The sequence below is a fragment of the Cupressus sempervirens genome, chromosome 11 (assembly GCF_028749045.1).
Source record: "Cupressus sempervirens isolate cs-2001-9-10 chromosome 11, ASM2874904v1, whole genome shotgun sequence".
In the NCBI taxonomy this organism is placed as follows: domain Eukaryota; kingdom Viridiplantae; phylum Streptophyta; class Pinopsida; order Cupressales; family Cupressaceae; genus Cupressus; species Cupressus sempervirens.
Window position 1 is genome coordinate 255,197,303 of NC_143128.1, and position 72,089 is coordinate 255,269,391.

Genomic DNA, 72,089 nt, shown 5'->3' on the forward strand with positions numbered 1-72,089 from the left:
AGTTGAGTCAATCGTTTCAGCAACTGAGGGTTCTAATGTTGCAGGAGGATCTGGTATTTTAGTTATAAGAGGTAGTTTAGGCATTGGTAAAGTTGTACTAGATCTCATATGTATATCTGCAATTCTTAGAGCATAAGCAGGATATTGTTGAGCATCAGCACTATACATGGGTTGTTATGGTTGTTGGCTATTTGGATTTGGCTGAGGTTGTACAGGTAATTGTGTCTACTTTTGAGGTCCAAGATTTTTAGTGGTGGCATTATAGCAAGTTGTTGAACTGGAGGTGGTAATTGTGGAGTATTAGTATTTTGGTCTGGTCACTGTTGAGATCCCCTCCATTGGTTCGTAGACTGCCAATTCCCTTGGGCTGGTTGCCATTGGTTCTATTGGTTTTGCCAGTTGTTCTGTTGGTTCTGCCATTGGTTATTTTATTGGTTAGGCCAAGGTGGTTGGGAATTATGAGGCCATTGGGGTTGTTGTGGATTGTTTTGCCTAGCATTATTCCAATTAGGTTGATATTATGGAGGACCTTGGGGATTATGGTTTTTCCATTGATTACCATATGATTTTGAATTTTGCAAAGGGTCCTAAGGCATACCTTGGTGTTGGGCCCATGGTTGGCATTGAGAAACAAAAAATACTTGCTCATCATCTCCATCTATCTTGAGGTACTCAATTGGAAGATGTTGGTTCTCCATGCTTGCAACCAGTTTACATTAGCAAGCCTTCTTTTGCTTCTGGCAATGAGGACAGTATTCAGCTAGTTGTAACTTAGCTTCTGCATACTTCTTCTTTGCAGTCATTGTGTCAAGATGTGTGGTGACATCATTGATGATGTCCTATTTGAAATCTAACAATAGATTAGATATCTCAAGCTTTGAAATACCTTGGTTGATTCCTTTAGTGACTGTGGAACGAGGTCCTCAGTCTTTCTTCATGGTTGACCTTGAATAGTTCTAACAAATCTTCTTAAGGTCATCCCAGGAAGCTTGATATACATCACTACCAGCCATTAGGTCTATTACTTCTAAACAGTTATCATTCACACCTATTAGAAAGACTAGCTTTTGTGAATCCTCGGATAACACATGCTGAGGATTCTTCTGCAGTGTATAAAAGAAATGTGAAACATAGTCTTCCAATGTTTCTTCCTCCTTCTATGATATCCTGAAGGCATCATCCCCTCTTGAACCAGATGTTTTGCAATACTCTTTATATTTATCTAGAAACAGAGTTTGCATTTCATCCCAAGTTCCTGTTGCATTGGCTTATAAGCCCATGAACCATCGTAGAGCTAATTCTTTCAATGTTGTTGGAAACAATTTGAGCTTGTGGGCATCAGTTTTGTAGTCAAAACTATGATAAAGTATGTCAAATTAAAACAAGAAAGTATCAGGGTCTTCAGTTGCAAGACCATAGAACTTTGGAATGGAAGCTACAGGTATATTCTTGAGATTATCAGTATTTATGAAGCTTGGGAGAAGAAATGGAAAAGTAGGCTGTGTCATTACTGGAGGTATTAGATTATGAGATTGCTACTGAAAATGAACATTGGGTATTGGATGATTAACAACTGGTGGATTTAAAGTAGTATTATCAAGGAAAGTGGCCAAAACTTCAGTAAAAGGTTGAAGACCACTTGTATCTATTGGTTCTACTCTTGAAGATGATGTTGTAGGAAAAATAGGGCTTGCATCTTCAAAAGGCAACTCAACTTCTTCTTCTTCAATTTCTTCGTTCAAATTAACAAACTCCTATGGAAGAAATCTACCATATTCATCTCGTTGTCTTCCTCTTCGATGCATGCAATTGAACTCTTCATGTTGGTGAAGGAAGCCTTAAAACTGGAGATTTCTAAATAAAAACTTTATCTAAAAACTATGACTCAAAAATACTCCTAGCTTGGCACCATCCCTGGCAACGGCACCAAAAATGACCCGCCTCACAATAGGTATATAATAATCATGCTCTAGGCCATGCTTAAGAATAATGTATTCAATCTAAGGATTATTTTTTCCACTATGAGGTGCATTTAATCTTGTCAACCTAGGGACATATACTTGAAATGGTCGGCACAATATGTGCACTAGGCCTCTTAATGAGTCACTATACTTATGCTGCAGGAAAGTAAAATGCAAGGAAAAGAACTTACACTATTGCTGTAGGTAACTAACTGTTAGTGTAGTTTTTAATTTTTTCTATTTTGCTAGGTTTTTCCTACACTTTTAATAATCTCGCTTAGGTTAATAAAGCATGTCTTATTAGGTGAATGGTTCTGAGGTGTCACCTTCCTACATGCGAGCATCCATTAGCTATCTTGGGAAGATACTTTGCTATCTTTAGTCTGATAGATGGTTGCTCCTCATTGGTTGGTGTTGCCACCTCCTCCCTCTTCCTAGCCTATATAAGCATGCTACCTGGCTTGTATTTGTATCTCTTGTTTTTGCATCCTCTTAATGCTATTTTGCTTCCAGCATTTGCATTACTCTCTTGGAGACTAACTCTATGATGCTATTTTGATTTTGTATCATTTGCATTCATAGTTTAGATATTTACTCTTTGCACTAGTTTTCTGGGTTATTAATCTTTTCAGATTCTAACATGGTATCAGAGCTTTTCTATGTGCAAGAGTAGATTTTAGTTTCCTTATTTGAGAGATTCGAGAGGGGGCAAATAAACTTTATTGTAGTTTTTTGAAAAACAAAGTATGCTCTTCTCTTGCATCTTTGGATGATCCTGAGAATCAAAAAAGTTTTGACAAAAACAGTTTTTCTTTGGGGTTTCAATCTCAAATTTGACAACCAACTTGCATATTTGGAGTTTTCAATCGGTTTTGCAAGTTCCAGCATGCCATTGATGGACTTAAGAAGCTGATCCAACATTTGCATGTCATATTTTGATTGCTGGGGTCGTTTTCTGATTTTTGGAGCCATTTTTTACTATTAAAGGCGTCTGATTTACACTACAGCAACATCTTTTGTTCATCAGCAAGAAAAACGCTTTCTGGGTTTTGTTCACAGCCCCAAAAAACCATCTGGGTATCTTTTAGATTTTGCATGCAAGCTGTATATTTTTCAGAATCGAGCATGCAAAGCTACAGCCATACCCCTCTCCGTTGGCAGCCGCAGATTTGAATGCAATTTTTCTTCAAATCAGGGGATCAGCAAATTTTCGGAGCACTTTGGGCCAGAACGGACATCACCATTGGATCCAGAAGGCCATTTGCAGTCAGAATTCATATAAAACTTGTCATTTTTGGAGACAGAGCTCCGCGAGGCAAAAAAATTTTGGTTGCAGGCACTTCCGTACGGATGTACGGACGATTCGGCATTTAAAAAATTAATAAAAATTAATTTGCAGCACGCACCGCCGAGCGGCCACCACCGCGCTAGCCGGTGGCTGCCTGCCATCTGCCTTCTTGGCCGCTCCGCCCGCGCTCAGTCCCGGCTCCGCCCGAAGTGAACGTCTGTTTTTCGCTCCGTCGGTTGCTGAGCCACTGCCGCTCCTTTTTTTCCACCGCCGCCGCAGGTTCTGCAACATCGGCCTCAGACATCGCGATGCCCGCCGCCAGCGGCGCCTCTTCCTCCCGGTGTTTTTCCCGGCGTCGCCTCTCCTCTGCGAGCAGCTCCGCCGGCGCCAGTGATCTCCGCCCTCTGCCGCTCCGCCTGCTGTCAGCGACAGTTGTCGCATCCAGTCAGCATTTTTGCTGAGTCAGCGTACTTCGCGGTCTTCTGCACAGTCTGCGCGTGACACGTGGCAGGCGTGCCACGTGGCCCCTGCCACGTCATTTTTCGTACCTGCCACTTAATCTGCCCGCCACGTGGCACTGCCACGTTGCTTCCACGTGGCCTCTTTTTTTGGCTGCGACGGCTGACGGGCCGTCAAATTTTTTCCCGTCAAATGCTGACGTCAGCGGTGTGTCATCATCCTTGCTTGCACTCTCCTTCTATTTGATTTTGGACCTACTTGTGGTTTTTTGGCCATAACTTTTGCATACGGAGGTATTTTTCCGATCCGAAAGAAGCACTGGAAAGCTGGTTCCGAGACGGAGATGCTGGTATAGGTTTTTTTGAGTTTTGATTCAATTTGGTTGCCTGTTATGGTATTCGAAGATGGATGTTCTATTTTACACTCTAAGAGGCGTATCTTGAGCTTCCGATCTCCAATTTTGGACTTCTTTATATCGCTGGAAAGCTCTTTCTGTGCTCTTTCTAGTGATGCTAGTTATTGTTCTAGATTCTATTCGAGACACATCCTATTCAGTCTTTTTCATTTTAGCATTCTGGTGGATATTCTGTTTGTTTCAGGTCCGGAGATCGATTGTGTTGCTTCAGTTGCTTCGTTTTGGGCTTTACCTTCTGTTGTTTCAGCCTTATATTTTTTATGATCATTGTTGATATTCATTGTAAGCATCTTTATGCAACGCACTGAGATAAAGTGCCACTCTTGCGTTTCGGGATCCTTTTCATCATTGTGATTCGTTGTACTCGCACTATTATATAAAGTGCCATGGGGGGGATAGTTGTTTGCCGCTTATAGGCCCTCTTTCTCTAATTCCTCATGCAGTGTCGACGACACATGCCTTTATTTGTGTTTGTACCTCACTCTCGATGAGTTTGGCTCCTGTGTTGTAGGAGATTTTTGGCCCATCTTTTCAGTTGCCTGTCACCTCACCTATCTTAAGGGGAGGTTATATTTTTGTTCTATGCTTCTTTGGTAGATGGTTCGTGTCTTCTATTTCCATGGAGGTTCCTTTGGTTGATGGTTCGTGCCTTCTATTTCCATGGAGGTTCTACAGATCAGCATTTTGACAGAGTTTTGCGGTTCTTCATGCTTCAGTGATGCTGCTTCTTCATGATCACTCCTTGTTCCTGTTTTAGGGGACAATTTACCTAGCGGGAGACTTCTTCAGTTCTTCACTAGGTTCTTACCTCTTTTTGGAGGAGGGTTTTTCCCATGTGGTTTTCTCTCTTTCCCCACTTTCAGAGGTTGCATCTTCTTGCATTGTACTTGGGTACCTAACATGGCCTCGTTGTCGGGACCCATTTCTACATCCACCTAAGCTTCGCTTATGGGGGGTGTTAGTGTAGTTTTTTATTTTTTCTATTTTGCTAGGTTTTTCCTACACTTTTAATAATCTTGCTTAGGTTAATAAAGCATGTCTTATTAGGTGAATGGTTGTGAGGTGTCACCTTCCTACATGTGAGCATCCATTAGCTATCTTGGGAAGATACTTTGCTATCTTTAGTCCAATAGATGGTTGCTCCTCATTGGTTGGTGTTGCCACCTCCTCCCTCTTCCTAGCCTATATAAGCATGCTACCTGGCTTGTATTTGTATCTCTTGTTTTTGCATCCTCTTAATGCTATTTTGCTTCCAGCATTTGCATTACTCTCTTGGAGACTAACTCTATGATGCTATTTTGATTTTGTATCATTTGCATTCATAGTTTAGATATTTACTCTTTGCACTAGTTTTCTGGGTTATTAATCTTTTCAAATTCTAACACTAACACACTTAACTCTATGAATACTAGAAATACAATGAAAGGCTAATAGATATTCCAACTCATTTCATCTACTATAATTTTTCTCATAGATGCTACAGGGACATTCACAAAGTTTGATGCTACAGGAAGGAACTTACAACTTCTACTTGCAATACTAAAAATGCTTGGAAATAAATCTATACTATCCTAATCTAATCCACCTCCCAAGTGGGCCCCCTTGGTTGGCTTCAACTAAACTACTAACACAATATAGAAGCCAAAAACTATTTCGTTACATTTCAAAAATTCATTACATGGAAACAATACATAGAACTGTAAAAACACAACTCACTGTAAAAGTTAAGAGTCTGTTCTCATAAACTTTCTTCTTCTAACTAAACTAACACACTTGGTCTGCTCCCTGTATATAGTAGATCAACGCTTATTCCAAAACAAAAAATTAAACAACCTAGCTATAAATCTGTAGGAGAGAAAGAAGGAAAATAATAGCTTAAGGTGGGAAGAAGAGATAATGGCTCAAGGCAGGAATAATAAAGTCTAAACAACCACTTGCCATAATAATGAATGCAGAGAATGTAGTAAGTCTTCATAGCTCCTCCATACTCGTAGCCATGTCCTTTGGCACCATTATGATTTTTCTCCACTGTGGCTAAACCTCACTCTTCTTTTCTCCTTGAATGCTATTGGTTATCTTCAACATTCATCTTTGAATTCTTCCAATCATCTTCAGCTTCATTGCTAACAGGTTAGTTATAATTCAGAGATAATTGCAAATAAGCATTCTCAAATTAAATTCAAATATAACAACATACATTTTGATAATTATATGAAATACTGCATCACATATATGATATTGGCAAAAGATGACATACTATTTACCCATAGGTTAATCATTGGTTTAGGTAAACATAGGTTCACAAATGTCTTGATGAAAATGAAACAGAGTATTAACAAAGTGTTTAAAAACTATAATGAAATGGAGGCAATAATTAGCCTCATCACATCTACATTATACTGAAGGCTCGCCTTCTTTTGGATTGCCTACAGGTTCAATGAATGGATACTTTGAGGCCCATTCTATTTGAAAATTCTTGATTGATACATCCCAATGCCAATTTCTATTGGATTTCGCACCAATTTTTGCATTGTATTTCTTTTTTCCCTTCCTTGGTCATGCACCATCACCATCTTTGGAATTATCATCCAAGTCTATTATATTATTTTGGCTACTTTGGCTATTGACCTGCTGATCTTGGCTACTTTGGCTATTTACCTGAATATCTTCTTCAAGTTCATTGTGATCAGATATATTAGGTTCGCCAACTTCTTCAATATGTGCCAGTGGAACTAGTAGTGGTTGTGGTTGGGAATCTTGTAAATGCACTTGTGATGATGTTGTTTCTTTATTTTTGCCACCAAAATATGATGCCAAGGTGCAAGTGTGCTTGGCTGGCCTTTCTTGACTTCCACCACATGTAGGACTCTTACCCTTGTTCATGTTCAACATCTCCGAAGAAATATAGGCTACATTAAATTCAAGTTATTCAAAAATTGATAATCAACTATAGTCTATAACATAAATTTATCTAAATAGTATACATTGGTTGTACAACCTACACTTTAAAATATAGATGTCCTAAGTCTCCCTAGTTACTGTACTAGTCCCAGTTGATAACTGACCACTAACAGTCTAACTTGTATCTACTACATATAAGAATGAACTAAAATTACAGAAAACAGATAGATAGGGCTCTGAGTTACTTACCTTTGGCTAAAATGCAGTCATCACACTCGCGACTCGCCTGATAATGATCTCGGCAATATGAGAAATTGAGACTTTGCTACTGAATACTGATTAGAATTGAGACAACCTACTTATCTATGAATGTATTTATACCACTCTTTTGTGGAAAAATCCATGGGAATATTATAGGGCGTACCAAATATTTGGCAAATCCTGCATAAGAAAAACCTATATTCTAGAATTTCCAAGGCAAATAGGGTTTGTCCATTATACGATCATGCATAATATAGATGGCGAAATTGAATTTTTGTGAACACGAGTCCATATATTTGGGGGGTGAATGTCGTCCCTCTCCTAAAACATTTTTTAAAACCAAGGGCAACTTGAGGCTGTCCAAAAATATTGTGTGGGAAATCATAGGTGAAAGTGTTTAATTTTTTGCGTGCCAAAATTTTTTTTGATTAGCTATTTCATTTTGAAATGCAATCCAATGACATAAATCCTCTAGTGATGGGCCTAGGGGTTTGACTTATATTTGGTAAACTTGGGGCGATGAGCCAACTCGCATATGTGTAAAAGCTTTGTCGAATCAACATTGGTCGCTGGGCAACAATCGTCATATTGTGATTATTTGCCACAATAGTGAACCCTACTTTGGAAATCTCTAAGAGCAAGTTCATGCTTCTAGTTCATGATCACTTCAGATTTTAAAAGATGAGATTAAAGTTGTATAGTATCTGGACTAATACAAAAGCATGTTGGATCTTGGTGAACTTCATAACCTTAACATGATTATGCATGATTTTAAAGTTAGTGAAGATCATGGCAACTATAATGTTGGTAATATAGTATATTGTGTTGCTACCACTAGAGATCATACTATGGTAAGATGGGATAATCTTACTCATCCTTCTTAGTTTACAAACATCAATGATGATGATAATAGGTGCAATGATGGATGGGGTAGTTGAATTCTTGATACTTGACCTCTTGTTGTTTTGATGTCATATATCATAGTGATCTATGAGATGTAAAAGTTAAAATAGCTAGCAAACTATATGTAAATGAAATAGGTATAAAATGCAATAGGATTGTGTCATTATGCCCATTTCAGAATTGTATATAAAAGGCGGGTATGACTAAATTAAAACTAAACTTTCAATTTCCCTTCTCCTCCTAGGGAGTTGTTTTTGGATGGTGTATCTTTGAACTCTATGCTTTGAAAGTTGTATCAATTAGTCAAACTATTTTAATAGAAAAATCATGTAATCTTTAGTGTCATTTTTACCCAATTGAGAGGCAAATATTCTTATGGCTTCAATTTTTACCTTGTAAACAATGAATTTGAGATATGTTTTTAGGTGGAAGCACATTGACAATGGAATCAATAGTATTTGCATTGAATTTTATCCCCCTTTTTGAGATAATAAATCCTAGTGATTTTTCAACGACATTGAAAACATACTTTAGGGGATTGAATCCCATCTTATAGAGATGTAGCCATTCAAGAATAAGTTAGAGATTTTCAACATAATTGTGGCATAAGATTGATTTTGCTAAGATGTTGTTGACATGGCCCTTTAGGATTTTATGGATAAAGTCATTGCTCTTTGGTATGTAGCTTCAACATTCTTTAACCTAAATGGAATGATTGCATAACAAAAGGTAACCCAAGGGGCAGTGAAGATCATCTTATATTGATCTTTTAGATTAATTCGAATTTGATTATATCTTGAGAATCCATCTATAAAGGAAAGAAATCCATGGCCTTTTGTAGAGTCAACAACCATATTGATATTGGGAAGCGAAAAATCTTCCAAAGATGCTTTATTTAGATCTTGAAAGTCTATGTGAATATGAATACGCGTGTCAAGCTTACTAATGGGTAATATATTTGATATCTAAGGTGAATAGTCACTAGGACAAATAAATTTGACCTTGAGATTTTTTATATCTTTGTCTTGATCGTCAAAGAGATCATTGGATTCATCTTTCATGTCTTTTATTTTAGGTGTTAGAACTATATTGTGAACCACTATGTTTTCATCAATCCCTAGCATGTTCTCATATGCCCAAGTGAAAAGAGTAGAATATTGTTGAAGAAGGTTAGAGAGTGATTCGACATTCAAAGAAACACATTTCCCTAACTTAATAGTTCATTTTGGGTCAATTGGATCTATGGAGTTTCACCGTTAATAAAGAAAATATAGTATTTCCGATGTGGCATTGAATGATAGTTAGTAGTGCGAGAGAGGGGAACTCCCTCAATCACATCTTGAACACTTTCCCCAAAGTACACCCAAGTCTCTATATAGTAAGGTAATCGTCGCTTGTGATTTAATGTGGTCCAAAGGTCTAGAGGAACTATATTTGTGCTCAAGCTAGAGTTAATGAGTTTTAGGTGGACAAGCTCCCAAGGTTCGACAATAACTATGTTAATGTTTAACCAACAGTTCTCCTTACATTCAGAATGATAGTGCCTAATCCCAGTGGTGATATGTTCGAGGTTAGTTCTAAAGGTACTATGATACCTTCATGATTAGGACCACAACCTCTCCCATCATAATCACATCTAGAAACTAGCTCATCCCCTTTTCCATAAATGAATGAAGTTCGTGAAAACTTGGTGGATTGGTATAAAAAAGGTGGTCAATATTATAAAAATCATCAAGCTTAACAGCAACATAATCATGCTTTGTAGATGTGGTGAATAGGATTTTTTAAATCTTAAGGTTAATCAATTCAACCTTGTATTCTTCGACATGGGTATCAAAGGAATATTAGGATCCCCAATCATTTCTTATGCATGCATTGACTTCAAGAATATGAGTTTCAACCAAATCGTCGTGAGAAGAATCTTCCTAGGGAGTTTTGACCTGAAGGGGAACATCTTTTGGAAGATCAATCTTGGAAGGCCAATAGGCTTCCTTAGGCTCTATATTTTGTGCACTTCCCACCTGAACTCCTCCTGCTAGAGGGGTCAATGAAGAAGGTGCCTCTATAGTGGAGGTCATCAAGGGAACATAATTCCTAAATGGGTTGCAACTGAGGTTTCACCTATAGCTTCCATTTGGCATATGTGCATGGCATCAAGATCAACATTTATTATAGCAACTTGGTTGTTAGATGCAAACTTAATTTGACCATGCAAAGTGGAAGAAGTTGCTCCTAAGGCATGCAACCAAGGTCTTCCTAATGAAAGGCTATAAGGAATAGGTCCTAACATAACATAAACCAAGGTAGGAACGACTACAGGTCTAACTTTTAAGGATAGGATAATTGTACCCATAATAGTCTTTCTTTTGTTATCAAATCCTCTAATGACTGAGAAGAGGTTGCCAAGGAGTTCTTAACCACTTTGATTTTAGGGAGTAGATCCAAACTAGAAATGTTGACAGTTGAACAAGTGTCAATGAGATTTGTCTTACCTCCACACCTCTACAAAGACTATAATATTCAAAGGGTCCACAAGATTCCTAGTCTCTGAGGAAAGAAGTTCATGCAGATAGAAGGTAATATTCAACATATTTGCATGAATATGATCCATCAACACATTTACATCATCCAACCTTGCTTTTTGAGAGCTTCTTGAAGCATTCCTTAGTACATCAAAGTTATTGGAAGAAAGTCCCAAAGCAAGATTTTAGTGAAAGTAACTCGAGGTTGCTCAATAAGATCGTGATCACTGGTTTTCTTGGTTGTGGGTTTAGGAGCTTGAGGAAGCTTAGTTTGGGAAGGTAGTAAGATTGCAATTGTTTGATCAAGGAGAACTCGGAAAAGAGGCTCAAAGAATCTCTTCCTTGTGACTTCTCATGTGTAGACTTCATTCTTTTAAATAATGGACTAGTAGGAAGCCATCCCAATGACTGGTCTCTTAGGTTTCAAGGATACCATTGAGACTATGATGACATTTGTAGATCACTATGACCCATGAAGGAAGAATCAATGCACGAAAGGTCTTTGGTGGACTTGGATTCATGACAAGATGTGCCTAAGTAATCATCTAAGGCTTCATATAGCATGCCAAAGTTATCCATAGAACATACCTAATCAAACACATCAAATCCTTAAAGAAAGAGATCCCACATATTGGCATTTATGTTAAGTTCACTAAAATGTAGGGTGAAGGATTTCGCCACCTTCCAAACAAACTCGCCTCTATGACACTATCTCATAATTAGGACTCAGTGGGGCTCAAAGTAGATGTTTAACTAACCTATAAACAATAAATTTAAATAATTTAAATAATAGTAGGATAATTGAAGTACAACTTGAAGGAAGGCATATATATGTCTGGTAACTGATAGAAATGCATATAAGTTACAATATGGATTTCACAGATATTTTTGTTACAAAAAGTACAACTATGTAGAGTGAGGAATGTATTGTTACAAGTTCCAAGCCCTCAATATCAAATAGATAGATCACAAAAACCACCTCCATGGAGAACCAAATAGATAGATCATATGAACCAATAATAGAGACAAGTAATATAAATACCTCCCTGCTTGATGTAGGAGAACCCCCATCACGCTAAGACATGCAATAAGAACAAGGCTTGCTTGAGGAAGGAAAGTCCTTATTGCATGAAGATCAAATGGGTAGAAAGAATGAGTTTTTCTTGAGAGAGAGTAGTGATATAGTCAGTTAGATAATGAAATAGATAAATAATATAAAAACAGGCAGTTGTAATCTAATAGTGTATCATAAAAGAATGATATAAGAAGATGCACACAACTAAGAGCACTTGTTTTAGCCTTCTCAGAGTATGTTTTAACCTTCTCAAAGTATAAAGTGAATCTGGGAGGGAGGGAGAGAGAGAGAGAGAGAGAGAGAGAGAGAGAGAGAGTTCCCCCTTTTAAAATGAGCAAGCATGGGCCTTTTATGGTTGTGGATAGGGGGGAGAGAGAGAGAGAGAGAGTTCCCCCTTTTCAAATGAGCAAGCATGGGCCTTTTATGTTCGTGGATAGGTGCAAATAGTTATTTTTGTGGGAAGTCATGAGAAGGGACACGCATTAAAAGCAGTCTTTGTGTTTAAGATTTTATGTATGCTAACACACCACGCTGATGTTTTTGTGCAACACTCTCACCCAAGTGTGTGGGCTTCAAATTAGTATGAGGGGTCATGCACACTGTGCTCTAGGGAGTTATAATGTCAAAAGGCATTTGTTTTATTATGTTTTCCCTAGTTTACTTGCAAGATAAAATGTGAAAGGGTCATAAATAAAAGGGTGCAAATTTAGGACACTATAGCACCTATAGTCACTAATGATATCATCGCTCATTGTTCTAACAAAAACTTTTGGTTATACGTCATGTACATTTAATCTTCTAACTAACTTTTGGAGGTTCATCTATGGTTTCTAATTCATGTGATAATGTTCTTACAACTGATGATGACAATGTACTTTTTCTTGATTTACCATGACGACCTCTATAACGCTTCTTTGATTAGTGATGATGCTTTATTCACTTTATCACATGATATTATAAATGATGGCCATTCTACTTCATTAACAAATGCTAACACTAGTGGAATTAAAAACACTTTTATATCTTGGGATGTATCGGATCCTTTTTACGGTGCTCATATTATTAGAAATTCATGACAAATTTGGTAGTAATGGGAATGATTATCATAAGAGTGCATAAATACATTTCATTTGTTGAAAATCATAAAAGCGCATGAATCATGTATTGAATCCCATGTCTTACAGTGCTCATATTAATAGAAAGCCATTGTGAAAATAGATATAATTAATCATAGAGGTGCATCAATACAAGAAATTGTCTCACTTATTATACTCATATTTTAGAGATATTTAATTAACACTCATTTGTTATTGTTTGATTTTTCTCATGATTCTTATATTTCATTTATAGATTTTGCATGCACTTTCATAAGCCATTTCACTTTTAGAAACATGATCAACATCATGACCACAAGATATCAAATAAAGTTGAGCAACAAAAACTTACCTAGTTGCCTTGTACCAAATCTCTCAATCCATCAAGACGCATACCAAATAATCATACCAACCAAAAAATAGTGTGAGCTGCTCGGTTCAAAGATATAGCCAACAATTGTCACCAAGCAATACAAACATACAACAAGGCCTCATGTAGCTGGTAGGTTTATTTTGTCTAACAGCCACTAAATAATATTTTTACGAGTGTTTTAAGAAGCTTATGGCTCAATGTAGCTACTAATATTGTTGCTAACTATTTTAAATATATTTTTTTTTATAAGCATTGAAGAGAAGATTTAGTGATTAAAAAAATAAAATAAAATTTAGAAACAAAAAAGGGAGAGAAATAATGACAAATAATTTTTTTTTCCCGATAAGCAACCACTGCTTATTTTAAGCCCCCCTTTTGCTTCATAGGTTATTTTCATTCCCTAAATAAAAGTCGCTCCATAAAATTAGGAAAAGATTCAATATTATATCTTTTCCACAATTCTAATTCTCCATGGGAACAGTCTTACTACTTAAATTTAAAGTAGAAAACAAAGTTAAGCAGTCATATGGAAACATGTGATAGTCTTCTTCAACATAAAGCTTATTTCTAGAAATACATAAATGTCTTGAAGTTGTTTGAAGTATTTCTTATAACTATTCACAATTTTCATCACATTTCAATACAAGTAGAAATGAAATGAAAGATTTTAATAATGTCCACAAGGCTAGAGTAGCCTATGGGACCCACACAAGAAACCCCCCAAGAAGGAGAGAATCAAATCAAGCTATAGGCTTTTGGTTAACTTGTCTCTTTGTCACTGAATTTTGATAATCAAAGCCAATGTTCTCTTCACTTGATCCTCCTCAAATAAGTAGTTCAAGTATTTGTTCTTTAATAGCTCTACATACCCCGATCTGATATCACTATATGTCAGACATTCCTTGACAAAGTGGTACTCTGTTCTACCACTCCCATATTACATAGTTAACAAATTATTTGTCCACTTTCTTTTGGAACCTATCATCTACCAGTTTCACACCTCAGCTAGTGCGAACTAGTCCCGATTTGCACTATCAATATTTTTGGTCTCCAATTAATAGGTGCCCTTATATAGGCCTTTTCATCATGACTAGAAGTGGGATTAAATTTTTTAGTGTAGTAAGATTTTTTTTGCCCTTTGTGTTTAGTCCAAATGATATTGTGAATTTTTTCCATGAAATATTTCTTTATTTCTTTACTATTATCTGGATAAGTATGGATTTTAACATCTCATTTTCGCATCCACTTGTCATTTTGCTTCATCCATGTGCCTTTTCACCTAACAAGTTTTTCATCTATGACTAGTTTTGACCAATGATGTTTTTCCAAACGCGATGCCTCTTGCTTCCATTGCTATCACTCTTTTCACCTCAGCTAGTGCGAACTAGTTCTGATTTGCACTATCAATATTTTTGGTCTCCAATTAATAGGTGCCCTTATATAGGCCTTTTCATCATGACTAGAAGTGGGATTAAATTTTTTAGTGTAGTAAGATTTTTTTTGCCCCTTGTGTTTAGTCCAAATGATATTGTGAATTTTTTCCATGAAATATTTCTTTATTTCTTTACTACTATCCGGACAAGTATGGATGTTAACATCCCATTTTCGCATCCAGTTGTCATTTTGCTTCATCCATGTGCCTTTTCGCCTAACAATTTTTTCATCTATGCCTAGTTTGGACCAACGATGTTTTTCCAAATGTGATGCCTCTCGCTTCTGTTTCTACCACTCTTAGTCTCGCTTCTGCCTTTGGCGATGCCCTTTTTGGTTTTGAACTCGTATCTTCTCCTGTCAGTTCTCTGGTGGGCTATGGCGTAGGGTTTCATCCTTTGGCCATGGCAGTGGGTGGCCCCTCTACTGCATTTCGAGGTGGGGCTTCTGCTCCTAAGGTTCCTGCTAGAGTGGCTTCCCTTGATGTTCTACCTCGTGGTGTTGTGGGAAGGTCAGCCATCTCTTATGCTGATGTGGTTGCCTATGAGGCAGGTATTGGAGGCCAAGTTGTGTGTTTGGGGCTTCATGTTGTTGTGTTGGTTGTTGTAAGTAACCTGATTAAGATTGATCTAGAGTTTGATATAGTTAATGAGATTTCCACATCTGTGGTGGACTTCTCTTTTACAATTGCTATTTTTCGTTTTAGGGGATTTTGGCCCTCTCTATCAAATCTGCATGCTTGGATATCCAAATATTAGGATCCTATCATTTCAGATTTAGTTCAGATTTACCCTATGGCAAAGGGCTTTTATATTGTGAAATTTTCTAATACTGAAGAAAGAAATGTCATCCTACGTTGTGGTTTCTCTTGGGAGGAGAGGTTCCCCTTGATGGCTAAACCTTGGTGTAAGGATTTTGACCCATCGATTGAATCCTTCAACAAGATTCCTCTGTGGGTTAGATTGTTGAATCTTCCCTTTCACTTATGGTTGGATTATGTCCTGAAGGCTATGGGGGAGGCCCTCGGGGATTTCTTGTTGGTTGATTCCACATCTTCCAATGTGTATCAAATGATGTATGCTCGCATTCTTGTGGAGATTGACGTCTCCAAGGAGCTCCCTGAAATGATTATGTTGGCCTTTCCTAATGGCTCTTGGATTCAGCTTCTTGATTATGAGGGTATTCCCTTCAGATGCAGGAAATGTCATAAGACTAGCCACCTCATTGCACGATGCTCCTCTAAAAAGGTTAGATCAAAGAAGTCACCTTCTTGGTGGAAGGGGGTTTGGATGATGATTACACAATTAAGAAAGTATCAATTGATGGGGGATGGGTTGGTTGGCTCCTCTCAAGATTCTTTGGTGGTGGATTTTGTTGTTATCTCTGATGGTTCAAAGGATGCCCCTACGACGGCGATCAATACAATTGTCCCTCGTTTGGATGTTGTAACTATTGATTCGATTGTTGCCCCTCTTGCGACTCTATCTCAAGACAGTGTTGTTGTCCCTTCTACTGATGTGGTCTTGTCATCGTGTGGTGGTGGTGTTTCTTCTCCTGCCATGAGCGTTTTGGAGGTTGGTTGCGGTGTTGCTGACCTTGCATGGCAAAAGGTTGCTGGGAAGGTGGAGGATGGATGGACAACAGTAAAAGGAAAAAAGGTCAGGCCCTCCAATCCTTCATTTGATACATCTTTACATTCTCAAAAGATGGGACCGAAATGTAAATCTTGAGGCGTGGTTCCTGTTGCTCACCTATTCTTTTTTAGGCTGTCACTTTTTGTTTGGTTATCCTGGCTTTTTTGGCCTGTTGTTTTTTGTAGTTTGACATGGTCCAGGACAAATTGTCTATTTCTTTTGTAACCATGGGGTTTCAGGTACCCGTTCAAAACCTATTTTGCTTGTAGAAGTGTACTATGTTATCCGTGAGGCCACTCTGGCCACCTTGTTTTGGTTGGCAACCTATTTCACCTTTGGGCTATTGTATTCTTTTGTTCGGACTTCACTAAGATATTAGGTTTGTAAAGGGTTTTAGGCACCCTTCAAAACCTGTTTTCCTTAATAAAAAAACAATGTTTTTCCAAATCTTGAGCTTTCTTCAAATAACTTAGCAATCCAACCAATGCGACGGCTTCTAACAGAAAAGAACCCACCTTAGCCAATAAGATCTCATAGGACACCGTACATTTGACTTTGAGATTGCAAATAATGAAGTGTTTTTAAATTCTTTCTACTTGTCGTCATTTTTGTTTGGACATATTGCTACCCCAAACTTCACACCCATATAGAATCACCGACGTGACTAACAGACCAAAAAGGGTTTTCATGGTTGCCCAATCCCATTATTTTGCGTTCCTACACCTATTTTGCAGAGAATATATTGCCTTCCAGACTCCTTGAATCCTTTTTGATCTACATGTATCCTAATTGAGTTTGATGTGAAAATTTATACCCAAGTATTTCTACTCTTTCACAATCTCTAGCGGATTACCCTTAAACAGGAACTCATCCAATATATCCCTTTTTCTTTTCAACGAAAAGATCATAATTTTGGTTTTGGTAGTGGTGACTTGCATTCCCACCTCTTGGCAAAAACTTTATAGCGCTTTCAAGTGTTCTTTCAAACCCTTAGTTGTCTTAGCAAGTATGATGAGATCGTCTACATATAGGAGCAGTCTTATCACAAAGTGAGCCAGCTACACCCCCTCACCATTGGTCGTATCTATCCATTCTTCTAAATTGTCAATGTAAAGCCCAAATAAGGTTGAAGATAGCAAATGCCCCTGTTTAACCTCGATATTGCTACCAAAATCTTCGGATAGCCTTTTTATTGTTCTGATTTTAGCTTTAATGTACTCATATAATCTATTCAACAGTCATGAGTTTCTTCGAGACATCTAACTCTTCCATTCTATCCCAAAGTTTGTCACGTGGCACTATGTCAAATGCTTATTTAAAGTCCACGAAGCAACAAAAAGCCTCTGCCCTAGGGTGTCCCAAATTTTCTCTACCAAATATTTGAGAGTGATCTCATAATCTATAGTAGAGTGTTTCGATCTAAAGCCCGCTTGTCCCTGTGCTCTTTTACCTTCTATTTCAACCCATTTGTTGATTATCTGCTCTATCATGCTGCCAAATAATTTTCCAAAGAAGGGGTTGATCATTATAGTTCGATAATTAGAAGGGTTGTTTATGTCTCCACTTTTGTGTTGTAGAATCACTACACTAGTTGTCCAATTTATAGGGAAGTGGTACAAACCGTTGCACCAAAACCCTGAGGTGCTAGTGAAGGCCGCGCACTAAGGTCATAACATCCCACCACACTCCGTAGTCCAATCTCTGGGTTGGAAGTGCGCCCATATGGTGGGCCCTCCCTTGGCCATATGAGCCCTAAACGAACACTGCAATGCCGACGTTGCCACCCACTCTAAGACTTGAACCTAGGTGGAGGCTCTAATACCACATGGTACGAACCGTTGCACCAAAACCCCGAGGTGCTAGTTAAGGCCGCCCACTAGGATCATAACATGAAGCCTTATCTGTTTATGTCATTGAAAATCTCAATGATGTGTGGTGCTAGGGTTTTTGCACCCTACTTTAAATATTCAGCCTATAGTCCACCTATGTCTTAGGGTTTACCAACAACTAACTTCCTCGTGCCTTGTATAATATCCTCCATGTTGAATATTATCACCTATAGTCTCGGTTACCGAGGTTCTAAGTTCTCCCAAGTCACGCTCATAGAGTCTTGGTGTACTCCAACCATTTGGTCCTTATGATGTTGTTCCCTATCTATGTCTTTCTCTGAAGTTCTTCCAAAACTTTCTAGGGCTATAGAGAAATACAAGGATTTGCTGATTGCGAATACGTTATGCTTCAAGCATTTTCTAAATCAATAAGACAAATCGTAATGTTAATTAGTAATAGAGAGGTCTTAAAAATTTTGTAGGTAACTGCAATTAATCATTATTATTACACACAAAAGCAATCTTCTTTACATGTATTTTAAGCAGATGTTAATGACTACCGTAACATTGAAATTATATTTTGAAGATTGAAACCATCAACTCTAGAACTGTATATTGTCATTGATGGCAGTGAAATGGGTCTGGCATTGTGCATTCCATGATTCTATTTTAACAATGGAAGCAAAATAACTATTAAGTATCTTTACTGTATTTATTTTTTTAAATAATGTTTGGATATCTTTTTTAACATGACTAATACTGTTGGGATGACACACCCTCAAGCTCCACATAAAATGCTTTTGACCCAGAGCTATGTACCAATGAGGCCAAAACAAAGAACCTCATCCCCATGAGGTCAATGGTCCAGTGAAAGCACAAAACCTGCAAACACAATGGCCAATGAAGTGTTCAAACTTGAACACTACACATCTATTTTATTGTTATTGATAATAATTGCTGATATTTGTCTTTGTTATTTTAGACAACATATGAAGATTATCTATATTGCTATCATCAAGATGTTGAGAATTTTAAAAAATAGAAATGCTCTGCTTTAACATTCAATTGCTTTATTCTCTGAAGGTGGCATTCTACTGGAAAGATGCAACATTCAGCATCCATGACAATGCAAAACATACATCACCTCCGCAGGAAAATTTTGTTTGCTGAGAAGAAACATAAAGCAATGATCATACTTGCAAAGAAAAAGGTCTAAATTTTGTGTATTCCTGACTCCAATGTTCTGCAAATTTACGTTTGATATCAGCTGCTCCTAACATAAACACAAAGATATGGCACGATGTGTTTGATATATGTTATGACTGCAATCTACAGGGCCCCATGTATTCTAGCTTGACTCTTAATGATACACGATAGACTGTAAATTATACTGCATGTTATGGCTGCAATCTACAGGATCTCATATATTCTAGCCCAACTCTTAATGATACACGATAGCCTGTTAAAAATCCTGTATATTTGTGTCCCATATATTACACGAGACATATACAAGAATTTCATTTTTGAAATTAATACATTCATACATATAGAAGGATGTGGTCTGATCCACGTTTCCTCCATCAGTCTATATATTACACCTTAGAAATCTGTCCTAGATTAAATAGTAAGCGGCACAAATATATCACACAATCATATAAATCGTTTCTTTGTAGAACACTTCATTACTGTAATTAGTTATCCATAAAACTGTTTGCTTTGATCGTGTGGTCAGCTATAGTAAGCATAACAATTATCAAGCAAGTCTAGAGATGGAATTCAAACCATTTTAAGCTGCAGCTATTCTGTAAACTCTTCTTCAACCACATCATAATCATAAAGATAAGCTATGATAATTGACATTTTGTTTGCTCTTATTAGAATTGAATTTAAATGTCATGAACATACATAGTGTTTGTTCTTTTAAAATTCATTTCAGAACTAGGGATCATTCGACCAGAAAGATCATAATTGGGTTTGTACATAGAATTCCAAACCTATGAACTACTTACATTTGCAAGTCCAAGTTCTTAAGAGTTTGGAGCATCAAATATGTCTGGTAGCTATCCAGCTAAAGATGTGCCATGCCAATATGCATTTGCAAACAAGTTCCAGCTGACCAATCACCAATTCCTTAAGCATTAAAATAAATAAAGCAATCCTTCATGTTTATATCACACTTTACAGAAAATGATTTACAAAAAATGTACTTTCTAATAGACACAACAAAAAGTCAGTGCTACTAAATTTCTGTCAAAAATATCATGAACATAATCTCAGACAAATTTGACAGAGTCAAAATAATTATATAAATTAATAAGGTGGAGAGCTTCACCATCTACCCACAAAAATAACTACCGCTTCTGCATTTTCAGCATAGGGAAACCAGTTATATACAAAGGGATCCGTGCATGGGAGACCTTGGCCCATGCTTTTCCCAGGTCAATACTGAAAAATCTGCACGAAATTCACTCAAACTCATGTCATGGTGTCATACAAACCAATAATCTCATTCCAGCTCACAAGTTCAGATATTCTCCAATCCAATCAAACACCCTCTGGGGACTTAAGACTGAGAACTGTGTCAAGCCATGCAGCTGTAGATGTGCGAGTCTCCACATCAACATTAGAAGTTAATCCCAATGGTGTGACAGTTACCTGAATGTTAAAGAATTTAAGAGTTAGACCAGAGTTTGACTACATTAGATTCAAATGTGAGTCCCAAAACAATGTCCGAAAGAAAAAGAATCCATAAAATCAAAACTCACAAAGCCTTCTTCCAGGGTCCCAGAGTCAAGCTCATCATCTTTTTCTGCGCCCTCATTTTCAGAGAACTACAAACAAGGTGTGAAAACAGATACAATTTCCCATCAGTCGTACGTATTTGACAAAACTGTGGATTTATGATACATTAATGTTGAATATCTCATCAATAGTAGAGTCAAAGTAGAAAATTATATAATTTGGTAACCTTGTTAATACATTCAAATTGCAAAATAAAATTGCATGGCAAGATGCACTTTTCTTTTAATTCCTATCAAAAGCATGGTGAAAACAACAGTGACATCAATTATGAATTATGCCATATGATTTTTAGATTATATGGATATAAGAATTAAATGTCACTCTTCTCAAGGGAATACATATGACCCTCTGTCATTCACAATTAATCAAACAATGATAAGTATTTCAGCCAACAGAACAGTGGATTGTATCAATTTAACGAATATATTGTCCAATAATAATGTTGTTCACTATTGAAAATTGATGTCGTCTAATTATAAATTCTGCACGAGATTGCTATCCATCTATAGCCAAGAATGTGGGTATTTTGGCTACATTTGTAACCATAGGGACAAAAAGAAATGGCAGCTTCCTACAACTATTTAAGAGAAAAACTGGAATTATGCTCAGAAAATGTCTTCGTGTGATTAAATTTATCATGAAGCTGAAGTATCATCAAGCCAAGGATGTAAGATAGAAAAACCAAATTTATTTGAGAAGAAGTCAGTCAAAAAGAATTAACATTGATAATAAAAAAATGATGATAGCCGAATGCATCTACTACTCAGTCACACTGAGTACCTTGCATGGTGCAAGATTTCCATTATTAATTTTTGCTGCCATTGAATGGTAGCTCTCGACTTATCTCAAAGGGTTATAATATAAAGACAATGACAATATTTAATTAACATTTTTACACCTCAAAACAATACAACAGAAGACAGTAGAAGAATTGCTTGATTAATGTGATGTTTGATATATACTAGTAGACTCAGTGCTAGAGGCAAGATTGATTATGTCCATTGACAAAGGCAAATTTGAGTAAGTTAATAAAGCCATGAATAGATGATGATAGCTTATATATTTTTTATTCAAAGAAGAATCAGTAACTCAAATTTTCAAAGGGCTACCTCAAGAGTCGAAACAGACAATTTTTTGGAGATGTTCCAAAGCAATACTAGAGGAGAAATAAGATATCAAATTCCTTCCCTATTAAAACTTGTGTCCCTGAATTCACAAACACGTACAAAGAGACAACCAGATTTTAAAGGATTTTAGTATCTCTCACTACCACTCATGTAGAGGAAATATTGGTTTCTGTAAACCTTTATAGGATTTACATAAGTGCAACCAACTACCAAACTTAACCCTAGGAAGGCCTTTCTTAAGGTTCATCACGAGTTCTCTTATTTGAATATATATGTTAGATCTAAACTTTGGAACTCCCATAATCCCAACTATCCCTACATCTTAAGTAGGTATTTCTATACCAAACCTAGACAATCCGCTATGAAAATAATAATTATCTTAGCATGGAAAATAAGAATGCAGCACAGAACATGCTTTGAATTCTCATTTTCTATAGAGGACCTCAAGTCTCACCTAGGATAGGTGAAAATGTATCCTTCGTAAAAGAGCTTTGTATTTTGATTCTTAACCTATACAATACTCACGCAAATGAAATCAATCAGTCCAACACATCCATTAAGATGGCTACTTTAGAAGAGGTGGGAAAAGTCTAAAAGGGCACAATACCGAAAAGTCTCAATTCAATGCATCCCTTGACCTTTAAGGGAATACCAAAAGACATGCCTGACACAACCATTCTTGATATCAATTGCACAGTTGGGACTGGAAAGGACAAGATATAGGAGTTGTGACTTAGAGACATCCTGAACAAAGCATGTCTTTTTATGGACTCCACCAGTACTCTCCAAGTGTCCAAACCATGTCAATGTAGAAATCCAGTTAAATCACTTGATTTCAAATCCATCTTTAATTTAGCTCTCTTTGCAGCAAAGAAGCAGGAGAGAACGCTAAAAAACAACTCCAATTTAAAGTTTTTAAAATGCATGCGAGAGTAACCCACCAAGTCAAATCCCTTTACCAGGATCTTAGACCAAAGGGTTCTTGGAGACCTTCATTTCGCAACTTATAAGATTTCATATTAAGGAATAGAGACCAGAAGGAAACTGTCTTCACTTTAGGTTGGAGATTGGTTTCCATGGTCTATGCTTAAAGCAGGTTTTCATCTTGTGACTTCTAATACAAACAATTGTCATCCTATTTAATGATATTATTGCAGATTCCCTTTTTCAAAACTTTGGACTTTCTTGTCTCTAAGCCACAAATCCTTGACCAAAGGGTTCTTATTGCCAAGAAGAATGGGACACGGCTAAAGAGAGAGATGATTTTTTGAGAATTTATTACAGCATAAACTTCAGATACTGATTTCAATATGAATAAACTCCATTATAGGAACATGGACTGTATATCCCCGTCTCCATACTTGTAATTTCTAATGCATACATTTATAAATCACAAAGCCATATTAGAGGATAATTTCATGTCACGCATGGGATCCAGTATGGACTATTGGTGTTGGCGTGTGTAAAGTCTACAAAAAATTGTTGTTTTGTCTTTTGCTAATTTTGTCAGAAAAGCATCTAACAATATCAATATCACATGAAATAGCTTTTGCCCCCTGCTACTTTCATAATTTTTACTTTATCAAGGTTCCTTCACAGAGCCTATTTGACTTGACCCACAATTTGTAACTTTTATGCATGTTCACTTGAGCACAGTAACCTATACACATGCCCACTCTAGTAAAGAATAAATCCAAGTTGTTCTCCTGATGAAATATAAGGCATCCACTAAATAATTATAATGATACCTTTATGTTTTGGCCTTAAAGGATTTCTGTAGTAATATGCACCCAGAGAGAAATGACAGTAAGATGCAACCTTAGTTATAGTCATGATTTATGACAAAGCAATGCATCATACCAAAAAGTGTTGTGAAATGTATTTGCATACCTGGACGCGGAAGTACTTTTTGACTGCTCCATTTTGTGATTCTGGTTTGCCTGGCTTAGTCACTGCAACTGATTCAACTTCTACATTTTTCTTTCCCGACATATGACGGCGAGCTGCTCCCTATAGGCCAAAACAAGTTGACACTCACATCTCCAGGCAACCAAAAATAATTAACACATCTAGAAAATATTGTTTGGTGTCTTACTGCTGCATGTTCTAATGCTATTCTTTACCCAAGCAATTACAAGAATTTGCTAAGGCATTCATAGATTATTTCAATTTATTATTAAGAATTTTCAATCCTCTAGGACAATAAACTCAGGGATGCCATAGGGCCTCCACTGCTGTTTCTAACTTGTATGGTTATTAGGTTGTATGACTAGTTGATAGCTTTTGGTTGCTCAAGTACATTAGCATATCTTATGTTTTGATTTATTAAGGTTAACATGGTACATATTGATCCTAAGCACATCAAACATGTAAGTTGTATATTCATAAAGTCCATGGTCTGAATGTCCACCCATACAATATTAAATTGTATAAACAGCAACATGCCTCACTGGAAAAGGCATCTAAACCTTGCACACAGACAAATGCAATTAAAAAGGATAATATGCAACAAAATATATGGAGAACTTTGTATAGAATTGTCATCCTTGGATGCTTTCAGATTTCAAGTATGAAAGGGACATTTATGATATTATAACTGTCAAATTCAAAGCTTATAATTGGTCTGACAGAGACAGGATAACTCATGGATACCATGACCCATGTCCAAGTGGTAGATTGAACTAATCCAATCTTGATAAAATTTAAAGGTGTGTTGATTCTAGATAGAGGAAATAGCCAAGTATCTCTGAGAACTTTGTGTGTGTCTTTAACATAGTGACCAGTATAGTAATAGAAAGTATCCTAAACTAAGATTTTACTAGCTACCAAATTCTCTTATCACAAGGAAAATAAAGTGCAGGACCATCAGGTATGATTTTCTTTAAAGTAAAAATGAATGCAGCCCCAGTTGAGACCCCAAAATCAATTTTATCTTCATGCCAAATAACTTAAAGGAATTTATACAAAGAAGCATCTACATTGCTTCTACTATAGTAACTATCCAGGAACATGGAAAGCATACCAAAAAAATGATTACAGATTGTTAATAACTTGCAAAATCTATCAAAACTTACTGCAGCAGATGCAGCTCGACCTAGTTGTGCTAATTGAATACCAAGACTTTGCTCTCTCGACATAAACTGTCCAGACAAATGCCTTTGAGAAGTCACTGCTTGCCAGCTTGCTGAAAGTCTCGACATACTTTGTCTGGTCAATTTGAATCCCTAAGATAAAAACCGTAGAAATCAACACTGTTAGTCCTATCAAAGAAAGTTAAGTTGTCCGTAAAAAAACTAATTTATAGCGAGTCAGATGCAGTCTTTGATAAATGCCTTCAAACACAATCCCTCAAAATGCATTTCCTTGATTTCCTCATGATAGGGGGCTTCTACCATTAACATAGTTTTTAAGCTAATCAATATGCAAACAAAGCAGTCAATTTAATTGGCAACATACTCATAATGTAACTCCAAAATCTGAGTCCTTTTAGTCCAGTTATAACCATTCTGAAATATTGTAAATTAATAAATAATACAAAATTATAAACAGTTTCAACTCCAAAAATATAAGGAGCCATAGATAAAAAATGCAACAAATTGAACCATGAATGGCTACTTTCTCTGGTGTTCAAGGAACATAGACACTGATTGTCATAGAGAAACATAACCTAGATTCTAAATTCATGAACAAGAGAAATCGTCAATAACCTATCGCAGCAATCCTTTAAAGTTTCTGGTGATTCTATTACTCAATGAAGTTCCCCTCACTTTATTGCAAAGGCCTTTGAAGACTATTTTAATCATTTAGACGAATTACTTGCATAAGAAGATTAGAGTTTGAACAGCCTGAAATGTGGATTTTCTGACCGGCAACTTACATTTACTCAACATGTTAGGAAATTGACCTGCTACTGCTATCCTGATTTGGATTTTGACCTTTATTTTTTAAAATTACTGCCTCAAAATCGGAGTTAAATGAAGCAGCAAACCTTGACCTAGTGAAAATTCATGTTTGATGTAACAGAAGCTGTTCTCCTCTTCTGAATTCTGTCTTCAAGTCAACACCTGTTCTATAGATCCTCTACTGTTCATTGGCAACATTCATAGGCTGGTGTAATTCTTCTTGCAATTTAGAGTGTCACCCAAATTGGAGAGATCGTTTACAAATAACCACAACATAAGTACTCACTCTGTGGCAGATCAACACGAATCTCTAGGACATATGAAGAATGTTATAGGTGCATTTGAGCACTGAGCATCACCAGCTCAATAACAAGATAAGGTAAGATAAAATATTAATGTCCAACAGGAGACCTCAAACGGACCCAAGGGACTGAAAGAAACACAATTGAATTGAACTCACATGTGTTGACCCAAAACTACATAACAACCATGTCCAAAAAAGTTTCTAATCAAGATTTGATTTAAATTCCATTACATTTCTAGTCTTGGTTCAAGCAGCAAGATATAATTTGTTTTCCCAAGACACATTCGATGATTTTTATGAATGTTATAGTCTGGTCTCATTCATGTCTTGTTATGGGAAAAACTATTAATTATAATACACATGGTTGTATATTTGATTCGGCAATTAAACAACAGATGATTTTCAATATTAAATGCACACTTCTTCATTGTAATAGTATGCCATTCAGGAGATGCCCCTGCCTAGTCACAAGCAAATGATCATCTATGTTTAAAGCAATGTTCTGTTCAAGCCACGTGGATAGATTTTACTTTTATCTAGTCTAATAAAGCATAATCATGCTTGCCACAGATGTGCATAATTGGAAATTCAAATTTTAGCTATGTAGAGGGGTTTAAATGAACCGTATCCTTGCTATTGTGGGAAGGATCTTCATAAATCCAAGGCCAATCATTTATCATCTCATTAACTATTTTAAGTTCTAAGGATACTGGCTCTGCTGTGGATTAGGATTAACTCCACAAACAAAAAGTTAAAATGGAAATCAATTGATAGAGATTTCATCGGGGAAAACTCGGTAAACTAAATAAAATAAACTGAAATGTTCAAATAAATAGGAAAAAAATATTTTGCGGTTTTCATTATTTCAAGGGGGGAAAAGCTTCTTTTCCATCTGGAGCAAGCTCAAACCATTTTTTATTTTCTTTTAAACCAAAGCGAAAACTTTAGAGGGACCTTCATAGCACATTCATCCCTTCATAATTTTTTTTTTTTTTACAAAGATCCCCCACCCTTCAAAAAATGCAGGTGTCAAGGCCATGGGACAGTAATTAGGCCCTAACTATCAAAGAATAAAATGGATATTAGATGAAGAACAAGTGCCCTCAGTTGTTCTCCAATTCACCCTAAAATAAAAGTATTTTATAGTTAACTTCAAAATAATTGTTTCTTCAAATAAACCAGTGAGTTTGTTTTTCAAACTTCAACTCAACAAACCACTCTCAAGAACCCTGAGGGCACAAAAAGCCAATAATCTGATTTAGATTGGATTGCTGGCAGGTATGGTTAGCATTAGGTTGCCAATTTTGCTACCATGATTCTAACTAGTGCTCACAAAGTTTGACCTATAAGACACTAGCATATGAGAAAGGATACCCTCTGTATTGCTGAAACATAATCAAGCACATATCTGATATTTTTCAATTATAGAATATTTTGAATATATATATATATATATTTCCTCTCCCTTTTCAGTAGAAGCTGATTAGCTGAAGGCATTTATGGCAAACCAAATTTAAAATCCCCGACAGCTTGCCAGTGTACCTCAAGAAGTTCATAGGAATAATAGAATGTGATATACAATCTGCATTGATCTGACTTTTTGACCTCAAAGAATCATACTGAGGAAAGAAACAGGTGTATGGGCTGTAGAAAGCTCGAGTAATCATGAAAACAGTGTGCAGTTGTGAAGAGTTGTCTATATGAATGGGTTTTAACAGTTTTCCAATAAGATAATAATCTTATTTATAAGTTCACATCTTTTTCAATTTAATTCACAACAAAAAAACAAATCATAAAAGAAAAAGTCTCAATGTAAGGTAAAAAGAGAAGGTTGGAAATATGATTTCGAGGACCTCCATAGAAAAAAGGTTCTAGTGGAGGAAATTTCAGACAGTGCAAGGAAAAGAAAATTTCTCATACAAATATTTTTTGAAATTTTCAACAGAACTTTATATTTGGTAAAATGGAAAATGATCCAGGCATTTTTAAAAACAATGAATGACAAAACAATATAGACTGCAAATGGAGCCAGATCAGAAGATAACCAAAGCCCACCTACTACACAACCAGTTTTTCTGAGTTTTCATGTCCACGGGATATAAAAATCACATGATTGGAAAAATATCCACATGACAGGCACACAACAATTCAAAATCATGGGAACTCTCTTGTTCATGGTTAGATTAGAATTTAAACATGAATTACTAGCAAAGTACGGAAACAAATCTAGATAGCAACAAGTTCAAAATTCATTTGAGCCTGAAAAAAGAAAAAAGATAATTAAAACATTAATGGAGGATGAAATGCAAAGTCATAAAAGTATCACTGTCTTATGCTCAAAAAATAAATATGAAGATTGATATTCCTAAATACAATAAAGAAGATCCTCACAAGGCTATTGATTGCTGAATACTAAAATATGACACAACACCAGCTGTTTCTAAATGCTGGAAGATATGACAGAAGGAATTGCATTTGTAGGGTCAAACCTTGAAGGATCACGTGTGAAGGTACAATTGGATGATTTTCTATTGCTCAGGACCTAGGATACCAATTCGCAGCAGGAATGCCTGGAGGCGGAGGCAGAGGCAGATAGGCACACGGATGCAAGTATGTGGATGCCACCCACAAGCATCCAGATGCGGACAGAAGCCTATTATAGGATTCCGCACACATCCGGATGCCTGTGAGTGCCATCCAAACTAGGCTTCCGTCCACATCTGAATGCCTATGGGTCGCATCCAGGTGCACCCGCAGGGCATTCAGGCGCTTTTGGTCGCCTCCACAAGCATCAACCCAGAAAAAGCAAAAAAAAAACGCTTTTGACTTAAAACACAATAAAAACATGTGTTTTAACACTTTAATAAATTAAAAAATTTGAGATCCTAAAACTACCCTAATAGAGGCCTTTCAACCATTCAGCCATCAATTTGTTGCATCTGGGTTTTCTCTCCTCATTTGGCTTCCAATTTGGCATTTTTAAGGCAACTTGATTTTTTCGAACAGGAACACTAAGAGGTAAGCATATTATCCCATTCTTGAGTGTTTCGATGAATTTTTTCAAGTTTGTGAAGAAATTTTTTTTGTTTTTTTCAAAAAAAAAAAAAATTAGAAACAAGTTTAGGTATCTATTTGAATGGTTTTGTATCATTGTTTTATACTTGTATGCTTGATATTCATAGTTTTTTTATCGATTAAATGTATTTAATTTCATATTATAGAGAGAAACTACATTGTATTGTGCAAGAAGGGCTGCCACCAGTAGTCAAAGTTCAGTGGGAGGGAAAGGTCAGAGTTCAGAGGCAGGGCAAGGAGGGAATAACTCAAAATTGATTTAGGGTCTCCTCTATCGAGACATACAACAAGAATATCACAGGTTTTAGGTGGTGGCTCCTATATTTGGAGTTGTAATTATTGTCAAAGTAACAAAGGAAAGTCTTTCAATAGCTCCTATTCCCCGGTAAAACTTCATTTCATGTGCCCTGCTGGTACAGATTTTGGAATGTGCAAAGGTGCAGATGGGAAGGGGTTGTCTGATGCACAGATAGCTTTGTTTGTAAAAGAACAAGAAGAAGTTGATCATTTGGTTAAAAGATCAAAAAAAAGTTTTTATCAACCTCCTTCCTCAAAAAAGAACAAAATGCAACAACCCGCTAAAATGGAACCAATTGTCTCTTTCAAACATCCATTCATGCAAGTACCTATCCTGGAGAGGAGGATGAGTAAAAAATAATGCATCAGCCTAGAAAAGAGGCCCATTGCTCTCTACATTTAAAATGGAGGCAAGAGACCATGTTGATGAAGTCATTGCAAATTGTCTCTATGCTAATGGCCTTAATTTCAATCTGGTAAGATCACCATATTGGAAGGAAATGGTAAGAGCCATCAAAGAAGCACCAAATGATTACACAAGTCCTAGGTATGAAAAGGTGTGTACCACACTCTTGCAAAAGGAGACAGTTTCTATAGAGAAACTTCAACCCATTAGAAATGCTTGGAAAACTTTAGTGTGACAATTTTGTCCGATAGTTGGAAAGATACAAGAAACAGGTCATTAATTAATGTGATTGTAGTGTCCCCCAAAGGGCAATGTTTCTAAAGGCATTTGATTGTCAAAGGGAGGTGAAGGATTCACAATTCATCTATATTCTCATTGTGGCCATAGATATGGTGGGTAGTGAGAATGTGGTCCAAGTTGTTTTTGATTAGTATCAAAATTAAATTGCAAGGGAGCTGGTGCATTGTGTTACATCCCAAAAATTTGCTACATTAAATAATATTCTAGCCGTTGGAAAAATGCATGTGAAGTTAGTTGTACGGTAAATATGTTAAGAATAATGGTTCATGTGAAATTGATTTATTGATAAAGTTGTTGAGATATTTTAATTCTTATGAAATCGAAACTCGATTATTAGCTAATGTGTCATGTTAGTTAGCCGTTCAGATGAATTTGGAAAATGAATTTCTTAGAAAATTAGAATGATTGTGATATTTTTATCATTTCAAATTGTTGGAAATATGTTATTACCTAGAACCATTTCCATTTTGCAAGAGCATGGCGACGAGGGGAAGTGTTGCCAAAATGATAGTTAGGAAGGGGGCACCCAAATCCAGCGTCAGGCCATCAGGTATGAACCTAACCACCTAGACCAAGGACTAAAACGACTAGGCAAACAAGAAAGTACAAGAACTACCATGAGCTATTCAGATAAACCAAAAAAAAAAAAAAAAACATTATAAAGAACTTAAGGAAGAAATATTACCTTCCTTGTGTAATGATCTATGTCTACCTTGCAAGCTATCATATATTATTATAGTAATATCATGTCTATACTCGTACTTGGGTGGGTATGAACTATGTACATATGAAGGTAATATTTCTTACTTGAGTTCATTATAAAAAAATTTTGGTTTATCTAAATAGCTCATGGTAATCCTTTTACTTTCTTGTTTGTCTAGTCGTTTTAGTCCTTGGTCTAGGTGGTTACATTCATATTTGATGGCCTAACAGTGGACTTGGGTGTCCCCTTCCTAACTCTCATTTTGGCAACACTTCCCCTTGTCATCATGCTACTACAAAATGGAAATAATTCCAGGTAATGATCTATGTCCATCTTGCAAGCTATCATGTCTTAGTATAGTAATATCACGTCTATACTCATACTTGGGTGGGTATGAACTATGTACACACACACACACACACACACACACACACACACACACACACATATGTATGCAAAATTTATCATTAGCCTATACATATGTATGTATGTATGTATATACCTACATACCATAATCAGGCAAGCATGAATATATAGGAATGACAATAATATACTAAGACATGAGTTAGGCGTATATTGCCACTTTTGCTTTTATATATTTTCTTGACTTTGACTATAAAAATTTGTTTTATTGCTTGAACCACCACCTGTATTTGTATTTGTCACCTTATGGCATCAAACTATAGCATTCTTTTGATATTTTTGAATTTAAAAGTCTTTGCAACGTTTCTTGCCAGCTCAATCTTGGCGTAATTGAGCACTTCGTGGGTGACCTTTGCTCATCTTGGTCGATGCCTTACTTCCATTTATACTCTTTGTTCTTGCCACAAGGGCGCGCACATATTTTTGCTCATTGTTCTAGCATTCCAAGTTGATTGAGCCAAAACTCGTAGATTAAGTCTGTGTTACACATCAAATACCTTGAGATCTTGGGTGTCGACATTATGCAAATTCCATATACAACAAACCACCCAAGTTGGATCAGGTCATGCTTTATGTATTCCATCAAATATAATTTTCCTTTCTTTCATGTACGTGTTGATTCTTATCAGCTCAGCTTCTTGTTTTTATCTTTTTGCAAGTATAGAGTCGAATGTGATAATTTCCATAGTGACTTGATTGTTTTACCGATATGCTCTATTTAAAAATAATGTTGTGTTGCATATACATACAATCTAATTAAAGGAGTACCATACAGTAATATAATCAATAAACTCTGAGATGGAATGTTCTCTTTATGAATGAAATCAATACAGATAGAAAAGTATAATATTTTATGATGCCATAGGCCGAAAACGGAATGAAGCTTGGCAAAGGAATAATTGCTCATGAATCCAGACACTTTAATATGAATCCCCCGAGTAATGATGACCATTACGGTCGAGCTAAAGGGAGGAAAGAGTGGAAAGAAATCCTACAATGAAAGAAAGAATATACTCAGTATTAACATTTAAATCAAATATAAAGATAGCTCATGGTAATCCTTTTGCATTTTCTTGTTGTCAAGTCAAGCAAGGGGTGATCAGGCACATAAGTTGTCCATCCAAAATCCTTGGCCAAGGTAGTTAATGGCGTGATGCCACCATGATCACCAAAGGTCAAGGTGCTAGCAATTATAAGATAGGTTGATTGGAATATGCCAATAGTCTCAACAATTAACTAGTCGACACTCTAACACTAGAATGCTCAAAGGCTGGATGAGGGTGTCCCAAGCCAACTCCCAAGGTAGGAAGGGCCTTTCTCATTGGAAATTGTGCGGGGATACTAAGGGTCCGCAATTGGGAGGTTAAGCCCATGGCAATGCTACTCCTCTTTTCCATATGCCAAGGCTTGTACAACTCAATGTCATCAACTGCCTTTATTCTAGTAACTCTTTTCATGTTCTATTCGTACTTCTTTTGTTAAAATATGTTGCTTCCCTTAGAATATTTCAGATTTGAAATGCAAGTGAAATGGTCGTTAATAACTGAATGTCATGTGAGCCGGTAGTTACATGGTTGCTAATTTCTAATTAATTAAAAATATAGAATATAGTTAGCACATATTTCCTTTTCATACACTTTGGCTGAGAGTCAATATGCCCATATTTTTTGGACACCGTGCACTGTACACTCCCTCAACTTGAGCATCAACAGATTGGCACTCAAATAGATTGGGTGAAGTAAATATACAAAGAGGGAGAGGACATACAAGTGTTTGTGACTAGCCACAACATGTCACAATCCATTTTTAGAGCATACTCACAATTGGAGTTGCTGAAGGTAAATTTATTTTTTGTAATTATTAAATTTCATGGATTTGTAATTTAGATAGTATTTATAATTTTATTGTCAATTGACATATTATTAACTTGCTTAGTTGTTGTACCATTTTGCATCTCAAACTATTGCTATGAGATGACTTCTCAAGGTGCAAGATGCTTTGAGCCAAATGGTCATTTGTCCTCAATGGGGTGCGTGGAAGGCTTCAAATACAGAAAGAGCCCAAAAGAATAGGGGTATGATCTTGGATGATAGTTGGTGGGCTCATGTGCAATATGTATTGGATATCACGGAGCCCATCATGACTGTGCTTCACTTTGCTGATACAGATACACCTTTCTTGGGAGATGTGTATGATGTCATGCATGGACACCATGGTTGAGAAGGTAAAACATTATATACGAGCACATGAGAGTGACCCTACAAAATGTCAAGCCTTCTGCAATAAAGTGGAAGCAATAATTCTTCATCGTTGGGAGAAGATGACTACCCCATTGCACCTCCTTGCATATGCTTTATCTCTGAGGTGTTATAAGAGGTGGTACTTTCTATGACAAATAGAATTGCACACCATATGCTGATGAAGAGGTTGCTAATGGGTGCTCCAAAGCTTTTGCAAGAATCTTCCAAGATGATGAGATGTATGAAAAGGTGAAGCTAGAGTTTGTCTTATTTTCTTCCAACGCAAGGCTTACTCCATTTGCAATTAAGGAACAAAATAAAATGGGAGCAATCACATGGCAGTACATGTATGGTCACCCATACAAGCATCTACAACTTCTTGTAATCAAAATCCTCTCACAAGTAAGTTTTGACTTTTGTTTAGATTATAACTTGTATTCTACAATCTCGCGTTTAACTGTTAACTTCTGTCGTATTGTCATTTGCTTTTCGTTTGTATGTTTAAAAATTCATTTTGTGACCACAATGCAGGTTGCAACTTCCTCCTACTGGAAGGAATTGAAGTACATGCTCCTATAACCATTCAATGAGGCACAACCAGTTGGGGTCGAAAAAAGCAAAGGACTTGGTCTACATTCATACCAACTTACGTCTTTTGTCACGTAAGGATGATGATTACATGGATGGGACAGACAAACTTTGGGATGTACTCCCTGAGTGTGCAAACTTGGATGCAACACTTCATGATCTTACTATGATAATGGATGAGGGTGATGATAGGTCCATGACACATGGTGCATCTAGCGCAAGTGAAACTGTTCTTGGTTCAAATGATATGGACCTTGCAGTGGTTGGAGATGAGGAGGATCCAGATTTTTTTGAGAATCCTTATGATTCTAATTACTGAACGTTGAAGCATGTACTATGTTTTTTAGTTTGTAGTTTGGACATGGAGTCTAGAACATGAATATTTGTGCTTATGAAATTTTAATTTGAAGTTTGAACTATTTAATTGACATACGAAACATCTTGAATCTTGATCAATGGTGAAGTATCAAATGATACTATCAAATGATGTATGTTTGTATATTTCTAAGTTTCTAACCCTAAGTTCTGGTATTTATAAGTTTCTTATTTCCTTTTCATATATATTAATATTATAATATATATATATATATATATATATATTTAAAAAATAGATATATATATATAGACATTTCCAAGCGCATCCGTACCCAAAAAAGAAAAATCCCACATCCCCCATCCGAATTGATAACTTAGCTTGGGACAGATTTGCTGCTGCTTTTTAAAAAGATTTCAACCTCTAGAGACGGATTACATCAATTGACTGGTACAGCAATTCTAGACTAGGTCAATTATTGAGAGTTCCTGAAACTGGGAGACCTTAGCAACCTTTGTAAAGAAACCTATATTTGAGGTTTTTAAATTTGATGTCAAAAACACAAATCAGGCATAAAAACAATCCAAGCTGTGCAATACATTAAGTTTGTATAGCTTAGCAGAAAATGATTGTACCAATGCAAGAACTATAACTCATTTTTTCTCATGGAGAATAAAGATGGGAATTCCTATCAACAATTTAAATCACTGCAGCTCCTCCATATTAATTTTGGCAGGTCTGATTATGGGAATGGCAATCATAGTGAAAAGATAAACAAGGAGCGATGACAGGAAATATAAGAAAGAACCTCAAATTGCTGAAAACCACAAGCGCTTTTACTTTTATAAGCAGAGCACAAAAATGAGAGGGATAATGGTGCAGAAAATAATGATATTATGAGTTTGCATCCTTTGACTTTGCAAGTTCAAAATTATGTTAAGAAAAAAAGTAATGTTCTTATCGAGAATGTTGACTGTAAGAAATTAAAAGATATACAATTATATCATTAATGGTACAGTAATCCAATCAAATATATACACAATATTTAAAGCAACTTATACGTCCTTTTTCTCCAAATGTTGGTTCCTTTCTGTAGTTTCTTTAGCAAAACATGATTTCTTCCTTCTTTATATTGTATTATGGAAATTCGACCGCATCTAATGCTTTTTTAAAGCTTTCATGATTTCTGAATCTCAACAACCATTGTTCTTAAGAGCTTTTAGAGATATTTCTACTCATCCCGAAAGTGTTCAGGGCAAGAAATTCTGAGAGCTCTAGTAAACAAAGTGCTTGTCAATCCAGCTTTCTATGATGGATTGTAGCAAAAATTTGCTTTGAAGTATATATATCTGAATGTTTCTTTTTCTCTAAACTGCAGGGAGAGATAATGATCAGTTTAATGGATGATTATTATTATCTTGAATCTGTATACAAACATTTTTTTCAACAGGTTTGTGTGGATTGTTTGAAATCAAGATAAACAGTAATCTCTCTGGAATGAAATATTATTCATCTATTACGGCCAAGTTTAAAATATGTTGAGTTTGTCATCATGCATAATGTGTTTGTATAAAAAAAATGACACATTTAAATAATTAGATAGACACAAATGCTTTAAGTCTTTTTCTTGAAAGTGTCTGTGTAAGCATTTCTGAAATAAGTTTCAGAATTACTAATTTTGAAAAAACGCAAATTAACTCTTTGCTCCCTTGACAGCATGGTCTATTATACTACTCTATACAGCTCATAAGACAAAGAAACAATTACAAAAATGATACCAGGTTATAAATTAAAATAGAAATTTCCCACCTTGTGTACAGAAGGGCGAGTTGGAATGTCAATATTTAATAAACAATCTCTAGGATATGAACCCTTCTCAATGTCTTGTAACGCAGCATATATCAAAGGTAGACAGATTTCAGCTGCTTCCTTGAAATGAGAATCACAGCTTTCACTTTTCTTCCTGTAAAGCATTTACCATGCTACAAAATTCAAAATACATTCTCGAACCAACCAAGATTACAGTAAAAAATTCCAAACCTTACCAATTCAATGAGATTGCAATGGAGGGAACTCCATTAAGAAGAGCTTCCCTGGCTCCAGCAACTGTACCAGAGTAGATGCTGTGTAATCATCATAGAAAAGTCACATAAACCATTTTATAAAATGTACATGGCATGACAACGCATTCACACAAATTTGAGGTTGGCAAAAGGAATCTTCATTGTTGCCAAAACAGAAGATACTACAGAGCATAAGATTCAATACCCGTAATTTATGAAGATTAGAAATTGCAAGTTCATTATGCAAGAAGCTTTCCCATATAATAATTCTTATGAAAATTAATGAATTGCAAAATCCTTCATAAAAGAGTATTGACCAACAGGTAAACTATCATCATGACATCAAACTAGCATACCTGTCTTTAGAAAAGTCTATGTGCAAGAAACCGAGAGATATCATCCTCTAAACAGCTATTTTCTATTGGATTTTTATTAAAGCTGAATACTTCCCTTGAGAATGATATATCTTGACATCTTTTAGATAGATTTTTCTAAAGATAGGTATGCTAGTTTATTTTAGAGCTATTTAATATTACTTTTATTAATTTAAATTGTTTTTTCTCTTTTAAGTTTATTTTCATTTGAAGAGTTATTGTATTACATAATTTGATAAATAAATTAAAAAAATAAATATAATAAAACTGACATTTATTGATATGCTTTTTAAATTACATATGTAAGAATTAAACAACTGAAAACAATTTTGAAAAAACTATGACTCAACTTTATTTGATGAGCACAAATAATCTTCAGATGTTAAACTAATATTAAATAATGATCAAATAGATTAAGTCTAGGCCCTCTTACTTTATAGTGTCGCATTCATCATCTATTGTAAGGGATTCAAGCTCAATAATGATTTATTTTAACTTTCACTATAAAAAATGACACTATTTTATATTTTATTTCTAAGCTATTAATTTTCAATAATAATATATAAAAGCATAATGAATATTCTCAGGTTTTAAAATGATAAATGAAAAAACGAAAATTAATTGAATTTTTACTTTAACCAATCATTATTTTTGAATTTTTATATAAAACAGCATTTTCAATATTATCTAAATAATGTCTAGAGTATCTATATTTATATTTTATTTTTGCGGGATGTAATTATTTTTCAGATACATTTTAGTTGTGTTTCAGTTTTTTGTTTTTTATCATTTTTATGTGTTGCCTCCACTCCTTGCTGTCACTATAATTATGTCTCTCTGCACAATAAACTGCACCCTATCAACCCCAAAATATTTCAAGTTAAATTTTAAATGGGTTAAAAGGGAAATTCTAGCTGAGCAGCAATAGGTATCACTATATATGAAACAAGCATTATTATCCGTTTACATCTAACATATTGAAGGATTCTCAATCAATGTGGATGAAATTAAACATATGGTGCAGTCAGAGGAAACCCAAACTTAGAGTCATAAAGGCCGTGCAGGATCTGGATGAGTATAGAAATTGGAGACTTAAATTATCAATTGATGAAGATAAGCATAGGAATTGGAGATTGAAATGTTTAATTGATGAAGCTTATATTAGCAACTTTGAACAAATATACTTTCATAAAGAAAAAGTATCATACATGTAGACCCATTGGGCAACCAAGGTACTCATCTTAAGATCAAAGTTAGGCATGTCTAACAACCAAGGGAGTCAAGCAAGCCCGCAATCGGGAGGAAAATCGGTCCAAATTCAATCACCAATGATTAAGATCAAGCATCAGGTTTCCAGTCCTTATCAATCCAATACTTAATCAATTATAATCTGTGTCACAAGGTTCACCGAGTTTTCTGCTCCAGGTTCAAAATTCGGCAAACCTAAAAAACAAATAAAAAATTCGTATAAATTCATCTCAAATTCATCTTAGGTCGCAGGTCATCGTTTCTGCAACTGTGACTATACTATAGGTTACAGGTCATCATGTCTGTAACCGTGAGTGCAGGTCGCAGGTCGTGGGTTACAAATCCTCCAACCTCTCTGCTTTCCCATCTACCTTCAGGGCATTAACCTCTCTGCTTCCGTCTGCTTTCAGTGTCTCTTGAATGCCCTGCAACGAACGGCATCTGATGAAAACTTGGCTTCACTCCTCTCCATCAGCAATGGCGTCTGAAGAAAACTCGCATCCATTCCTCTCCGTCAGCAGTTTGGGCATGATTATATTGTTTTCTAATGTTCAGAGATTATTTATTTTTAGGTTTTGGTTATAGTATGTTTAAAGTTTTGAGATTATTTTATTTTAGATTTACTTAATAGTTATAATTTTTTATTATTGTTATTAATTTATTACTGTTATTAATTTTATACTATTTATTAAATATTAAAACATGTTAACATTATTTTATATTATATAATCATAAATAGCATATATTTATAATTAAACATGTCAATTCTTGTATTATTTTATATTATTTAATCAATTATTAAAATATATAATCATAAAAATAGCATATACTTATATTTTTTTGAAAATTACATTGGGCAAATTTAATGTCAAATTTTTTTCAATTTTTTTGACTTGTCGAACTTCATCCAAATTTCATAGTCATCAAACTCGAAATCAAACCCTTGTGACCTAGATTATACTGTACACCAAAAATGCAGTCATGCTTATATCGTCAACTATTGTTGTTTTCAAGATGCTATGTAGTAACACTACTTTGGCATGCCTTGCCCGGCGTAAGTTGCCCATTGGTCAATTCTTACCATTGTCAAGAAGCAATGTAGTAGCACTGTGCTGATACACCTTGTCAAGCCTAGCTCGTGCTATCACACATATACTGCTATTATGTTTGTTTCATACACTTCGCAGTTTCCATAATTTAAACATATATAATATTTACAAAAAGAAAAAAGAAAAATACAAGGCAATGAAAATGCCCCATGCATGAGATCCTCCAGTTTCTCAATTATTTTTTAATCTGGAATGTATTTACAAGTGCCCAATAAGCTGGAAAGAAAATGATAATTCCCATGCATCCAGATAATACAAATATTGCCTCTTTAGTAGTTTATCAAACAGTAAGGAAAGCTTATAGTAGAAAAGTATGCACAACATACATGTGATGTCCACAGTTTGACCCCTTGTGGATTCCACTAATGACCTGAAGACATCATAAAAAAACATTTAGATTGCTTCAATTTTTCTAAAATAGAAGGCGAACTGCTTTACACAAAAAAAAAGCACATTCTTTTATAGTGAAATTTACAAAATAAAAGACGATAAACACCAATCATGAACATTTACCAAGGCAGGTTTTACTCCAGGAAAAAGCATTCCAGACAAACCTAATGAAACACAATCTGATGGTGTCCCTGTATTGCACAAGAGAAAACATCAAATTTAACTTGAGACATAATTATTTTGACATAGTTTAACAGTACAACTGAGCATTATGTCAAGAGAAAATTGTTTGTAATAATGCTACACACAATAGATTACTACTACACATTAATGAAGGAATCTGATTTAAGAGTGGGAAGAGAGATTTCAATACACTTGTAACTATCTATAAGACACCTGAAATTAGATGCAATGGTATACAACCTCCCTTTTTTCAGCAAATTTGGGGGTTTGGATCAGGATTGCAACTCCATGAAAATATCATACTCCATAATCAGTTATGGGCTTTTTATGCTTATATGTAGCTTTAGGCTTTAGTGCCTCTTGTCTCATGGATAGAAGTTTAATACTAATTGACTCTGGCTTTTTTGTTGTGACAAGACTCCTCTAGTTGACATTGTCTTATAAGGGCAATGGACCGATGATTTTACCCGATTCACCAATCAATATCTATTAAGTGAGTGGGTGAGGAAGGGAAAGAGAACAGCAGATCCGTGAATTTTCCCTTTTTACCTATGAATATTATTGTGTAGGTGTGGCAGGAGGGGAGAGAGTGGTTCTTCTTCCTTTACATGCCAAAACACCTGAGTGTGATGCTTCTTCCTTATTTATTTGCCATAAAGCAGTGCCAAACACATAGCCAATGAAACTAATCTAAAATATATTTTTCCAGAAAGGGCAATGGATTAAAAAAGACTTGCGCTTCTTTTGTGTTACAACATATTATTCAGCATTAATTAAAGTACATTTGAACTTGTTAAAGAAATTGTTGTACAATAATGAACTAATTATTCACCAGAAGTTTCATAAGCAGTAGCTCCCTTAATGTCAACAGTGCTTGCAACAAGAGTCGCCCGGGTTGAAACAGAATGGCTTATCCATGATTTGTCCCTGAAAGCAGTAGCAAATCACTAGTTAAACACTCATCATAATAAGACAACACGATTATCTCACTCTGAAACATCTCAGAACATCGACACTCTAAGGACTAGTGTTAAGAGCAAAGTGTGAAAAATGAATAATAATTTGTCCTGATCAAGTTAACAACCTCTTAAACATGTCATTTTTAGCATAAGGAAAACAACATTTGTGAACTCTTATAGTTATTGTCCAACTTGTAAATCAACACTAGTCAAGGTGAACAACAGAACAGCAATTTGTCCTGAAGCAAATGGTTTGAAAGTGCAACTTGTTGAGCTTCAGCATTATAGGTCCTATGAAACAGATTTCCATCTCAATAGCTAAACTATCATATCCAAAAGCTATCTAGAAGATTTAAGTTCAAATGTTACGTAAACCAGAACTTGTACATTGTAACACCCCAGATACTACTACAGTAAAAAAGGGATGGAGAATGAGATACACAGGCAAATGTTTGAAATTGTTGACAAGTGCAGGTTAAGCAGGTCAAACTAAAGCATGCAATGCATGCTCAACAGCATCATGAACTTAATATAGGAGGTCAAACTCTTTTAGTTCAAAAGAAAATAGAAAAGGAAGGTCTTCGAACCATAATTGTGATTTTTTCCCTTTTATTAAAATTTGAAATAGATATGTAATTTGAAAAATCAAGCTTCCGTAATCCACACTATTAAAGGGAGGTATTCTGCACAAATCACATTGACAGTAGTTTAAGGGGTAACATTTTAAGCAGCAATTTGTAGTTTACCATTAGCTTGATTAATAAGATTGCAATTAGGAACTCCTTATTGACTACAACATCATTGTTACAAGTATTGAATCAATGCATATCATTTATAACCATCCAAGCTCTAAAAGCAGGTCAAACTAAAGCATGTACCGAATATGTAAAGTTTCTGCAAATTCTGCTATAAATCAGACTGAGATAATACCTTTGTGTTACTTGCTGAAGATGATCTTCTATAATTCGGACTTGTATGAAGTCTTACCAATAGTATAAATACTATTCTGAAAATGTTTTATCTCTGCAATGATTCATATAGGGCGGTATTGCTAAAGGAGCAGACCATGTAATATTCGTGTGTCCTTTATCCACAAACATACCCTATATAAATATTAAAACCAAAGGGCATGTCCCTAGAAGGGACATGTCCCTATCTAGGTTGGCCCTGAATTGTTTCTTCTAATCGGCGTCCAAGGAGGAATAGAATTAGTTAGTGATTAAACTAACTAATTTGCTCAAGTTAAATCTCAAACAACATTACCCCAAGGTAGACGCCGATCATAACTGAAGAATAGACAATTATATATATATAGGCCTTCATTAGCATTTTATGCATAATCAGATCTGTATGATCTGTACCATCAGACCAGTATTATTTCGAAGTTACAGAATTAACATAATACAACCTCCTTTTCCTGACTAAGCAGTTCAACTAGCTCGATTTAAAATTGCTGACAAGTGCAGTTTAAGAAGGTCAAACTAAAGCATGTAATGCATACTCAACAGCATCATGAACCTAATATAGGAGGTTAAACTCTTTTAGTTCAAAGAAAATAGCAAAAGGTCTTGCAACTAAAATTGTGATTTGTTCCCTTTTATTAAAATTTAAAATAGATATAAGTTATTTGAAAACTCAAGCTTCCACAATCCATACTATTAAAAGGAGGTATTCTGGGCAAATCACATAGACAGTAGTTTAAGGGATAACATTTTGAGCAACAATTTGCAGTTTACACATTAGCTTGATTAATAAGATTGCAATTAGGAACTCCTTATTAACTACAACATCATTGTTACAAGTATTGGAACAATGCATAAATGATATATTATAATTGTCCATGCTCAATTATTTTCAAACAACAGTATTTTCATTATTATATTTTGAGTTTGTCCTTTAAACGTTTTCAGAGTCGATAGCTCCCAAATCTCTATCCAAACAACATAAATTGCCAATTCAAGTGCAGTTACGAGAATCGGGTGCATGGATGCACAATTATTTTTTATTTTTTTATGTTGGGGTGGGGGGGGTTTGGATGCTGTTCGATGAGTTTATACATATATGTGCAAAAGAAATGCAAGAAGCATACAAAATTAAATTTGGGTCAAGTAAACACACTGCATATCAAATGATAACTGACAGTAAGTTAATTTTCCTATTAGAAAATAAAATATTTGTAAAGAGTAGAGAATGTACTTATGATACAAGGGATTTTCTGAATAAAATGTCTAAAATATAGGACTTTCCAAGCTCAGGGAACTTAAAGCAATTCATTCAGCTTTAAAAGACTCTGCCAATCCCTGATACTCATGATCAGATAGTTAATTTCAAAGTTAATTTCAATAATTTGATACAAATTCTGGCATGGGCAGAAAAAGTCTAAATTACTAATCAATGATTAAGTATGCACCAGTGACCACCCAACTAACCTTGGCGAGGAGCTTTTCAAAATGCATTCTCCCCGCCCATACATCTGTAAACCCTGATGAATCAAATCCAACAAAGTAAATAGGTGAAAATGTTTTGCATGGGATCATCTCAGGTTCTGCAAATGAAGGTCATCTACAGTTCTGGGCATGCAAACTAATACACCAGAAATGGTGCTCTATGTAGCAGATTTCAAAGTCCTTGTGGGTCCAGCAACACCTGATCATCAGATGGTGGATGGTTCATCTAGAGATAGTCTAAGTATTTTGAAGTTGAGTAGGCAACAGCTTGTAAAGGATAAACATCTGTTTAAACTTTTTTAAGTGAAAAATGAAGAAAATTGCTTTTGGGTGTTTTTTGGAATCCTGAGCTCTTGATGCATCCGGATGCTCGGGGATGTTCTCATGGTGTCCACAGGAAGCGCATCAGCGCCCTTTGGATGCGCTGATGCTTCTGTGTGCACCAAGAGAGCACCCGCCTTCACATTCACACCAAAACACATGCGCATCCACATCCAGGGGGTCCAGGAGAGCATCCGGTAGCACAGCAACTGTTCTTTTCCCAAAACTCACTAGCTCTTACCTCCACACATGTAGAAAAGAAAAATTTAAGGGATCAGCTAAATCCAAAAAAAATTTGTAGCCTCAGAGGATAGTAGGCTAATGACCCAGGATTTCTTCAATTTTGTTGAGGCAGAAATAGCATATTGATGATCTTCCCTAGAATCCTTGCTATCTTTATATATGTCTCTGCGCAATATTGCAAATATACCATATGGTAGTTAGCTGAATCATTGTTGGCAATCATTTGCCTTTAGTTTTCTCCTCACTTTATTCAATGCCCATGAAATATGTTTCATATTGTAACCATTCTTTGTGAAACCTTCGACAAGTGTTATTTCTCCTCAATATGGTTGGCAACTAAACTTCTAAGAGTTTTATTAACAAGGGTTTGAGCACACTCAAATTCAGGGTAGGATGACGACAGGAAGATGATAAGAAATAGAGATTGGTATGAATAGTTGTACTGTACGATTGCCTTCCTATGGAGCCATCTGCTTTCCTAATGATACATAGTCAAGGAGCCATCTGCTTTCCTAATGATACATAATCATACATCCAAAAAGAACAGGTTAGACTCATTGCCACTCCCTCCAATTGCTAGAAGGTATGTCCTTACAAGCTGAAGAGGAGAGGAGTTGTGAACTAGGATAGAGATTCCATACCATAATTTATCAGCAATGGATTGGACATGAATTACTGCAACATTCAATTAATCAATTGAGCATAATGGAACAAAAGCAAGTCAAACAATAATGTAATACAAAGGACTTATGCTGGAGAACCCAAATTACATGTAAATGTCCTCATCAACTAGGGAAGAGGGCCCAATACATGTGCACCCTAACTTCACACTTCACAAAATCCTATATGGACATTTTAAATTACTCTCAAATTTATGCATCAGATTAGTAATCAAGTCCCCTATTTAAAAAATAGTTTTTCAAGTCCACATGGTCAAATATGATGCCACCTCAGTATACTTTTTTGTGAAGGTGTCCAAAATGGTCCCAAAAGGTGATAAGAACAATGGATGTGCAGTAATTCATGTTTAATGTTGTGCTGATATGGCATCACATGAGTGGTTGGTATTTGAAATTCAGAGGAATCTTTTTGAGGATAAGCAATACCATGATATTTTTAGTGCACCAATAAAGGACTTATTTAGTGCAACCTACTATAGCATGTATTGGTACCCTTATCACCTATTGGTCCCTCTCTTCTAATCTCCAACCAAATTATACTCTTTGACCTCTTGAACATAAAAAAAGGAAAACAAAACAATGTTTTGCCCTGAGATCAATCACAAGCTCTCCTATTTCCCTCCCTATTCTGTTACAGTCTCTTGCTCATCAAGACTGCAAATTCAACTATTCATAACTTGAACACTTCCCTTACATGCTATTTGCATTGACAATGCCTATTTATGCTACAAGCCCAAACAGTTGAAAAGTGTAGAATCTGAAACCCAGGAGTCCAAACTATTACGAGGTAATTGGTAAATACTTGCTTATTAATAACAGAGACCGAAAGGTCAATTTATACAAAAGGAAGAGACGATGTTTCCTTAGGAAACGATCGTAAAGAATAGAAACATTCTATTCCAGAGAAAGCAAAAAACGAAAGCAAACTAAAGCTAAAGATATTTACAAGATAACCATTAACTAATAATAGACGTCTTATCTATTATTGTAATACCCTCCCTTAATGGTTAATCTATCTAACACACCAAGCTGTCCTCTGAATTTGACAAACTTATCAGGACCAAGAGGCTTGGTGAGAATGTCTGCAGTCTGATCTGTGGTAGGAACATACTGCAGATCTATAGTCCCGTCTTCAACCAGCTATCGTATGTAATGACAATGAACATCCACATGCTTGGTTCGTTCATGGAAGACTGGATTCCGTGCTAACTTGATAACGCCTTCGTTATCAACAAACAGAGTAGTCGGTCCTGCTGGTGACATCTGCATATCCCCAAGCATCCGACGAAGCCAGACAGCTTCACATCCTGCCTTAACAGTCCCTCTGTAGAAGAGAGAGAAACTGCCTGCTGCTTCTTGCTGGTCCATGTGACTGCACCGGATCCCAAACTGAACACATATCCAGATGTTGACTTTTTATCATCAACAGAGCCTGCCCAATCTGAATCTGTGAACCCACTGAGTTTAGGATTAGAACACCGAGAATACAGAAGTCCATAATCAGAAGTGCCCTTCACATAACGAAGCACACGCTTTGCTACCATCCAATGATCAGCCTTAGGAGCTATCATAAAGCGTGAAATATAGCTGACTGCGAAGCTGATATCAGGCCTAGTAGCAGATAGGTAGATGAGGCTGCCTACTAGTTGCCTATACGTAGTATCATCAACGGAAGGAGAATCAGACTTGGCTGATAACTTGAGACCTTTCTCCATAGGTGTAGATGCAGGTTTGCAATCCTGCATTCGGAATTTGTCTAACAAGGCCCTAGCATATTTGGACTGAGAGATGAATATACCACAAGACTGTTGCCAAACTTCAACACTTAAGCAATAATGCATGAGCCCAAGGTCAGTCATATCAAAAGACTGGCATAAGTGTTGTTTGATTCCCTGAATCAAAGATGCCGAACTGCCAGTGATGATCAGATCATCCACATAGATAACCAGAAGGATGATGTCACTGTCAGTAGTCTTGATGTACAGATTTGAGTCTGAAGAACTCCTCTTGAAGCCTTGATCACTGAGGTACGTATCAATCTTGATGTACCATGCCCGAGGGGCCTGCTTCAAACCATAGAGAGCTTTTACCAATCTGAGAACCTGATGGTCTTTACCAACAACCTTGAAACCAGGAGGCTGCGTCATGTAGACCTCTTCATGGAGATCACCATTCAGGAAAGCACTCTTTACATCCATCTGATGGACCTTCCAGCCAAACTGTGCTGCCATGGCTAGGACTAATCTGATGGTGCTCATCTTTGCAGTAGGAGCAAAGGTCTCCTCATAATCAATGCCCTGACGCTGAGAAAAGCCCTTTGCCACTAAACGAGCTTTGTACTTATCCAAAGTACCATCTGATTTGTCTTTGATTTTGTAGACCCATTTGCAGCTAATGGGTTTCTTCCCTGGGGGAAGATCAGAAAGGACCCAAGTGTTGTTCTTCAGCAGGCTCTGGTGTTCAGATTGCATGGCCTGTTCCCACTCTGGAATTCCTTTAGCCTCGGAATATGTTTGAGGTTCAAACACGCTGTGAATGTTGGCCATAAGAGCAAAGTTAACAGAATCTATAGTTTTGCTCTTTTTCCGAGTAGTTCTCCCATCAATGAGCTCATCATCATGAAGATCAGCAAGTGTCTTAGCCCACCACTTAGGCCGGAGAGGAGAATGACCAACAGTAGTACTAGGAGATGCTTGATCAACGGGATCCTGATCAGAAGAATCTGGATCAAACTCAGGTGAAGCATCTTCAAAACGAGGTGATCCTGCAGGAGAAGCCGGAGGTGGCTGTACAGGTATCACTGGCAGGATTGGAGCTGTAGGAGCTACTGGAGCCCTCCCATCAGGTGGACCTAATGGAAGCCGAACTCCCAAATCATGAACCTGCATAGGCTGGTCTGCTGGATCAGGAACAGGAGAAACAGGCATGAATGGTCCTTGCTGCTCATCAAAGACTACATCGCGGCTGTATATGAGACGAGATGTCTCAACATCAATAAGGCGGTAAGCTTTGTGAAGACTGCTATATCCAGCAAGCATCAGTTTCTAACTCTTGGCATCCAACTTGGTGCGTGAAGCATCAGGGATCCAAACAAAAGCAAGAGAGCCAAAAACCTTCAGGTGACTGATTCTGGGCTTGCGACCTGACCAGGCCTGTTCCGGAGTTTTACCTTTGACCGCCACTGTGGGTGACCGGTTCAACAGATAAACTGCAGTGTTAACTGCTTCTGCCCAAAAACGCTTCGGAACATGTCTGTGTTCGAGCATGGAACAAGCCATCTCGATGATTGTCCTGTTCCGACATTCAACTACAGTGTTCTGTTGTGGCGTGTGGGGTGTGGTGAACTGGCGTTGGATGCCATGTGTATCCAAGAAGCTGGAGAAAACATTAGAACAAAATTCCCCGCCATTGTCTGATCTAAGAGTAATAATAGATTTCCCAGACTCTTTTTCAACTAAGGGTTTAAACTTCTGAAATACAATAAATGCATCGGATTTCTTTTTAAGGAAATACACCCACATTTTTCTACTGAAATCATCTACAAACAACAGAAAATACCTGTACCCAAGAACAGAAGGAGTGGTCATAGGGCCGCAGATATCAGCATGAACAAGCTGAAGTACTTGAGAAGCTCGCCAAGAATCGCCACTGGGGAAAGGTGTGCGATGTTGCTTCCCAGCCTGACATGCGTCACAAACTCCAAGGTGTTGGGTTTGAATCTCTGGCAAACCAAGAACAAGCTCATCCCAAGCAAGTTGTGAGAGATAATGCACATTTAAGTGCCCATATCACTGATGCCAAAGTGTGCTGATGGAAGATCGCCGAGCAGCCATAGCTAAATCCTGAGAATCACCAGAATTAGTAAGTCTGAAAAGACCATGATCCTCAAGACCAACTGCAATAGTAGACTTAGTTGCCCGATCAGTGATGGTGCACTGATGTGAGCTGAAGGTGACTGCCAAGTGTGGAGAATGTCGCAGCAACTGACTGACCGAGAGTAGATTTAGTTCCATCCCTGGAACGTAGTACATATCAAGGAATATGAGCTTCCTCCCAACAGACTGAATTTGAATGTTGCCTTTACCAACAACCGTGTACTCTTCTCCACCACCAAAGATAACAGAATCTGAATAAGGCTGGTAGTCAATAAACCAGTCTCTGCGGTGAGTGAAATGTCGAGAGGCACCTAAATCAATGTACCAGGCAGATGACTGCACATGATCTGCAGGTCTTTTAGCCATGAAGGCATAAAAGGCAGATTCCGCCTGCTCAGTGTGCTCTGCACTATTCGCTTTGGGTTGCGAACCTGATTGCTTAGACTGGGCAGCTAAGCGTTTCCGACATGCAACCTTCATGTGACCATACTTGTGGCAATAGTTGCATTGAATGTTCTTCTTTTTGGTACCATCGGATGCTGGAGCAGAAGACTTCTGCTGAGATGGTTGCTGAAACTTGCCCTTATCCTTCTGAAAGGATTTTGCAGCAAAGGCTTGCTCAATGGAGGTGGAACTGGAGCTGCTACCGAACTGTTGTTTCCACCGATCTTGCTGAAGTAGCAGGGTGCAGAGATCAGTGAACTTTAGATCAACACCAGTAGATGTGATGTTGAGAGTCTCGATAAAATGCTCATAGGAATTTGGTAAACTCCGAAGAGTGATTACCACAATATCCTCTTCCTCCATCTTGCGACCGATGGCAAGTAATTGATCACAGATTTCCTAAATCCGATTCAGGTGTGCCTGGAGCGAGGTGCGCTCATCCATGACAATAGAAAATAGAGTGTTTTTCAGAAAGAAGGCTCTGCTCTTGTCGGAAGTCTCATGAAGACCTTTTAGATGTGTCCAGATTTCGGCAGCTGTCTTGCCGGATGGAATCTGAGAAAGCTGGTCATCAGCTACGGAGAGTTTGAGAAGCATTACTGCCTCTCGATTGTTCAGATCCCATGTATCTTGATCAGGACCTGGAGAAGTCGGACACTGCTTAACACCCAGAACAAGTTGATCGATGTTTCGATATTCGAAGATTGCGATGATGCGTTGCTTCCAGGTTCCATAATTGTGACCATTGAATTTGGAATTATGCTCAAGCAGAATATTTGTCAGAGATGCCATGGCACGTTTTTCAATGAAAAACTGTGAAAATCTGTGAAGGCACGTTCTTCGAGGCAAAAATACGGAAGACCCAGAAGAATCAGAGAATGACTCAAAAGAGAGCTCGAAAAACCCAAATGGAATCTGCTGTCGTTTTTTGAATCCGCTGGCTCGAAAATCGAGGCACCCAGAAAAACGGACGACAACCCAGTTGAGCTCTCGAAAAACCCACCAAGAATCTGCAAACAAAAAAAAATTTCGACCCCAAAAATTAGGGTTTCGAGCAAAATAGCAGTCGGTGGCCAAAAAGGTCAAAAACAGAAAAAATGGTGTTTTGCAGGGCAAAAAATGGCCGATTTGGATAAATGAACACCCGAAAAAGGAAGATATGCTGTCAAAGAGGGGCGTGAATGCTTCAGCAGTGATCTTCGGCGTTCGAAATAGTCGTTTTCTGCAGGCATTTTGCGGGTCCAGAAAATCACGTCGTTTTCTACATATATTTGTTCAGATTTGCGCTGCCATGTGATGCGATTGCATGAGGAGACAAGGTCGCCAATGGAGGAAGGATGCTTGCAGGCCGCAAATCTCAAAAAAAAACACCAGGAAAAGAAATCCGCAATTTCAAAAAAACGCCCAGAAAAATATCCGCAGGTCTGCCAAAAAAAATCCGCGAGTTTAAAAAAATCTCAGACAAAAAACTATTCTGAAAATCTCAGGGTTTTTAGATTAGGAAGCAAGGTTCACATAATAGTTTCGAAAATTGGCTCTGATAATTTCAAGAAAGAAATTATAATTTTCGAAAAAATTAAGAAAGATGCTGTGATACCATATTACGAGGTAATTGGTAAATACTTGCTTATTAATAACAGAGACCGAAAGGTCAATTTATACAAAAGGAAGAGACGATGTTTCCTTAGGAAACGATCGTAAAGAATAGAAACATTCTATTCCAAAGAAAGCAAAAAACGAAAGCAAACTAAAGCTAAAGATATTTACAAGATAACCATTAACTAATAATAGACGTCTTATCTATTATTGTAATATAGACCATCTCCAAATGCAGGACAAAATCACCACTTCCAGCAAATAGGGAAACGTGTGTTGCAATAATGCATAACAACAATAAATGCTAGTGAAGTAATAATAAATAGTTAATTATGGTGCATCTAGAAATGTGCGTACTACATGGGTTATGTATTCTTAGGACACTTGTATATTGTATGAGTGTCATGCACCTATTAAAACGGTAATATTTGCCCTTCTAAACAATGGCCTTGCTTTGAGGAATATAGTGAAATATGAATGCGGCGAATGCCGGCGTTATCGGCAGCAATCAGCATTACACACTGAATCAATGAATTAGAAAAAGATGAAATCAAAGGACTGTCATCCAAGTCAGCATCAATGCAACAGTTGCATGTTAGAAACACCGAATTAATAGTTGTTATTAACCCTTAATGAAGCAACAACAATTCATTAAGAGGCCATGTACGAACTTAAGGGATGTTACTCTTGGAAGGGTGGTGACCATCAAAGAGACACAAACCCTCACTACTCATGAAGGATATATAAAGTTTGGTATTAAAAAGAGTGCATTGAAGAAGGAGAAAAGCATCAAAATGCTGAGTAAACAGAAAGAATATACTTTCAGCATATAAAGTTATCTGTAGAGCCAATATTTGTCTGTTGTATGCTGTGTATAATAATAATAGATTGAATGATATGTAGTGAACTAGCATCTGATGAAGACTATTCTAATTTGTTGTTGATATATACAGTAAATGTTCTTTATTGTGGATATTTATACTAAATGTTCTTTGCTGTTGACATTAATATTAAATGTTCTCATCTAGCTTTATATCTGCCAGTGTTTGTTATGATATGCATGTCAATTCCCTTTAATGATTCTTATCCATTGGGCAGAAGGGAGACATTGTACATATGAAGGAGCACAAGTAGCTAGGAAGCCATGCCAACAGAGACACCCCAAATGGGACTGGGAGGCCAGATGAAGTGTGTCATTCTGTGCTCTTGGGCTGGGTGGAATGGCTCAAGTAACCTTGTATAGTCTCCCAACTGGTGCTCCATAATGATGATAAGCTGGATAGATAGAACATCAAAATGAATCACATATGTACATCTTGAGTCTTATGGTAGTAAGTCAGAATTCTATTTTTGTACTATTGGCTTATATGTTTATTTGTCTCATGATACTAATCTGGTTGCAGGATCTATGTCAGGATAAGAAAGTGACAATTCCCATTGCAAAACAACATCCAGACCCTAAAAGATAACTTTAGGGTAAATTAAGTGCCAGTGGGGGACATTACAATTGGTATAAGCAACAGAAAAATCTAGAACATTGTCAACTAGAGGTGAGTCAGAGACATTTAAGACAAAACTACAGTCCACATGATTTGCATTGCCACCACCAATATAAACAAGCAAAACAGGATGTTCTAATATAGAGAGAGAGGCAAAAATAAAAAAGGACGAGTAAATAGGGAGTTAGGAAGAAGATGGTTTGGAATGGAACAAATACTAGCAGAATAAAAAATAGAGGAACAATCAGCTAAAGGAGGGTACATGGGCATAGAAGCTAGAGGACAAGCAAGTGCTGGATCGTTGAATACAGAGAAAAGAGATGTGGATCCATAAAGACAGAATGATTCATGGAGACTGTGATTCCCAGAAGTTAATAAAAAGAAGTACCAACAAAGAAAACAAAGCTAGGGTATTCGAGTGTTGACTTGTGCTTGTCATCTCGTAATTGCAGATGCCAAACATATTATGGTGGAGAAAGAACAGGTAGTCAAGTTTTTCATGTTGAATGAAGTAGAGAGTAAAATCACAAGGGAAAATAATGTCCATGATAACTCAGGTAATTACCCAAGTGTAACTACCATATTATGCAGGAACATCTAATAAGATTGCAATGATCCTAGGGATAAACAATGTTGATGTGAAACCTGATCAAGCCTCCAAAGGAGCTTCTTACCTTGAGGTTATGTAGAGGAATGCATCTAATCAATTGTTTGTGTGGTTCACCTTGAATTGGTAGATCGGGAGGATATGACTATAAAGTACACTTCAATCTGATGAAAATAGCCTCAAAGAATACAATAACTAAGCTCAAAATCTTCTGAGGCCAAAAATTAAATTTTCAGGCTTCAGAGACCTTAATTTGTGTCATGACTAAGCAGATGGAGTTTCAACCATCCCTACAAATTTGGAATTATATTAAGCTTGTAGACAATTAGGACATTTCTTTTGATCAGGAAAGAGAAACATCCACCTGCTACATTTCAAAGCATGCAGGAATGCACAATGAAGATTAGAAATTAGAACACTGCTTGTCTAAGAAAACATCTTTTCTGTAAAATGTGGTCGGGATCTAAAACCAGCCGCATACAGCATGGCCCACATTACTTGAAATTAAGTCATTATCATGCCTATCAATTCACATTGCAACTAGCCAGCTCTCTAAAATGAGATTAGTTAATGTTAGGCGTAAACAAAGTTGTGTTTCAGATTTCAGCCATCCCAGAGCATCACCTGTGTATTGGATTTTAGCAATCTCTACAGTTATATTCAAGAATGAAAGAAAAAAGAAGATTGCATCCTAAGACCACAGTAATGTCAAGAAATGAAAAGCAAAAGGAGAGCACAGAACTTTCATGCCTCGGTAACTTTAACTGATGGCATATGTGACCCAATTGGATTTTAAACATCCCTATATATACATCTTGTTTATATGACCTAAAGCATAAAATTGAAGTTTCTTTCTGATTTAAGAACAGCCAAAAATAGGAGATATTTATATTTTATTATTAGTTCAATTCAAACAACATTGCGTTCAAACACTAATATGGTCTTGATTTATGTCACACAGAAGGCCATAAGATTGCCAGCTCCCAAAATATCTTCAGAACTTGAAGTAAAAAGGATGGAAAGTGCTCATAATAGTAGCCAATTTTTAAAATGAGGTCTGACTAAAAGTTGCGGCAATAATCTTATTTTATTAAACAACATATGCTCAATAATAGTACACAAGATCCAATCATAAGATGACACATAGGATGAATAACAATTGAAGAGCGATATTCACAAGTTTAGAGACCCCTTAATCTTTTAATCCATTTCAGTGTATTTTGAAATATGCTAAAGCAATTTAATTAGAAATGTTTCTCCTCTAATTGAGTACAATAATCTAAAGTAGCAGTTTTTTCATTAGGTAATATCTTATTACTTGCACTTTTCCGTATCAATTGAAATTCATATGAATTCCTTATCCGATCCTAAACATAGCTAGCTCGGCGACCAGGTCCCTTCCCTTTTGTTCACAGACCACAGCAACCTTAGTTTACCAAGGATGGGATATCCCTCAGACTCACAAAAATAACTTCGAAGACGGAGAAAACCAAATGCACTATGTTATCAGATTGCAGTTAACTTAATGTTTTCCACTCATAAACAGACTGCATTGACACATCCGTTATAAGATTTTCGGACTCTTAAAGTAAATAAAAAATCAGGCCACAGTGACCTTATCTTATGTAAGAAATGGGCTGATTGGAATACATTCATCCTCAGAAATACATCCTTGCTACTATGAACTTCAGTACATAACATTTAATAGTTTTTTTCTGAAAAAAAAATGTATATGTTATTGGACCATAGTAGCCATAACTTGCATCAGAACGGCCATATTCCCCTGTAAATACCTTGTTTCTAAGGTGGCCCTAAGTGCATACATTTTGCTGACCATTTTCAAATTTGTACAGAGCAAGGATAGAGAGAAAACTCACTTTACAGATTGGATTTCAACCATCCACTTTAATTTTTCATCAATCCAAGCAGAGCAACAGGTGGGTAGAGAACAAGTTTACCAGATTTGATTTCAACCATCCCTATGAAACAGCTTCTTGCTACTGTGACTCCCAGTAAACACTATTTAATGTTCTTATTTAAATCCATGATGAATAACAAAAGGGGCAACGCATAGTGAACAACAAAAGGGGTAAGGCATAGATGACTCACTCATCAGGAGCACAAACATTCACATTGCATCTTCCTCCATTGACAAGTGCCTCAACTAGGTATCTTAGACCAGGAGCATCAATACCATCCCCGTTCGTAACAAGCAGGGTAGGCCTCAAATCCTCCTCCTCCTCCTCCTTGCTCACTTCCTTGTTCACTGCATCCCCAGCATCAACTATTTTTTCATTGTCCTCACAACCAACGGGTTCCTTCTTCTTCTGTTGCTGCTGCCTGTTCTTCAGGACTTCACTTAAATTCGACAAGAAAACAGGAGGCGGCGGCATAATCCTGCTCTCAATAGAATTACCACTAGCCATGAAAAGGAATCTTCCGAGCTCTCTTGCTTGATTAGAACAGAACCCAAGTTGCAAATCTGAATTTCGTCCACACCCAAATCATTCAACTTCGAATATATTAATTCTTTTGAAATGGTTTCGGATCCGTGCACTCGAATTAAAGCTATTAAATCTGCATACGAAGTCCAGTAAGATTGGAGTGGTAGAGAAAAAGCTGCATCCGAAAGAAAAAGCTGTTCCTCATAAAGGCAGAAATGGGGGCTCAATTATGCGGACAACCACATGATCAAAATCCCCAAGAAAACAATTTTGGAACATTCAGTCCACATGGAAAAAAAGGGAAGATTTGTGACTGTTCAGTTATATTTTTGAAGGCATTAGTTTAATGAAAAATAGTAAGGAATCTATTCATTGTTTATTGCAAAAAACTTGAAATTTTCTAAGGTTTCGTGAGATAATTGATGCAAAATTTTAGGGAGTCATGAAGAAAATTTATAAAGATGAGGTCATATGGATTCCTTGCTTAGTCGAGATATGTGAAAATGTCATTGCCCAACCTAAAGGTCAAGGGTTTAGGTGGCAAGTTGCAACCTATATTCTAGATTGCCACGTGGTCAATGTATGACTATGTTTCAGTTACGTGGCAAATTGGTACGAGTTTTGATAACTATAGGAGGGAAAATAAACCACCTCCCAATGTACATTAATTAGGTTTAGAAAGATAATGATGAGGTGAGATTGGAATTTTTCAATGATTTTGAATGTATTTTGTTAAGTTGGAATTTTATTATTCATTTTTTTTTTTATGATATGTGTTTATTTATTTTTTATTTGTTCAAAGAAATTTGAAATATTTATTTTTAAATTGTTTAAAGAAATTTGAAATGAAGAGTTTTTTTGGTTTTTTTGGGGCCACAATTATAATTATAATAGGTGAGTGACATTTTTTAGTGGTATTATTAACAATTTTATATTTTAATAACAATTACAATTGTGATGTGAATATGAGGATTTAACTGTGAGATTTTTGAGTCAAACTCATTGACCCATGTTTCATGAGTAGTGATTCAACATGAATCCATCTCTCATGAGAATAAATGGAACACTGAGCACTCATTGGATCTGGGTGAACCACTGAGATCCACCCAGATCCAATGAGTGCTCAGTGTTCCATTTATTCTCATGAGAGATGGATTCATGTTGAATCACTACTCATGAAACATGGGTCAATGAGTTTGACTCAAAAATCTCACAGTTAAATCCTGATATTCACATCACAATTTGACTTGTTGCGGAAATTATCTCCTACTTATCAACAATTACAATGTCAAAAGAATCTTAAGTTATTTTTATTTTGGATGTTTGTGTGTAATTTGATTTTTTTCTTGTATAATTGTAATCTTATTTTCAATATGTATGTATTTTAAAACTTTGAAGATTAGTATCGTTACCATAATAATTTTAAGGAGCATTTCAAGAAGTGGCTTATGGTATAAGTTAAAAAGTAAAACTTTCTCAACTCTTAGATATGTACATCTTGTTGTTTTATGAATATCTAAAGATACACGAGTGTATCAAAATATAATAAATTCTATTATAATTTTTTAATGTATCAAAATATAAGATTATAGAGATAAGATGGGGCTAAATACTTGGGAATGTGTATGATGGGGTGAGTAAAGGCTAGGGAATTGAATCTAACTTTGCACAAGATTGTGTCATTTGTCAATGCTTATATGTACCAATATACTTCCTCAAAATGGGCACAAAACTAACTGGAAATCGTATGGTAATGCAAATTTCATCATTATATCTTGTCATTGTTTTTAGCTCATGTAAGTACTACAGTAATTGTGTATCTCAAAGTATGTTGCATTCTCAGACATACAAGTAAAGTAAATATTCAAACATCAAATGACATGAAAGTGGGTTCAAATATGGACCCTATTGAATGTGATTGTGTTAGTTTTTCATTTGGTATGCACACTCCATCAAAACTTATAAGCTAACTAAAAAGCATGTCATAAGTAGAATATGTCTCACTGGTGAAGATTAAGTACAACACAATAATTTGTTGACTTTCTAAGGAATACAAAAAAATATAAGATGACAATGGTGTGTTTGATTTGGTGAGCATGAGGTGATAGTTCAAATGGGGTGTAAGGCATGTCATTTAATGAAATTTCATTTAGTCGTAATTATTAATGTTTTTAACACTCAATACTGCCTAAAAGTTCAACATGGAAATCGTAGTGACAAATATGACCACACTTATTTTCTTGTAGTCATTTTTTGTATGTAATTGAGTGAGGAACATAGTTTATAAAGGTTTTTAAAAAAATAGATACAAAGTTGAGCACATAACCATGTCAATTAATAGTAGTGAATACATCATAAGCATGTGTGACATATAGAATCACAAGGTGTGATAAGAACATGTGGTCTAGAGAAAGGATTAGAAGGTCAAGATACTTCTAACATGAGAAAATTATAAAAAATGACATGATGTTATGACAGACAATTGTGGAAAAACATAAGGTGTTGGGATAGGTATATGCTCTTAATATGACATGAAAGAGTATGACCACAAAATGGTGGATCTAGGACAATAAATCTCCAGTGAATGTAAGAAGAAAAGAGGAAAGTTATTGGGGGAGAAGCATGATAACCTTGCATGTATAAGGAATCTATTGTAAAACACAACAAAGGGGAACCATAAGACCCAAAAAAGTGGCTATGAAAGAATGGAATGTGATAAAAAGTAGTGCATGATATCCTTGAATATATGAAGGTAACCATGAAGGTTTAAAATTTAGAGAGAAAATGTATGTGCCTCTAGTGCAATGTAGAATGGTAATCTTAAATACAATATGGGAAGGCACAAGACCTAGGTAAAGTAAAATTGACTTCAAAGATATGGTATGATAATGCAAATTTAGTTTTGCAAGCTCTAAAGGTATGTTATAGAAAGATAAAATAACAAACACCTAGTAGAGAGTGTGACTATCAATAGAGATTCAACATGTTAACGTTATGAAGTGTGATGTATTTATTTAGACTAGATATGTAAGCTTTAACATGCATGGTGTATCCATTTAAGTTGTATATATGAGTTTGGATAAGTGCATGTAGTAATGTAAGACCAATGTTGAAGATCTTGTAAGCACGATGTGTAATATAAACAATACAATTATAATGATAGATGATAATAAGATATGGAGCTCGTTAAGAAATAAATACCATAGCTCTAATGGGAAACATAAAACATAGGAAATGTATGATAAACATGAGAATATATAACAAGTGCATAAAATGGAAGTGTAATAGGCATTGTAAGCAAGCCAAATGGTAAAAATAATAAATGTAGAAACCAAGAATGGTAAAAGATGAAAGTAGATCAATTCAAATGAAAGGGAGGTGAAAGAAAAAGGCAAAAGTATATTCAGTAAATATATGAAAAAGGATATGAAATACATAAGAAATAATGCAGATGAAATGAAGAAAATGTAAACCTAAACAACCACACAAGAGGACAACTGATAGCATAAATAGATATAGAAGGTGAAATGAGAATGAAATACACTTATTTTATCAAATGATTGTAGTATCTTAAGAAAGTTGTCCAACGTAAAATGACTAAGTACTATTAAATGTTGGCTTGTAATGATCCATTTTAATCTTTGTTGCTTTTTCCTTTATTTACAAATTTGATAAAATAATACATGATGAGATTAAGTATTTTATAGTATTCAATCCACTATGTCACCTAAATAATACACCAAAATTCAACAAAAGATTGAATCATGTAACATAAAAATGGTGGTTATTTAGATGTAACAATCTAAACTACAAAATAGTGCATTTAGACATCTCGGATGAAATCCTAGAATGTGCATATTCTTAATGGATAACATGAGTATTAAATAGAATTTATATAATTTATAGATGTTATATTGGCATGCCAATTTAATAAGAAACTTGCCAAGTAATGCAGATTTTAAATCATCTAACACATAATGGATCATACTTATATGCTATAACGTCTCATTATAAAATATAGTAAATGAATACAAGTATAGGAAAATGTAGTATTTGAATTTATGTTTCTCACAAATAATTGGTCATGTGAAATTTCATCATATTCAATATCATTATTATGTATCTTGATATTGTGTGTATGGTGTAGAAATGGATCAATGTATATTTATAACTAACTATAACTAATTGTGACCAATAGATTTTCATTATCATTAAACACTACAACTATGATTGTTTTGTTGCTAATGAAGTTCCATGCCCTATGCTTAAAACTTGTGCAAGCTTTTGTAATAATATTTAACTTAGAAATAGTCATACAAAAAAAGTGTTCAAAGTTATAATTGCTAAATGCTCAAGCATATTATATGATTAAGATGTTTGTTGGGATTCAATTAATGAATGAGATAAAGTGTAAGAAAATTATAATTGTTGATCCTCATTGTTATAATTGTTGATTCAATTAATACTAATTGTTGATCCTCATTTTTATATGACATAATAGTAGGGATATGAGATATAAATCTCTCTCTTTAAATAATAACAAGAGTCAATCTCAAGGTTCTCTAATCAGATCACAACAATGTTGAAGCGCGGTTGAAGATTTTTTGATTTCACAAAGAGACCTTCCCTAGTTCGAAAATGTTAAGGTTGGAAACAAATGACCTAATAACCTTTTTTGCATATTTTAAGAAAGTATTAATATGCATGTAATTGAATTCTAAATATTTTAGCTTGTATCATGAAAACTAAAGTCGGACCACAATTTTTCGTTAAATACATACATACATACACGTATAATGGGTTTCATTGATCAAATCTATTGTTTAAAATCACATTACTTAAATTAAATCTAATAGACATCAACCATGATATTTTTATCTTGCATACAAAATAATAGATTTAATCAATGAAACCCGCAATCCCATAACATAGATGTATTGTCTTAAAATGAAAGCACTTCCATGTTAAAGAGTGTTTAGCCCTCTGAGTAAGTAGTACGGGGTCATGTTAAGCACCTTGAATGGGTCTTTGCATGTTTTCCCCCTATTCTACTTCTCTCTCTCTCTCTCTATTTCCAACCTAGTTTTGACAACTTTCTCTATGAAACTAAGGACTTTGACTTTATGGGTCAAGGACAACCTTTTAAGTCAAGGTTGATCTCAACCTTGACCTAGGTCAAGAATCACCTTGACCTTGACCCTAGGTCCATTTTTCAATTTCTAAGAGTTTTGAGACATCAGACTTTAGAAAGTTTCATTTTCCTACTTCTGGGTCAGCTGTTTCAAGTTTTGGAATGGTAGACTCTTAAATTACATTTAATCTAGGTCCATTTCTAGGGGTTAGGGTTGATTGGGATTCAATGCTCCCATTTCAGCCTTCTCTAGGAGTTTGTGCCCTAGATCTCTATACAAGGAAGCCTTCTTCCCTCATTTTAGCATCTACTTTCCATCCATTATTCATGAGTGCATCCATCTACTATGAAGTGAAGATCTACTATCTATCAAGCATTTAAGCATTCAAGTGTTCAATCATCCAATTCATCAAGGAAGTCCATTGTTAGCTATTGAAGGATTCAATCTCTATGAAGCCTCTTATTGAAGATTTCCCCATCCACATTCACTCAAGCCTTTTCCTATGCAAAGATACATTCAAGATTGGTGTTGAAGATCTAATGCCATTGATTTGAGACATCTTACATACATTTCTACATTCATTTGTAGCTTCCATACTTGTGAATTCAAGGATTTGAATCCTCCACAAGGATTTTTATATAAGCAAGGTTAATAGTTTCATTTACTTTGTTTATATATATTGCAATTTCAATTACATTTCAAGATTGATTCCAAACTAGGGTTTAACCAAGGAAAATGCCCCATCCAAACAAACAAACCATTTTTCTTGCAGATACAAGTTTGGAACAGTGAATTAAAGAGTAGATTTGGATACCCTTTTCGTCAAATTTGTAGGATTCATGAACAAAAATTTTGTCAGAGCAGTGTAGGTCAAGGTCAACTTTTTAGGGTATAATTGTGCCCTACGGTAAGATTGTGCCCCACTATCAAGGTCAAGGTCGACCTCCCTTCAAAAGGATAAAAGTTTTCTAGGTTTGCTTTGTCTCGACATTTTCGGTCTGAAACAGGTTGCAGAGATCCCTGAAATTGTACACATACATCAGAAATCAACATTTTACAGATTTGTCCTACTTCAAGGTAAGTATTTGTCTTCTATTTATTTTAGATTTCAAGTACTTACTTCTCAAATAGCAAGACCACAAGATCTATTCCTTTCTTCATAGTTTCCATTGCTTGATCCATTTGTGCATTGATCACTTCCTTGTGGTTAATCAATTTAGATCATTCATTTTTTAGAAATTGGGTTGAGGATAGGTCCTATTTTCTTTCTATTCAATAGATAACTGACAATTTATGTTATTTAGATGCAATCTTCAAAGGAAACTTTCATGAAATCTATAACTTCTCACAATTTATCAAAATCACAAAGTCATACTAGACATGCACGCATGTGAGATGAATCATTCCTCAAGCATAAATAATTTAGATCATTGTCACTAATTTGCCACAACAAGTAGAAGAGATCACAACAAACACCAACTAGTTTAATCACAAGAATTTTCACATTAAATATACATTTAATTGTTATAGTTGAAAATTAATTTTCAAATATAACATAAAAATCACGCCACGATTGTAACATCCAATGAAAATGTATTCTATTGCAAAAAAATTAACCCTCTTTACAATATCTTGATGAGTTTATATGGTTGTTACAACTCAAAAATATGAAACCCGTATCTAGGGTTTCCAGATGTCTATTCTAAGTGAGATACAAATAAAACTCTAGTTTTGCTAGTGAAAACTATCCCTTGTTGAATCTACTACACTCTTAACTCTTTTTTTCTATGTAATATTTTTTTATTTTATTAATAACATAAAGTTTATATACATAAGTAACTTATCATAATAACTTTCATGAGAATTTGTGCTCTTGATTACATCATCAATCATTACAGATCCTACCAAAATACATTCTTAGCCAACATTACAATTAGTATTTGTTTCCACATGAATAAGTACCTTCTTCATTAAAATTTCACATTCTTGGTGGACATCACACATGGAAATTCCTGTTGCATTACAATTTTCTTGAACATGCATTTACCCTTACTAGTCTTTGCAACACCATTCCTTCGAGTAGTGACAGAAAACTCCACTAATTCTCCTTCAATAAACCAGACACCAAAAGTATGTTTGCATGCATTTGCCTTCTTTATAGGTACACACATCACTCATTGCAGACATCACAAAATTTTCTTCTCAAACCAACCCAAGTCTTAGATAACTAATTGTTAAACTTGACGATTATCATAGCAAAACATTCAAAATCTATTTACATGAAAGCATTTGGCAGACATCAGTGAATTTAAGAACACCAAAATAAATACCAACATGTGTTTAAACTCACTTAAGGGCTAGCCAAGAGATATCATCTCATCTTAGCAATGGAGGAATGGATCCCCCAATTCTCTCAGCCAATAACACATTTAAATTGCATTTCTCACTCCAGGACTTGTCTTCTCTGACCTTTTGTGGGTCCTCCACCCTAGCCTTTAGTTGTTCCTGCAAATATGCATCATCCTTTGACTGCCACTTTTCCCACTCCTTTATGGATTTTACCTCCTAGTATAGAATGTGTTTTATGATCAATAATTTAAGTGGGTACTAGCCCTCCCACACTTACTTGAACCTCAGGTGCCTCTTTCTCTAAATGAGCCAACAAATAAAAGGTATGATTTTTGTACTTGGGATCTTTTCTATCATAGTTTCCTTTTCTCCATGCAACAAACCCCCTCCTACGATTTAAACTTCTAGCATTTCTTTCATTCCCATGATGTATTGGGTTGGTACAAGTTGTTTCATGATGAACCTCACTCTTTCTTTCTTTTCCCCAAGTTGTAGTACCCAAGCCATTATCATTGAATAAATATCAGTGTTGGTTATGTGCCTTTCTCCAATTGGAAAAAAATTCTCCAAGTAGTAACTCAATTACATGTGTGAGTCTCTTGTGCATGAATACAAATATTTGGTCTACTCTTCTCTTCTTTTCCACTCCATAGAAGGGATGATGTTTGTTGTCACATGTTAGTGTGAAAGAGGACTCAATGAAAACCTTGCCCTTGCCCATTATAATTCTAACTATGAGGGTTTTTCCTTTGAGTACAAGTTATTTGCAATGTGGGGTGGCATAGTTGGTGCCAATAAAGGCCAATTGCATCTCCATTAAATGTTGCATGTTACATACTACTCAACAAACATGTCACCTCACACCTTTATAATTATGTTTTGGGATGTCACACATCTTCTAGTCTATTCCAGGGGTATATTTCCTCATCTACCTATGGGATTAAGTCTCTAAGATTCTCCACAACTACTTCATTTGAATTTAGAGTTTAACCTAATTGGACATTCAATTAGCTTAAATGTTTCTCATTCTTTTAATGTGTGTAATTTTGAAATCCTTTAAAGATTTTAGGTATTGTCTTATGTAGGAGATGTAATTTTATAGGTGTCAAGCTTCCAATTAACCATTTATTATTGTGTTTATGATTGTAAGGGAGTCCCATTCTACATGTGATTGCTATTAAAGAAATCTCTGCTTCAGCAACATGATTAGTTCCATTTTGTAATATTTTACCTCCTAATACAATAAGGCCCTCATTGGCATCTCTAATGATAAAACATGTTCTTTAGCATCCTGGATTTCCTTTCAAGGCCCCATCAAAGTTGCATTTCCACCATCCTTGCATTTTTTTCCCACATAATAGACTCCCGTGAACTCTCAGCAAGATTAACCTCACTATTACTACACTCTTACTTTTATTTCTAATTATTCCAACTCAAAAAATATGACTTTTGAAGCAAAAATATGCCCTAAAATTTTAGTTGAACTAAAATTTGGTTGTTGCACTTCTTGACATTTCCAATCAATTTTTTTGTCATTCAAATGCATGAAGCAATTATTGTAGATGTCACTCAACCATACAATTCCTTGTAAATACCAAAAATGACCTCCCAGCTGAAGATCAAACACCAAAAATACAAATTTATAGGTAAAAATAGGATTTGACATTTTTCTTTTCTTATTTTTTTCCTTATTTTCTAGCTAATGACTATAATGGATGAAAGAATTATTAAATCCAAAAATAATGATTAATGAAGAAGAGTGCTAATGTTGCTACTATATATTTAAAAATCCTCAAGGAAGTTATCAATGGTTGTGTTTGCATTGTCAAAAGATGGAAGCTTCGTAAACTTGAGGTGAGTTTATTGATTTTTCTAGAAGCTTTTCAAGTGTGTCCCTACCTTATGGATGTATTCAATATCTACCATGATTTTCCTTAATTTCTTTAGTCACATACATATATTCAACATCTTCTTTAACATTTATGCTAGCCAACATTCCTTGGAATTGTTGCGTAATATTATTATTGGAGTAAGTTTTTTCCTTCTTTTCATCTTGGTACAAATCACAGTTGAGAGATTAAAAGAATTCTTCAAATTTTTGCACTTGGGCCATCACTTCTTCCTTCTTAGCATCAATCATACTATGCCTTTTCTTGTATTCCTTTACCGTGAGCTTGATCAGTTTGATCTAGCTACCTAGTCTATCAATCTCTCCTTCTTCTAATACTATTGCCTCAATCAAATTTTTATCTCCTTATTTCCTCATTTTTCCAAGTTAGCCAAAAAATTTCCCCATGTCTCCATGTTTCTTTCACTTCTTTCTTCCCCCATGAAATCATGTAAATGAGGGTAGTGACATATTGATAATAGTACGAGAATGAGTAGAAAATAATTTGAATTGTCTCCTTTACAAATTCCTCCAATTCATGTATCCAGGCTACATAAGCCTTGAATAATGAATCTACCTATTTAGGGACTGCTATCTTTTCTAGTGTTGCTTCTGGATTGTTTGGGTTATTGGGACCCATAACTTGTGCAATGTAATACTTCAAAACTTATTTTTTTCTCTACAAGATTCTTTAGATTGGTCTCGTCTTAGTCCATGTGTATAAATAATGAAGTAGCGCCTAATACAACCAAGGTTTTTCCACCTTCCCTTGTTGATACCCCGAGGTCTAGTTCTTCCATCAAGAAATCTTTTAAAGTTACCTCTTCAACAAACTTATCTACATATGGGACCACATCTTGTACTTTATAGTGTTCTCTTCTATCTTTAATCACATATGAGATTCTTTGGGCCTTCCTACTAGACTCCCCTATGTGAAATGCTTGGCCAATTCAAGAAAATTTGGGACCATCCAAATATCTATGCAACATTTTCTTGTGAGTTGTATGGCCTTAGAAAGCCAAGTTTTCTTAGTCATCATAGAAAGAGGTAGCCTCGTTCTATTTCCTCTCATTGTTGTTCCTCTACCTATTCCTATTCTAGGGTAGCCTATGTATATTTTGAAGGAGGAGATAACTAGATTCCTTTGCCTATTGTTTTGTGTCTTATTCTTGTACCTATTCTAAGTCATTGCCCTTGAGCTCCTTAGTGTGTTATTTATTTTTACTTGTCTCTTGTTGTGGATTTTGTCACCCCTTCATTTACAATCTCTTGGATATCTCCCCCTTGTTCTGTTTCCATTTTTGGGGATATCTCTACCTCTATTTCAGGTGGTACTTATACCTCTAGAGGTGTTAAGATCTTAAGTTCCAAAGGAAATTATTTCCCTATAGGATTATTATCTCGATTGCATCTTCTTCCATCCTCATCACAAAAAGTTGATTCTTATTTAATGGTGAAAATAGGGGAGGTTAACGAACTGAATAATATAAATTGTGTGAGGTGAAATCATTAACTATCCATTTCTACACTAACATTCAATACAAGAGAAAGAGGGGATTCCAAACACAACTCTTAATACAATCCAAGTTATATTGTAAAAATCCAAAGGGACAAAGGGATGAAGTTGTGAGGTTTTCAAACCATCGTGGAGACCCCCTCTCTTGTTCTTAGTTTAAGGGGTAGACAAATTTTGGCAATGATTGAATTTTTTGCAAGCCTTCCAACAGTCAAGTTGAACAAGGAAAAATGACAAATTTTTGTTAAGTGTCAAAAAAATGGGATAAAGGGAAAAATTTGACTATGTGTGGAAAATTTGAAATTTGATGAAAATTGGCTTTAAAAGTATTTAAAAAGAAAAAAAAAGGGAAAAAAAAGGTAAAATTTGGAAAACTATAAAAAATTGAAAATAATAATAAAAGAATTGAGCCAAAAATACATGTACTTGCCCAAGTGCACAACAACTTCCGCACAATGCATGTACTTGGTTAAGTACATGGTGGTGTGCACTTCACTAAACATGTATATGCTCAAGTGCATGGTGACTACCACATGTTGCTTGCACTTTCCTACGTCACCCTTGAATTCCACCATGCACTTGCCTAAGTCATCGTTGATTTCCACCATACACTTGCGTAAGTTACCTTTGATTTCCACCATGCCCTTGCTTAAATCCCTAGTGGTTTCAACTTCTTTTTTTGATGGTTTTGCCTAAGTACCTAGTGGTTTCCACTTTTTGTTTGATGGTTTTGCCTAAGTTCCTTGTGGTTTCCATTTCAAGATAAATAGGAGATCTCAATTACAAAACCACCTTACCTCTCCTTGAGTTTAATGAGACGCTTTGAAATTTTAAAACTTATTGGGAGATTGTGAAACATGATCAAGTTTCAAATATATAAATAACACTAAAAAAAATGAGAGAGAAAGTGACAAAAATTAAAAGAAAAATAAATAAAAATAAATGGTTTTGAATTGAGAAGAGATCAAAATTTGCCTTGACTTTGCAAATAGTGGGTTTTAAATTGGGCGGAGATTAAATTTACCTTGACTTTGCAAAATATGGATTGATTTTTAAAATATACTAATTACTTCATCCATTGTTGCATTGAAATTATCAAAATGCCATTGATTTTAACAAATGAGAAATTATTAAATGGAAAATAAATCATAAATAAATATAAATATTATTTTCCAATCAAATTTGCATTACCTCATTAAATATTTTTTATTGGAAATTAAGTGGCAAGTTTGTGATGACTTTCAAAATTTTATTGCAATTATTATTTAAAATTTTAAAATTATTTAAAAGTTGTGGTTTGCTTTGTAGGTTAAGATGATGAGGTGGCACAATGTTTTTTTTTTTTCAATTGGTCCATGACTTCCTTCAAATTTTCCAATTGGCTTGTGAGGTGGTGGCTTCTTTTGCATGTACTCTTTTCTTATTGTTCCAAGTGTCGTAGATCGTTATTCAGTTGTTATGGATTTGAATTTTTTCATTGGCCTACGAGGTGGTTCTTAATTGTAATTGGGTGAGCATTTAATGCTTGTAGAGGGTGGTTATGAAGCCCTAAATAGGGCTTACATGGATTAATCTTGGGCCTTGATTTCAAATAAATCTTGGTCATTCATTGTATTTGAACTACCTACATAAACCCCCACCTCTCTCATTTGGAAAGGGGGGATTCTTTGGAGAATTGTTGCTATTATAATACCAAATTTTCTCTACTTTTTATTGTTGTGCCTTACATGGTGAATTGTTGTGATCAAGTTTGTATTAGTGCATGGTGATCCATATTTTATTACTTTATTTAGGATTTTGTTTCATGTTGTTAGAAGTAGTTTAGTTGGAAGGAAGTCATTGCGGATGCTTAGTTGCATGACTTGAACAAATTTGGGCCACTAACCTCTTATGGATTATGAGAGTGCCTTATGTGGTGAGATGATGAAAAAACTTAACTTTAATATATGTTCAATCTTTGGTTTGCATCCAGATGATGGGATTAGTGAGTGGATATTGATGTGAAAGTCATTTGTGTATACCTTAGAAGCTTGCACTAGATGGGTGGAGTCATTAGCAAGATTACATCTAGTAGAGTCCAAGTTCATCCATGATTCCTTGCATTCGTAGTAGAAACATAAGTTTAAGTTGAAGTGGAGAATTGGCAAGTCAGAGCTTATAATTTCATTGCACATCATAAAGACAAATCTTTAAAGGTGAGAGAGTTGATATCCATTGAATGAATAGTGTAATTCCCTTTGTGATAAAAAAACATCACATCGCATTACTAAGTGAATTCCAAAATTAACAAGGAACCTTGAAGTTATTTCATGATCTTACTTTTCAAGCTTAGCATGAGACATGACCTTATATCAAGAGAAGACTTATTTTTTGGTGTTTCTCCTCGAAACATTAAGTATTTGATTATGCATGTTGTAATGGAACAAAAGTCACATCAATAGATTGTTGGATACAATTAATTAATTGTGTATTGTCTTTGATGTTACACAAATATCATATCATTATCAGTCAATATATGACGAGCTCACTCAGGCAGTAAAGACATTTTTTTGTGTTTACCGAACGTTCCTGTGGATGCCTAGTTTAGAAGGTAGTATCTACCAAGTTCACTCAAGCGTCGAAGAAAAGTATGTAGAAGATGAGTGTTAACTGAGCTCACTCGGTTAATGAAGGAAAGTTGGATGGAACTAGTGCTAACCAAGCTCACTCGGTTGCCAAAGGATTTTTGCAAGTTTACAGTGTTAACCAAGCTTCTGTTGGTTAACAAAGGAAGTCATTTTTGAGTTAGTTTCTACTGAGCTGGGTTAGCTAATGAAGGATTTTCTTATTTTGGCATATTAAGCTTAATTGATTTATCTATTGATTATAGCCAACTAAGGTGATGAATATTAACTATTCTAAGTTGTATTTGAGCTAACTTGACAATATGAAAGATATAAGTATAAGGTCAAGTTATGATTTCAAAGTGTGGATGTGCAAGTATGAAGATGTTATTGAAGATTTAATGATGAGAAGAGGAAGCGAATTTGAAGGATAAGTAGAATATCCTTGTAGAGAAGAAAAGCTATATTCAATCAGGAAGGATCAAGTACAAGCCTGAACAGAGATATGTAATCAACAATTCAGTTGCATTCAAATCAGGTCATCTCATTGTTACTCTCTAACCATTGTAGCAGTGATCTAAATCTCTTAATATAGTTGGCTTAAAATCTATTTGCAAATCTTCTAACAAGGTGGAAATTCTATTGAATTGTCTCAAGACCTCTAACAAGGCCACTCCTAACAGGGTGATTAAATCGTTGAACAGGGTCACACCTAATAGTGTGTTTTGTAACCTTTAACAGGGTTAGCTCCTAATAGGGCTCACTTCAAAAGAGTGAAAGCAGTAACTAGTTGCAATTGGTGGTTTTTCCCAAATTGGGTTTCCACGTTAAATTCTAGTGTCAAATGTGTTAATGTTATTTTATTTTATGTGTTTGCAACTGAGTTAAAGTAATGGTAATTATAGATAACATCTAAAGTTTGCATGTTAAGCATTTACTGAGCTCATTCAGTTATTATCGAGTTATAGCATTCTATATGTGTTTACCGAGCTTCAATAGTATTTAGTTTTCATATTACATTTTTGTACTAACATCTAAGGGATCTGGGATTTATTTTAGTAGCAACTGATTCACCCCTCCCCTCAGTTACTCCTATATTTCCAACAATTGGTATTAGAGCATTTGGTGCTTGCAGGGAAGGTTTCAAGGACCTAAGCTAAAGATTAAGATGTCTTACAAAAGAGAGATTCCCAAGTTGAATAGAGACAAATTTTGCAGCATGCCAAGGACTTATGAGGTCACACTTAGCTACCATTGGTGACTTAGGATGCAAATATCTTGATACTAGATACAAGACTCCCTCTGGAACATTATCAATTGAAGATATTTTTGAAAAGAAGAATCATAACATCATGGTGATTGATATTGCATCTACTCTTAGTTATGCTGAATTTGATGAGGCAAAGGATTGTAAAACTACTCACGTAATGTGGATCAAACTGAAAGATATCTATGGAGGAGATGAAAATGTAAGAAGAGCCAAAGGAGAAAGTCTTAGAGGACAATTTGACCAAATGAAAATGAGAGAATATGAGAACATTGCGAAGTATGTGGAAAGGATCAAAGCAACTGTAAGTGCAATCAAAACATCTAGAGGAGACATTGAAGAGAAAATAGTTGTAAGCAAGGTACTTAGAACTCTCCTTCCTATTTATGCAATAAAAGTGTTTGCTATTCAAGAGATGAGATGTGATCCAAATAATAAAATATCTTTGAATGCTCTAGTTGGAAGATTGATAGCTTTTGAGTTAGATAACTTTGATAATTATGTTCCTAGTTCAAAGGTTATTGAATCTACTTTTAAAGTGAAACTCTCACTCAAAGAAAAGGGTAAAAAATCAAAATCTAGTCAAATAGGAAATGAAGAAGAAGGAGCATCAGAAGAAATTTTAGACAACGATCTTGAAGTTGTTGAAGCCCTACTTGCAAGGAAGTATTCCAAAGGAAGAGGAAAGTACAAAGGTAAAGTTCCTCTGATCTGCTTTTCTTGTGAAGAAGTTGGTCACATTACTAGAAGGTGTCCAAATAAAGAGATCAAAAATGAAAAGAAAAGCAATAAGCACAAAGGAAAGAAGGATTCCAAAAATTACAAGAACTACAAGGACAAAGGTAAGAAATCTTGTTTTATAGCTAAAGATTCTGATAACAGTGAAGATGAAATGGTGTATATTGTTGTAAAAGATGAATCTGATGATGAAGGAGATAAGATAGCATTTATCTACCATGTTAGAAAAAATGATATATGGATTATTGATAGTGGATGTTCACATCATATGATTAGAGAAAAAACAAAGTTTGAGCACACAGAATATTATGATGAAGGTAGTGTGAGATTTGGAAACAATGAACCTTGTAACATAAAAGGAAAAGGATGTATTTCATTGACTAAATAACTTGTATGTGAAAATGCTTATTGGGTTGAAGAACTAAAGCATAATCTACTAAGTGTAGCACAGTTGAATAACATTGGATTCAAGGTAGAATTTATGAATGGATAGGCCAAACTACTAGATGGAGAAATAAATCTAGTTGGATCTGGTAAGCAAACAAAAGGTAATCTATTTTATCTTGATCTCACTAATTGTTCATATTTTATTGCTCAAGTAGAAGAAAGCTGGTTATGGCACCAAAGGCTAAGTCATATAAACTTTGATAATTTGGTTAAGATAAGCAAACATAAAAGAGTAAGAAGTGGTGAATTCATCTCCAATGAATTCAATAATTTCTGCATTGAAAGAGGAATTAAAAGTTAAGTATCAACCCTTGGTACACCACAACATAATGGTATAGCTGAAAGAAGAAATAAATCTATCATGGATTATGCAAGAACCTAGATGATTGAAAATAATGTTTGTCTCAAATATTGGAAGGAAGCTACCAGCACTGCAGTTCATACCTTGAACAGATCAATGATTGAAAAATTGCAGTATGTAGTACATACAAGGCCTAATATTGCTCTAATAGTTGGAATAGTGGCAAGATTCTCAACAAATCTTAAGGAAAATTGCACAAAGGCAATCAAGAGAATCATGAGATACCTAAAAGGTACTGAAGAGTATGGCTTATGGTACAAACTTGGAGGCAATTTGGACTTGAAGGTATTTATTGATGTTGATTGGGCAGGAAGTATTGATGACATAAAAAGCACTAGTGGTGGAGCATTCTTTCTTGGTAAAATACTAGTGTCTTGGACAAGCAAGAAGTAAAATTGTACATCTCAATCCATAGTAAAGGCAAAATATGTGGTAGCAACAATTAATTGTTATAACATTGTTTGGTTCAAACAATTGTTAGAAGGAATGAAGATAGAGATCAAGGACCCTATAGTTATATATTGTGATAACACCAGTGCAATCAATATATCAAAGAATCCAGTGATGCATACCAAAACAAAACACATTGCTATAAAATATCACTTCTTAAGAGAGTTGGTGCAAGATAAAGAAGTCAAATTGGAATATGTTAATACAAAAGAACAAATTGCAGACATATT

The 72,089-nt window shown here is 35.6% G+C and overlaps 1 protein-coding gene across 1 annotated transcript; it reads right to left on the reverse strand.

Moving 5' to 3' along the window:
- Positions 1–20,259: 20,259 nt before the first annotated feature.
- LOC149529122 (Survival protein SurE-like phosphatase/nucleotidase) lies at positions 20,260–55,374 on the reverse strand. Its single transcript, XM_089811341.1, has 10 exons — positions 54,774–55,374; positions 40,826–40,920; positions 39,934–40,001; positions 39,747–39,790; positions 36,672–36,749; positions 36,436–36,589; positions 25,150–25,299; positions 23,966–24,085; positions 20,912–20,977; positions 20,260–20,801 (listed from the first exon to the last, which is right to left on the reverse strand). The coding sequence occupies exons 1-10, from the start codon at positions 55,088–55,090 to the stop codon at positions 20,691–20,693; spliced, it is 1,203 nt and encodes a 400-aa protein (XP_089667467.1). The 5' UTR covers positions 55,091–55,374; the 3' UTR covers positions 20,260–20,690.
- Positions 55,375–72,089: the final 16,715 nt, after the last annotated feature.

Bases quoted from the DNA above. Each gene is read 5' to 3' on its own strand.
- LOC149529122 (XM_089811341.1), bottom strand. From the start codon at position 55,090: ATGGCTAGTGGTAATTCTATTGAGAGCAGGATTATGCCGCCGCCTCCT. The intron at 36,590-36,671 runs GTAAGGTTTGGA...AATGCTTTACAG, and splicing joins ATTGCAATCTCATTGAATTG to GAAGAAAAGTGAAAGCTGTG. The intron at 24,086-25,149 runs GTAAGTTTTGAT...TTTGGCCTATAG, and splicing joins GTCGAGCTGCATCTGCTGCA to GGAGCAGCTCGCCGTCATAT.